The sequence below is a fragment of the Rattus norvegicus genome, chromosome 15 (genome assembly GCF_036323735.1).
Source record: "Rattus norvegicus strain BN/NHsdMcwi chromosome 15, GRCr8, whole genome shotgun sequence".
Lineage (NCBI taxonomy): Eukaryota > Metazoa > Chordata > Mammalia > Rodentia > Muridae > Rattus > Rattus norvegicus.
This window is the reverse complement of record NC_086033.1, coordinates 75,318,843-75,390,931: the sequence shown is the minus strand read 5'-3', so window position 1 is coordinate 75,390,931 and position 72,089 is coordinate 75,318,843.

Sequence of the window (72,089 nt, the reverse complement as noted above, 5' to 3'; positions counted from 1 at the left end):
TTCTACCCATCTGAAAGACAGTAGATTTGCAAAATTTTCCCGGACAAATATATGGTCATAAAAGGTAGTTAAGGTTTCTACTATCTATGTATTCTAGAACACATATACACAAACACACATGCACATATATGTTACATACATACAAACATATAATTTATTAGACATGGGTGCATATATATGTCCATACATTCATATATGACAATTATTTTCTTTTTTCCTATTTGTATCAACTAAGTGCTCATTCAGTTTTTCTTTATAACTTCTCGTTAAACCCAGATTTGGAACTTTCCTTTCATACATAAAACAATGCTCATATCATCAATTTCTTCAATTGCAGTAATTGTAGGCTATCATCATCTTTTCTCTGCGTTTAGCTAATTTTCACTCCCTGAGCTTATATTTTTGAGTCAATATATTGAGTTCTATCTTGTCATAAGCTATTGATATTATTTACTTCCCCAGGTGTTATTTTCTTTTTGATCCATTTGAGCCTGCTGTAGGGTAGAGAGCTGAGAAGTTGGGCTATGGCCTTTTAGGGGGAGATGGAGACCAGAAGAGTAGAAGCACAGTGCTAAGTGCATAGGACTTTTGGAACAAATCTTCTGAATGTGAGTTTTCCATTTCCTTCTGAGTGGTACCTGGTTTTGTCTATGGCTGGTGCACTGATCCCATCATGCACACATTGCACCGTACAGGAAGGGGATTTCCTATCTCCTCCTTGGAGATCAGGGTAGTGACTTTTGGAGCTGTCACTACTGCTGTTTCAGCTTTTTCTCAGCACAAACTCCCAATAAAAAACAGGACTTTGCACACATTCTAAGCTATTGATTTTTGTCTTAAAACTAATTCTAACTATTGGCTGCATTTGCAAGGTGCTTCACACTTTATGAGAAACTAAATTTCTCATATCCCAGTTCAATTGTGCATTTACGCATTTTTATTATTTTTACAAATTTGCTATTGTGTAGGAAAGCTTAGCATATGCTTCCTTAATTATTGCATAGAACTTTAGAGTCAGTCCTTAGAGAAAAACATAAAGACCTCTGTGAAGCTAATAGGTGAGGTGACAGGAGGTATTTGCTGTTATCTGAAGACATTCTGCACACAATTTAATCTGCCCTCTGTGTAGACTTGGGAATTGCTGTCAGAACTAGTTATAAGAAAAGTAGCAGAATTACATTGCCTACAATCAAATCTGTGTGTATATCCCTTGTAGTAAAATTTGGTAACTTTTAAGTTCAGAAATATTCACTGAACAAGTATACAAAAAAAAACCACAAAGAAGGTGTTTGTGATCTTGTCCAATCACTATTCTACATAAGTTGATTGGCCATATTGCAGAAGAGAAAGATTGTTCATTGTTTGAAATGCTTAAGCTAAGAAATATATAATTAAGAGAGAAAGCATATTTTATTAGATACCTGACTCTTTGTTTCCTGACTGGAACGGAGCAAGCATGAAAAACAATTAGGCTTCTCACCTGTCTGAGGCATTGCATATGATATTAATCTCAGGAAGTAATTCATTACCTAATAAGCCACATTGGGAGTATATTTTCAGTGCTTGTTACCCTCCCAGAAATAACAGCCAAAAAAATAAGTCAGAGAGGGAAATCTCTTTGGGGAATACAAAAAAAAATGTTTTAAAGACTTTTTTTCTACCCAAAAATTATGAAGGTATGGAAAATATTATTTTTTATGTATTGTCCCTCTTCTCCTTGTCTTTAAAACTTCAGAGACTACAAATCTATTGCTTGCATGCCAGTGAAGCTAATAATCTAGGGCTTGAATGGGGTTTCAAAGCAGAACATAGAAGAAGCATTAGAATGGAGAGAAAATACTTGAACAAGATGAGAGAAGGGAAATAATGATGTATTGAACGTGTGTTATGACACAGCTCCCATATAGTGTCTCTTAATTCACACAGAATTTCTGAACAACAGGGACAACTATGACAAACTGTTGTTCAAATGATATCTTCTTTGGCAGACCACCTCTTAATGTTGATGGCAGGTTTTAAGTCCATGGAAAGAAGGCATAGCGTCTTGGAGAGTCTTTGCCGAGAAGACTTTTTTTATGGGCCTCAGCAGACCAAATTTCTCTCAAGGGTGTTATCTCTTCTGCTTTCTAAAAACCATTAAGTTTTCTGTTTAATTAACAAGTCATGGTTATGAAAACAGTTTAAATGGACCATGGCTTAGCAAAAATAAGGGTTAAGTTAGTCTGCAAAGAGAGCTAGTTGTCCTTTGGAATTGGCTGATGTTGCAAAACTAGGAAGGAACAAATGGTAATAAAGTTTCAATACCTGTGAAGGGCTGGGGCAAAGAAGCCTGAACAATGACCTAACATCCCTGATGGTATAAAGAGATGTAGTAAATAACACAGTGACTCAGCATGCACACTTCCCCACTCCAGGCAAGTTCTCAGATCATTCCTTGAAACAAAATAGGTATTCAGTCACTTCTGTGTTAAATGTGCTTTTCCTGGATACACAGGGAAGCTCCATTTTGTAGTATCCTTTGGAATTAAGGTGGTGCCTGGTGGTGGTGATGCCTATGATATCGTCTGTGTTCATTCTGCTCTGGTGACTTGAGTGACATACTGAGTGCAGTAATTTTGGTCATGTGGGTATTTCCGGGGACAATGGAGAATAATGTAAAGGGAGTCAACTGTTTAGAGAGCCCACAAAAGACACCACTCATGAAATTGAGAGCCGTGGGAAGAATAACAGCAACACTGACTTAAGAGTTGCCATGCAAGCAAAATTTCTCCAGGTATAGCCGCCGCTGCTACATGTGATCAATGAAATGTATTGTCTTCAAAAACTATTTTAGAGGCACTTTGAGAATGGCGATTATAATTTTTAGCCTATAAATTTTTGAGATTATTATAAGTAAAGAAGACAATTGTCTAGGAAGGTTCCTCTTGTTAACACCACTTCTATTACTATAATTATTATTATTATTATATAAAAATAAAATAATAATAAAAATAAAATATTGGGGGTCTAGAACACCTCAATAAAAGAAAGAAACCTAATTCCAAATATTGGAAACCAAAGAGTATTGGGAGTGATATTGAGTTCTAATATTCATAAAGAGAATTCAATTTTACATCAGTTTCAAATCAAAATCGAATTAAAACATCCTGGACAAAAGAACTCACCAGGCAAAGAAGCTGTAATGTAAATGGCCCTCTAGTGTACTGTGGACCTTGCTGAGTGAGTGTCACACACTATAAGGTAATAAAATGGAATTTAAAACATAGAATATATGCAGCAAAAATATAATCAATAAATATTAAGATTGATTTAATTTACCTTCTTGTTGTCATATGATAAATTATGGGAAAAGTTCAAACCATCATTGCTATTTGTATCTTTAGTCAGAAAGTAATTTGAAACATTTTTTTAGCAACCTAACAATTGCAAGTGTGTCAATGTTAAGAAAAATGCCACTACCTAAAGACTATACATGGACTGACCCTGGACTCTGACCCCTTAGGTAGCAATGAATATCCTAGTAAGAGCACCAGTGGAAGGGGAAGCCCTGGGTCCTGCTAAGACTGAACCCCCAGTGAACTAGTCTATGGGGGGAGGGCGGCAATGGGGGGAGGGTTGGGAGGGGCACACCCATAAGGAAGGGGAGGGGGGAGGGGGATGTTTGCCCGGAAACCGGGAAAGGGAATAACACTCGAAATGTATATAAGAAATACTCAAGTTAATAAAAAAAAAAGATTAATATCTAGAATATATTAAAAAAAAAAGAAAAATGCCAGATATATTAGACAATATAACTAATTTAAGAAATGTCTTTGAGCTGCAAACTTGTATTACCATATGCATGTAAATAGGAATATAAAATACATAGTTCTTAAATATATAACTATTACCATAATATAAATATATAATTATAAATATAAAAATGGATGTGTATAATAGAAATAACATGTAAACATATAACTATTATATATAAACATGTACATAACTTTGTATATATTTAGATGAATATAGTTTTTTATTTGATCTTTGCTAGTGAATTAAAATGGATACTAGATATCAGACAGGTTTATCATATACAATGTAATATTTTGGGCTATTTTCAGATTTTGAAGTTGGAAAATTAGTCTAAGATATAGGGTTTTTTAAGTGTGTAGAATTTTCATAGTAAGACTACTTAAAATAAATTACTAATTTTTAATATGTATCCCATTGCTCATTGAAGATAATAATTCTGGTTTATATTACATTTCTGAATTTTTTCTTTATCTTACAAAATTTTATATATGCATATATTTACCTGTATACCACAATCTTAGCAGATAGCTCTAGAGATTGTATGAGTTAAAGTTTTCAGAATTCCATATACAGTGGAATAATGCAAATTTTTTTTCATTATCTGAATTACTTCATTTAATGTACTATCTTCAAGGGTGATCCATGTTGTCTCAAGTGGAACCTCCTTTGTAAAAGCTAATTAGTATTCCAGTGAGTATGCATGCCACATACTCTTTTTTTTAATTTTATGAAATGTATTAGTCGTTACTACTTTAAACTATTACATTTAATTGCATATATTTACAAAGTTCATGAAACATGAAATCCACATTTTCTTTATGCATTTGTTTATCGACATTTCATTGATTCCATCCATATCATAATTATGAAGAAAATAAAAATGCAGATATCTTTTTGAAATACTGATTTCATTAACCTTGTATATAAGCCGAAGTACATTTTTGGAGCAATTCCCAAACTAATATTCTAAATGGTTGTATTAAATATATTTTGTTACCAATGGTGCTCATGAGTGTCTTTTTCTTACTCCTTTTGATAGTAGTTTTTCTGACATGGATTTTAAAATAAAACGGGGTTCAAAACATTTACTGCATATGTGTATATATATATATGTATATATACGCTCAATTTTTGAGAATATTATATAATGCATTTTGATAATACTTAGACTTTCTTCTTTTGTAACTTCTCCCAGATCCATCTCTCCTCCATATACCTTTCTATTTTTTATCTTCATATCTTATTTTTCATTATTTTTATTGAGATTAAAATATAGTTACCCATTTCCTCTATCCCTTTACTGAAGATAAATAGATGGAACCAGTAAAAAAGCATTTATTTATAACTCAGACCCCCCAAACGAAAAATGTTCCATTTCCTCTCTCATCTGAGGGTTCTTGTTCCAAAACTTCAGATGTAAGCACGTATCCTATAGTATCTGCAGAAATCTAGGAAATAGAAGGGGACCATTTCAAGAGTGGATGTAGGGAAGCAATAGAGCAGAGAGTAATATGATAGAAGAGATCTGGTGTGATGGAAAAAATGTGAAAGATGGATGTTTTCAGGGAAGGGAGATGAATATTGTGGATGGAGTGAGGAAACTAAAATTACTGTAAGGATGCCTGAAAAAGTCATAAGGACTTATAAACTAATTACATATCTGCAATACACATTTGCCAATATATAAAAATACATTAAAAAATTTGAATGAGGAGGTTCATAGTCCTCCATGTAAGAGCCCAAGACCAGTCTACTATAAACCCTCAACCCAGGCATTAGTAGGCCCCGCCCCTTTTGAATTAGAATTCTCCAAAAGACCCCCAAAATATGTCAGGCTATTGCCATTATCATCCCTTTTTGATTCCCCATGGTGGACACAGTGTTATTGAAGACACCATGAACTTCTGATACAAATATAGCTCCCAGTGTTCCATGAGCTGGAACTGACTTGAAAGCCTTCCCACATGGGATTAGTTCACAGAATCAGAATGTACTAATGCTTCAAATTTGGGAAACAACCAACCACAACACTGAATAGCATACATGGCGATGCTAACAATGTAATAGTGACATGACCAACAGGTCCTAGTTGGATACCTTTTATTTACTTTTATTCAAAATAATTTATACATATATGTAATATATGTATAAATATATATAATATTACCTGCATGTATAATATATATATATATATATATATATATATATATATATATATATATATATACCTGCTATGGTCTGCTCACACAATAGGGCCAATCATGAGTGCCCTCTAAAAGACCCAACAAGCAGCTGAAAGAGTCTGATGCTTATATGTGCATTCAAACAATTAATATAAGCTGCTGACCCCTCCGTTGAATTAGGGAAAAGCCAGAGGAAACTGAGAATGAGGACAGCCCTGTAGTAAGACCAGCAGTCTCAATTAACCTTGACCCCTGAGATCTCTCAGACACTGGACCACCCACCAGGCAGCTCACACCAGCTGAGATGAGGCTTCCAACACATACACACCAGAGGACTTCGGGTCTGAGTTCAGTCAGAGAAGATGGACTTAACTTTCAAAGACACTGGAGGCCCCAGGAAGTTTATAGGTCTGGTGGCGTGGGTGGAGTAAGGACACCCTCACAGAGACAGGGGGAGGGTGGGCTATGGGGAGGATGTATGGGATGTGCTACTGTACCGTTACAGGGTCAACCAGGAGGAGAATAAAATCTGGAGTATTAAAATAAATAATTTTTTTAAAAGACTAGTTTGGAATCATACTTATTTGGAGAAAGCTGAATTTTTATTTGGAAGTGGTTATTAGCTGGAGATAGCCACTGGATTAGTGATGAGCATGTGTCTACTTCTCCTTTCAGCTTTATGCTGCCATCTGGTACAGATCCATTCAAGGTCAGTGCCTGCAGCCTTAGTAGGGAGTTCTTCTGCGTGGTCATCCTGCTGTATTTATAAATCCCTGTTTTCTTCCTGTCCTTAATGCATTTGGGCTCTTAAACTTCTGCCTCCTCTTCAGTGGGCTTTCTTGAACTCTGCGGGGAGGGATTTGATGGAAACATCTCAGTTTGTCTCAAGTCTTTTACTATGCAGAATATCTCTCTGTGGGTTCTGTATTTTTTGTATTTGTTCAACAATTAAGTTTTTATTTTAAATTGTCCTCTGAGTTAAATTCATGCTTCCCATAAACTCCTGGGCTTTGGGATATTTCTTGGAGTATGAATAACCTGCAAGTGGGCATATCCTTAAGAAAATAACTCTCACTCCCCAAAGATATCCCATGCCCATCACTCATGAATTAGGAATGAGAGTTAAAGCTTTATACAGGGTGATCAGGATGGATCAACTTACATCCTTCTACACGCTACCTACCAGTTGGTCTAACAACATTTGCTGAAAATGCAGAAAATTTATAGGTAAATGGATGGAACTAGAAAATATCCCGAGTGAGGTAACCCAATCACAAAATCACACATGGTATGCACTCACTGACAAGTAGGTATTAGCCCATACCCTTCTCTCTAGCCACATCTCCAATGGATTACACAGATCTTCCTTCCCCACATTCTTGAGTTATCCTAAGCTCTCTGAAAATTTACTGTTTACTGAAGTCATGGAAGCTGAAGAGCTAACTGCATACCTTCTCCTTTTCCTCTGGTTCTTTTATTTTTTTTTATTATTATTAACTTGAGTATTTCTTATTTACATTTTGAATGTTATTCCCTTTTCCGGTTTCCAGGCCAACATCCCCCTAACCCCTCCTCCTCCCCTTCTATATGGGCTTCACCTCCCCATCCTCCCCCAATTGTCACCCTCCCCCCATCAATCACATTCACTGGGGGTTCAGTCTTGGCAGGGCCAAGGTCTTCCCCCTCCACTGGTGCTCTTACTAGGCTATTCATTGCTACCTATGGGGTCAGAGTCCAGGGTCAGTCCATGTATAGTCTTTAGGTAGTGGCTTAGTCCCTGGAAGCTCTGGTTGCTTGGCATTGTTGTTCATATGGGGTCTCGAACCGCTTCAAGCTCTTCCACTCCTTTCTCTGATTCTTTCAACGGGGTCCTCTGGTTCTTCAAATCCAATATCTCAGTCTCATGCCAGAATCTGCAACAGAACACTTCCTCTAGCCTCCCTTCGGTCCCAGTAGATCCCATAGATCTGCCTGATAACACCCTAATACTAGTTGCTTTATCCCAGACCCCAACTCCAGCAGATACACAATCTGGTAACGCACAGACTTCTCCTTCAGAGCAGTAGGCAGCCAAACTGTGCATCTTCAATACTTCCTGTCTTCCTCCAGGTCCAATCCCCAGGCTGATCCTCACCTGGGTAGCAGAATTCCTTCTAAATCTGAGCACATCCCCAGTGGATCACAGATCTCACCCTATAACGTTCCTTCCCCTGCTCGTTGTTTTGTCCCAGCTCTCAGGTTCAAGCACTCATCACATTTCGGAGGAAAGCAAGGCAGCTAACTACAGACATCCACTTCTGCATCCATTCCTTCAAGTACAGTAGTGCAGAGTCTTCCCTAGCTCTTTAACACACCTTCTGTTACAACCTCTGCTCACTCAGTGCCTGTCTGCCCTAAGCAGATCTTGCTTTCTTCACTTTTGTAAAGTTCCCCTCTCAATCCCAGCTCCTCCTCATTCTTAAGTCTTAGATTCTAGTTCCAGAAACTTATTTCCCATGGAACTCTCCCTCGGTCCTCACACTAATCTGGACCTCACATGATTTAGGAACAAATCAAAAACACTTTCCTAAGAACAAGAAAAGAAACAGAAAAATGAGCAAAATATTCACCCAACAAAGACAAGAACATACAGAAGTACCTAGAATTACAATATTCCCAATGCAAGATGCCAAGAGGCCAGTTTAAAAACATAATTAAAAACAACCAGGACAATATGAATCTAGATTCTGAAGTCACAGACAGGCCCTGAATATTCTAAAATAGCCGAATGATAGAAAAATGTCCCTTAAGAAGCCTTCATGAATATGATACAGGTCTTTAAAGAGGAAAGCCACAAATCCCTAAAGCAAATCTATGAAAGCACAAGTATTGAAAGAAAATAGAATCAATAAAGAAAGCTCAAACTAAAGGAAATCTGAAAATGAGAAAAAAAAAAAAAACAAACTACTGATGTAAACAGGAACCTTAGAGGCAAGCTTACAATAGAACACAAGAGATCACAAGAAAGAATCTCAAGCACTGAAGTCATAATATTTAACCTAAAAAATTCCTGTCAAAAAATATCTAGGAACTCCAAAACACTATGTAAAAACTAAATCTAGCAAAAATAGAATAGAGTAATGAGAAAAAATATAGATCAAGGCACAAAAAAAAAAATCATAGGAAAAACCTTCCCTAGCACAAAGATGAAGATGCCTACTAAGTGTACAATGGACATAGAAAACCAAAGAAAGTGAGCCTTAAAAGAAAGCCACACAGCACACAATAGTCAAAATATTAAACATACAAATGAAGAAAGAATAAGAAAAATTCATAGGAAAAATGCCAAGTAGCATATATAGGTGTTACCTTATTTCTCAATCAAGACGCTAAAAGCATGACAGATGTTTGTCAGACTCCAAGAGACTACAAGTGCCAGCACAAACTACCCATCAAAACTTTCAATTTCTATAGGGGGAAAAATAAAAGATGTCACAATATTTTCAACAAATCTGGACTTACCAGAAGTCCTAAAAGGTGCACTCCAATCCAAAGTGTTTAGGTCATCCTAAATACATAACTAAATAAATAACCAAAGTATTTAAAAAGTACCAAAGTAACACACACACACACACACACACACACACACACACACACATACACACACACACACACACAGAAACACACACATACACACAGGCAACAACCACCAATACCACCATGACTGAAAAAGTGGCAAATTAAACGGAATTAACAATTCTTGATCATTGGTCATTAATATCTCTCAGTATTCCCCAATATAAAAAAAGGGACTAAGAGAAAACAGGATCCATCATTCTTCTGCATCCAAATAACACAACTTTGATAATAGGGATCAATCATCTCAGGGGAAAAGGGTAGAAAAAGATATTTTCAACAAATGTATCAAAGAAGTGTTGGCACAGTCCTATTAATACTCAAAATAGATTTGAAATTAAAAAAATTCAGAAGAGATAGGAAAGGACACTACACACTCATCAAAGGAAAAATCCAGGAGGACAATTGAGCTATTATCACCTATCCCCAAATACAAGGGCAACACAGTTTGTAGAGGAAACACTGCTAAAGCTTAAATGATACAGTTGCTCTCACACACTGATAGTGGGAAATCTCAATATCTTACACTCACTAATCCACAGATCATATAGACAAAAATTAAACAGAAATTCTGGAGCTAAGAGACGTTATAAACCAAATGGATCTAACACATGTTTACAGAACATCTCACTTAAAAGAAAAAATATATCCATTCTTTTCTGCAACCCATGGAACTTTCTCCATAATTGACAACACACACAGACATAAGCATATCTAATAAAAAAATGAAATAACTTTCTGCATCCTTTCAGGCCACCACAAATTAAAGCTAAATATTATCAATAGAAATAAGCTTAAAAACTCATAGAAACTGAATAACTCCTTACTGAAAAAAAATGGGTCAAGAAAGAAATAAAGAAATTGCAAACTTTCTAGAATTGAATGAAAATAAATACACACCATATCCCAAATTATGAGACAAAGTGAAAGTAAATAAAGGAGGCAAGTTCACAGTACTAAGTGTCTACATTTAAAAAACTGATGAAACCACATAGTAGCAACTGAATAGTATACCTTAAAGCTCTAGAAATAAAAAACAAAATTACACTCAAAATCAGTAGACAGCAAGGAATAATTAAACCCATGCTGAAATCTATAAAATAGAAGCAGAGAGAACAATAAAAAATTAAAGGAGCTCTTTGTTCTCTTCTCTTCCCTGCTCTTCCTCTCTTCCCTGTCCTTTCTCTCTACCCCCACACCTTCCCTCCATGTGCTCATGGCCGGCCTTTCCTCTCCTCTCCTCTTCTTCTCTCATTAAACCTCTCCACGTGGAAAAAAAAATTAAAGGAAACCAAGAGTTGGTTCTTGGGGGAAAAAATCGACATCAGCAAACCCTTATCCAAAAAGGCAGAGAGAGAATATCCAAATTAACATCATTAGAAATAGAGAGAGAGAAAACAACAGACTCCTAGAAAATTTAGAGAACCATAAGGACAAAATATAAAAACCAATGTTTCACAACATTGGAAAAGATAAAAGAAATGAACATAGGTACCATTTGCCAAAAATAAAGCAAGATTAAAGATGTAATTTATTCAGACATATAGCCTCAAGTGAAACAGACCTAGTCCTGAAAACTCTTCTAACCAAAATGATCCCAGGGCCAGTTGGCTTTGGTGCAGATTTCTATGATACTTCTAAAGAAGGGTTAATTCCAATACTCCTCAAATTGTTTCACATACAGTAACACAAAAAATATTTCACAATTCATTCTGTGCATCCATAATTACCCTGATACACTACATAAACACTGAACAAATTTAAAAGGTTTTACACAAATTTCCCTTGGGAACACAGATTTAAAAATATTTACTAACATAGTAGGAAAAAATTAAAAAAGATCACCTACCATGATCAAGTAGTGTTAATCCCAGAAACTCAGGGAGGAGTCACTATACACACATTGACAAATTAATCCACTATTTAACCAAACTAAAAACAAACAAACAACCATAATCATCTTACTATATGGAAAAAAGGCCTTTAACTGTACCCAGTACCCCTTCTTGATAAAATTTTGGGAGAGATTAGGAATACAAGAGACATACTTCAACTTAATAAAAAGGCAGTTTACAGCAATCCTGTAAAAGATATCAACTTCAATGTCCAGAAACCCAAAGCAATTTAACTATTACCAAGACAAGATTGTTCACTCTTTATATATACTATACTTATTCAATATAGTACTTAAAGTTTTAACTAGAGAAATAAGGAGACTGACTGGATAAAAAATGGGAAGGAAGAAGTCAGTATCTTTATTTGCTGATGATATAATATAGATATGTGACTCCTTCAAAAAATCCACCAGGAAAGTCCTAGAGCAGATATGTGATCCCACCAAAAACTCCACGAGGAAACAACTATAGCATACAAAAATTTAGAGCAAATTAGTTAAAAATTATCTAACAAAATTCAGTAGTTTTCCTATATACAAATGACAGAAAGAATGAGAAAGAAATCAGGAAATACTTTACTCAGTAGAATGAAATAATATAAAAGATTTTGGTGTTGCTGCCACAAAGAAAGTGAAAGACTTGTATAACAAAATGTTCAAGTCAATAAAGAAATTGAAGAAGATAATAGAAGATGGAAAGATCTTCCATTTTCATGACTTCATAGGATTAATGAAATTAAAAAAATTACCATGCTATCAAAAAGCAATCTATAGATGCCATGTAATCTGATCCAAATTATAATATGATTCTTCACAGAACTTGCAATAATATTTTTCAGCTTTATATGGAAACATAAAATTCCCAGGAATAAAAGAACTTTTGAGTATATGCCCAAGAGAGGTATAGCTGGGTCCTCAGGTAGTAGAATGTCCAATTTTCTGAAGAATGTCCAGACTGACTTCCCACCAACAACGGAGGAGGGTTCCTCTTTCTTCACATCCTCGCCAGCACCTGCTGTCACCTGAGTTTTTTATCTTAGCCATACTGACTGGTAAGAGGTGGAATCTCAGGGTTGTTTTGATTTGCATTTCCCTGATGACTAAGGATGTTGAACATTCCTTTAGGTGCTTTTTGGACATTCGATAATCCTCAGCTGGCAATGTTTTGCTTAGCTCTGTGTACCCCATTTTTAATAGGGTTATTTGGCTCTCTGGAGTCTAACTTCTTGAGTTCTTTGTATATTTTGGATATTAGCCCTCTATCAGATGTAGGATTTGTAAAGACCTTTTCCCAATCTGTTGGTTGCCATTTTGTCCTAATGAGATGCTCCAACATACAACAAAGACACATGCTCCACTATGTTCATAGCAGCCTTATTTATAATAGCCAGAAGCTGGAAAGAACCCAGATGCCTTCAACTGAGAAATGGATTCAAAAAATTGGTACATCTACACAATGGAGTACTACTCAGCTATCAAAAACAATGACTTCTTGAAATTCATAGGCAAATGGAATGAACTAGAAAATATCATCCTGAGTGAGGTTACTCAATCACAGAAAAACACACTTGGTATGCACTCACTGATAAATGGATATTAGCCAAAAAGCTTGAATTACCCAAGATGCAGACCACAGGAAGCTCAAGAAGGATGACCAAAATGTGAATGTTCCCACTCCTTTTTAAAAGGGGGAAAATATCCATAGGAGGGGATATGGAAGAAAAGTTTAGAGCAGCAACTCAAGGAATGGCCATTCAGAGCCTGACCCACATGTGGCCCATATATATACAGACACCAAAACTAGATAAGATTGATGAAGCCAGAAAATGCATACTGAAAGGGACCAGATATAGATGTCTCCTGAGAGACACATCCAGAGTATGTCTGATACAGAGGTCAATGCTAGCAGCAAACCACTGAACTGAGAACAGGACCCCCTTGGGGGGAATTAGAGGAAGTATTGAAAGAGTTGAAGGAGCTTGCAACCCCATAAAAACAACAATGCCAACCAACCAGAGCTTCCAGGGACTAAACCACTATCCAAAGACTATACATGGACTGACCCAGGGCTCCAACTACGTATATAGCAGAGAATAGTCTTGTTGGGGCACCAGTGGAAGGAGAAGCCCTTGGTCCTGCCAAAATTGGACACCCAGTGCATGGGAATATGGGGGGAGGGGCAGTAAGGCGGATGTATGAGGGGTAAGGGGAGGGGAGGAAAGGAAACCGGGACAGGAAACCGGGAAAGGGAATAACATTTGAAATGTAAGTAAAGAAAAATATCTAATAAAAAATTAAAAAGAAAATAAAGTAAACGAACTGTTGGAGGCCTCACCATTCTCAATTTCAAGTTGTGCATCAAAGATAAAGCAATAAAATAGCAAAGTATTGGAACAAAAGCAAAATAAAAACAAACAATAAATCAATGGAATGGAAATGAAGTTCCACAGATTTAAATATAGGCAGGCACATGCACACAAACACACACAGACACACAGACACAGACACACACACACACACACACACACACACACACACACACACTACTTGATTTAATTTAAAAAGCCAGAAATATGCTGTGGAAAAAGAAATCATCTTCAACAAATAGTGCTGGTCAAACCGCATGATTGCATGCAGTAGAATCTAAATAGATCTATATTTGTATCCTTCATAAAACTCAACTCCAAATAGATCAAAGATCTCCTCATAAAATAATATGCACTGAATAGATAAAAGAGAAAGTAAAGAGGTTTATTCTCTTTTCCCCTTTTTTCTTTTATTGGATACTTTTTATTTATCATTTTATTTATGCTATCCCCTTTCCTAGTTTCCCCTCCAGAAACCCCCACCCCATTCCCCTTCATCTTCCTACATCTATGAGGGTGCTCCCTCACCCACCAACCCACTCCTTCCCACCTACCCCTGATATTCCCCTACAAGCAACTATTAAAAGGACAACATTTAATTGATGTTGGCTTACATGTTTTGAGGTTCAGTCCATTATCATCAAGATGGAAACATGGCAGCATTCAGACAGGCATGGTGAAGGAGAAGCCAAGAATTCTACATCTTCATCTGGAGCCTGCCAGCAGAATACTGACTCCCAGGGAGCTAGGCGCCACACCTACTCCAACAAGGCCACACCTCCTAACAGTGCTACTGCCTGAGCCTTGCATTTTACAAACTATCACATTCTACTCCCTGGTGCCCAGACGCTTGTTAAGACAAGTCTGTGAGAGGCCATACCTAAACATAGCATAATGCAAAATATGTTTAGTCCAACTTCAAAGTTGCAGTCTCAACAATGTTCAAATTTCAAAGTCGCTTCTGAGAGTCTTTCAATTATTTAACTGTAATCCCCAAAACAAGACAAGAAACCAGCTGGGCAAACTCAAAACTTTGCATCTCTGTGTCTGTCAAAGTGGTCTTCAGATCACCCACTTCCTTTTTTATTTTGTTGACTGCAACAAACTTTTCTCCTGGGCTGGTCCCACTCTCTCTAGCAGCTTTCCCCAGCAGATAGCCCACACCACTGGCATCTCAAATATCTTGGTGTCTCCGAGGCAACTTCTATTTTATAGCTCTCATTTTAGTCTCTGGGATCCACACATGATCTTCTGGACTCCTTCAAAGGGCTGGTTTCATGTCTCCAGCTCTGCCCTCTGTAGCACTCTAAGCTCAGGTTGATATGTTCTACTGCCACTACGGTACTTGGTGATCATCCCATGGTACTGGCATCTCCAAAACACTGGGGACTTCCACTGCAGCTAGGCCTTACCAATTAAGCCTTACCAAAAGCCTCTTATAGGCTCTCTTCATAGTGCCAAGTATCCTTTGCATGACCTGTTCAGTCCTGGGTCATCAACTGCACCTGAGACTGCACCTTCACCAGTGACCTTCCATGGCCTCTCACAGTGCCAAGTCTCAGCTGTTCCTCATGACACCTCATCCCTTCAAAACCAGTAGCACCTGGGTGACTCTTACACATTATTAAATACAGCTGCAGCACGAGATACAACTTTGGCCATCTCTGGAACACAGCTTCTTTGTGTTCTCAGAAAACATTTCCCAGAAGATTTCATGTCAGTCATAATGGTCTTCTTTTTATGAGTACATTATAGCTCTCTTCAAACACACCAGAACAGAGTATTGGGTCCTTGTTACAGATGGTTAAAAGCTACCATGTGGTTGCCGGGAATTGAACTCAGGACCTCGGGAAGAGTAGTCAGTGCTCTTAACCCCTGAGCCATCTCTCCAGCCCTGCAGTTCTCTTCTAAATCACCACTATTTGTTTAGCTCCAGCTAACCGGCATCAATTGTCCCAGTAGTCCCTTTTCTTCTCTTGACCATAAAGCCAGAGACACATGACTGAAGCTGCAGAATTCTATGCTTGCAGGAGCTGGAACATGGTCCTGTTTTCCAGCCTAAGCTCGGCTGTCTTGGATCTTGCCATAGACTGACCTTGAACTCAGAGATATGCATGCATGTCTCCTCGGATTAAAGATGTGTAATACCATGGCTGGATTTAAGCATTTCTTCACCTACAACTTGCTCTGTCCCAGGCTGGCCTTGAATTTAGAGATCTGCTTGCCTTTGCCTCCTGGGGTTAAAGGCTTGTTCTACCAGGTCTGAAGCTAAATTTAGCTGGGTGGGAGCTTTCCCCAAGGCCACACTCCTTTAATTCAATTTAATATCTTTGAATACAGGATTTAGCTCCATTTCACTTCCTGATTTCCTTTCTAACCTTGCTATGCTTATTCAAAACCAGAGAAGAAAGTCTGTGATGGGCATTCCCGAGACTTCCTTTGTCAATATGAGATTTCCTTTGTCAATACAATTAATCTGAGTCTCTTCACCTTAGCCTCAGCAGACTCTTCAGACAAGGGCAAAAGGTAGCCATATTCTTCACCAAACCACAAAACCAGTCTCTAGGCCACAACTGAAAGTTTAAGTATAGAGCTTTTAAACTCTAGTAAAAGAGTTGGCCTCATAAAAGAACTTTGAACAGAACACCCTTAATACAGACATGAAAATGAACAATTAATAAATGGGACCTCAAGAAACTGAAAAACTTCTATAAAGCAAAAGACACAATACTTTGGAAAAAAGCAACAGTTTACAGAACGGAAAACCATTTTGTAAACTACATATCTGATAGAGGACTAATGTCCAAAATATATAATGAACTCAGAAACTGAATATGAAAATAAATCAAATTTAAATGAGGGAAAGATCTAAGCCAAAAAATTCTAAATACAGAAAACTTAAAAATGTTCAACATCCTTAATTATCATCGGAGGGCCAAAGCTACTTTGAGATTCCATTGTACAACTGTCAGAACGAATAAGAAAAACTACTCAGATGACAGCTCATTCTGGCAGAGTATGGAATAAGAGGAACACTCACACATTGCTACTGGGAGGGGAAACTGGTATAGCCACTATCAAATAAATGTCGTTATTCCTTAGGAAGATAGGAAAAGATCTACCTCAAGAATTACCTCAAGGTGTCAAATGATTCTAGAGGTTGACTCAAAGTGGCAGGGGTTAGTACCACAGTGACAGTGATGATATTACCTGGGGTATACTATTCTTGGACATTTACCAAAAGGATGCCATTCTGAGACACTTGCTCAACCATGTTCATTGGTTCTACACTCATAATAGCCAGAAACTGGAAGCAACCTAGATATCTCTAAAGAGAATAAAGAAAATGGGATGCATTTATACAATGAAATATTTCTCAGCCTTTAAAACATGACATCATGAAATTTGCATACAAATGGCTAGAAACAGATAAAGTCATTCCGAGTTCAGTATCCTATACCTCAAAAGTTAGGCTGGACGTTCACTTCCATGTGAACATTAGCTGTTATAGCAAGAACATTCTAGCTACAAATCCACAAACCATAGAGGTGGTGCCTTGGTCAGCCATCATCAGACCAGCTTCCTCCTGCAACAGATGTGAACAAAGTTAGAATCCCACAGCCAGACATTATAGAAAGACTGAAAGACTCTTCCTTGGTCATTTACCTGCTATTAGGTAAGTATTCTTCTGCATATTTCTGCCATTATAACGTTGTAGATCATAATTAGATTGCAAATATGTACTGAAACTTAGGAGGAAAAATTGCATGTTAAACTCATTTCATATATGTACATGTATATATTTAGGAAGCTTCTACAGTAGTTTCTTTCCATAGAGTCTTTATTGATGCCCTTTAGTGCTGTCCCTCACAATTCTCACCCCGCTTCTTGATCTCCATGCTCTATAGCAAGCAATATAGCTCCTGAGCAAAGGCATCAACATTCTATATAGTTGAATAGTTCTTGCTTCAGATATTCATAATTATGGAGGTGTTTCAAATGATTCTAGAGGTGGACTCAAAGTAGCAGGGGTTAGTACCACAGTGACAGTGATATTACCTGGGGTATACTATATGTGGTTTTCAGGTGGTGGCAGTGGGTTTAGGCTGGGAAAAGTTTGAGGAAGTGAGTAGGATTCTCAGTGTGGTCTCATGTGCCAAAGGCTGGAGTTGTGTAGTACTTTTTAAAAAAATATCACTTATTCCTAAACATTTAATGATTATTAGTTAGTTACCAGCAAAAGCCTAGGGCCTAGTGTCAATCCCACCTCTTCTACTAACTATGCTTCTGATATTTAAGCAATTCTTTTTTTGACCACAGTAAAATCAGAGTATCTTCACCAACATGAAATATAGGTTTATTTCAATACCAACATTTCTGATCTTTATCTACATATGAAGAAATTTAGACCAATAACCATGAGATGTTTTTAAATTCTCTAATTAGTACATGAGTCTTTGGTCATGGTCTCCACAACTTTAAACATTTTATTTATATGTAGATCATGAAAGCATAAACAATCATATTTGTGTGTGTTTGTGTGTGTGTGTGTGTGTGTGTGTGTGTGTGTGTGTTTGTTTGAGTGTGTTTGTAAAAGTATTAAAACTGTGGTCTATGTATCAGTAAGCCTTCTCCAGGGAGAATCTTCTTAGTAAATCCGTTCTATTGTACAATGTGGAAGAATATTATACATTTCGACAGGAAACTCTAAAATAGATCTAAGTAGAATCCAAGTCTGAATGCAAAATGAATGCCACTAATATAAAAATGAGAAAATTTGGCATTTCTTCCTTAGTTGACTACCTACTATCATAGTCATTGGACAATTTTTAAGAATCATATAATATAGATAGAATGGCTTTTACTGCTGGGAAAGATGACTCAATATAGTTGGTATATTGGAAATATTCAGAGACAAAATGTCTTCAATAAATTTCTTAATTTCCTACTACTTCCTAAACAATGCCAAACTTTCCCATGAAAATATCTGTTCTTGCTGTAAATGTCAATTATAACACAGCACTAGTCATATTTAGATTTTACATTTGGGAGATTAGTTTAAACTGTTGCTTATAAGAAGAAGTCTAGTGTTTCCCAAAGTAATTTTTGTTCAATAATTTAAGTAATTTTAACCTCTTCAATAAATTAAGATAAGTATCCTGCATCATGGTTTCCAACAGTGTCTATTATTAAAGCTCTGTGATATAATAGTCATTTCCAACTAAGTAGCTTTCTTGAATAACTTAAAGAATATCCTATTACGTTGTATCAGATATTGTCAGTGTTTCTAAAACTGATGCCAACCAAAAAATTCTGAGTCAGAAATACATTCTAAGTTCTCATTTATTCTAGACTCTTCTATACAAATATTTCTTATATCAATTAAAACATTATTAGCTGTATTTGGTTGTTGATCATAAAATTATCTGAAACTGTTTTCTAGGAAAATAATCATCAGTATTTTAAAATTCCTAGAAATTCCTTAGTACAATTTGATGACAAAATTATTTCTGCTACCATGTTCATCTAATTACAACAAAGAGTTTTTCTTGCTCTACAACAAATTAATGTGCTATTTATTCAATTGAAAGCGGATCCTGTCATTCCTTAGAACCTTAGAGCACACCTTTGTAATTATATCCTTAGAAGATGCTAATGAATCTTCCTTAGTGATCTTTAATGTCTTGACTATACACAAAAGGAACACATTGATGCATAAGCATAGATTTTCTCCCCATTGTTTAACCAAAAATTTCCATTTTATGACAACTGGTATATAAATACCACACTGCAAAGGAACACAATGACTGACTACAAAGGAGGCTGAGGGTACAAAAATAGGCAGGAAAAACTACTTTAGCCGAATTAAACACCTCTTTCTTAGACACAATTCCCTTGAATGAGAGCTCCAAGTAGAGTCATTTTGCCTTTTATATATAATGTAGTTGAGTATTTAGTGGAACAAAGGTAACAGGAGGGAATGGAAACAGATGTAGTATAAAGTAGTATAGGCCTAGGGAGCAACCATCCACATCAAATGTAAATGCTTGGGGTTTGAAATAGTAAGTGTGGTTGAAATGTAAGTGATGTCCTGCATGAGTGCATGCCATCATTTCCTCTTAACAAAAGAAACATAAGCTATTGGAATGGATCAAGGGTACTTTTGAAATGTTTGTTTATTTTTTTTTCTCAGTGGTCAGTGACAGTAACTGACTTATTCTATTTCCCACAATTGTGAATCTACAGGAAGATGGTTAAGAAGTTCACCAGACCGAAGAAACAATTAAGACTCATAAGAATAGACAAAGGGCTCCTACGAGAGTTGATGGTTTTCTTAGTAATACTTCTGTACTTCAAGAGACACTAATGTTATTGTTCTAATGTTATGGTATGCCTGCAGTACACAGGTATGATTTTATATTCCTATTCAGGGTGGCGATGAAATTAATTTCGTGAAAGTTAATAGAAGGCATTTGTTGTAGTTTTCAATTTTTGAATCAATAGAACAGTGTCTCAGGAAGATAAATCCACAAAATATTTTCAAGAAATTATTGATATAATACTTGTTCTATTTGCTCTCAAACCTGCATTGTCCTGAATTTTATTCTGTAGCTATTTGTCTTGTGTCTGCAACCAATTGTACTTATATTTTTCATACTCTTCCTTATTCAGGTGGGTTCTTCTGTATGTAAATTATGAATGTTTGATAGAATTACTGAAAGTGGCAATTTCATCCATATTTTCCAGGTTTTTTTTAATATGGGCTTTTGTAGTAGGAACTAATGGTTTTTTGAATTTCTACAGTTTCTGTTGTATGTCTCCCTTTTCATTTTTGATTTTGTTGATTTGCATATTGTCCCTGAGTCCTATGGTTAGTCTGACTAAGGGTTTATTTATCTTGTTGATTTTCTCAAATAACTGGCTCCTTTCTGGTTTTGTTGATTCTTTGTATAGCTCTTTTTGTTTCTACTTGGTTGATTTCAGCCCTAACTGATTATTTGCTGTCTTCTACTCCTCTTGGACGTATCTTGATTCTTTTTGTTCTAGAGCTTTCAGGTATGGTCTCAAGCTGCTAATGTATGCTCTCTCCGGTTTCTTTTTGGAGTCAGTAAGAGGCAAGAGTTTTCCTCTTAGCACTGCTTTCACTGTATCCAATAAGTTTGGGTATATTATGTCTTTGTTTTCATTAAATTCTAAAAAGTCTTTAATTTCTTTCTTTCTTTATTCCTTGACCAAATTATCAGTCAGTAGTGCAGTGGTCAGTAGGCAGGTAGATCAACTGAATAGAATTGAAGACCCAGAAATGAACCCATACACCTTTGGTTACTTGATCTTTGACAAAGGAGCTAAAACCATCCAGTGGACAAAACATTTTCAACACAGGGTGCTGGTTCAACTGAAGTTCAGCATGTTGAAGGATGCAAATTGATACATTTTTATCTCTTTGTACAAATCACAAGTCCAAGTGGATCAAGGACCTCCATATAAAACCAGATATACTCAAACCAATAGAAGAAAGAGTGGGGAAGAGACTAGAACACATGGGCACTAGAAAAAATAACCTGAATAGAATACCAATGCTTATGCTCTGAGATCAATAATAGACAAGCAGGACCTCAGAAAATTTCAAAGATTCTAAATGGCAAAAGGCACTGTCAATAGAACAAAATGGCAGCCAACAGGTTGGGAAAAAATCTTTACCAATCCTGCATCCGATAGAGGGCTAATATCCAATATATACAAAGAACTCAAGAAGTTAGACTCCAGAAAATCAAATAACCCTATTGAAAAATGGGGTACAGAGATAAACATAGAATTCTCAACTGAGGAATCTCGAAAGGCAGAGAACAACCTAAAGAAATGTTCAACATCCTTAGTCATCAGGGAAATGCAAATCAAAACAACCATAACATTCTACCTCATACCAGTTGGAATGGAAGGGCGAAGATCAAAACTCAGGTGACAGCAGATAGTGGTGAGGATGTAGAGAAAGAAAAACACTCCTCCATTGTTGGTCGGATGCAAGCTGGTACTACCACTCTGGAAGTCAGTCTGGCAGTTTCTCAGAAAATTGGACATAGTACTACCTTTGGATCCAGCTATACCACTCCTGGGCATATACCCAAAAGATGCTCCAACATAAAACAAGGACACGTGCTCCACTATGTTCATAGCAGTCTTATTTATAATAGTCAGAAGTTGGAAAGATCTCAGATGTCCTTCAACACAGGAATGAATACAGAAAAGGTAGTACATTTACACAATGGAATAATACTCAGCTGTTAAAAAATGACCTTATGAAGGCAAATAGATGGAAATAGAAAACTTCATCCTGAGTGAGGTAACCCAATCACAAAAATCACATATGATATATACTCACTGATAAGTGAACATTAGCCCCAAAGCTCAGAATATCTAAGATAAAATTTATAGACCACGTTCATGGAAAAAGGAAGCCCAAAGTATGGATGTGTCAGTCCTTAGAACAGAGAACAAAATATTCACAGGAGGGAATATGAACACAAAGTGTAGAGCAGTGACTGAAGGAAAGGCCATCCAGAGACTATCACACCTGGGGATCCATCTCATATACAGTCACCAAACACAGACAATATTAAGGATACTACGAAGTGCATGCTGACAGGAGCCTGATATAGCTGTGTCCTGAGAGGCTCTGCCAGAGCCTGACAAATTCAGAGGAGGATGCTAGTTGCCAACCATTGGACTGTGAACAGGATCTCCAATGGAAAAATTAGAAAAAGTACTTAAGGAGCTGAAGGGGTTTGTAGCCCCATAGGAAGAACAATACCAACCAACTGAACATCCCAGAGTTTCCAGGAACTAAACTACGAACCAAAAACCTCACATGAAGGGACCCAATAGCTGCATATGAGGCAGGCGGTAGCTTTTTGGGGCATTAAAGGGAGGAGAGGCCGTTGGTTCTGTGAAGATTAGATGGCCCCAGTGCAGAAGAATGCCAGGGTGGGGTGTTGGGAGGGACTGATTCCGGGGGCTGGGGAGCACCCTCATAGAAGTTGGCTGAGAGCAGGTGTATAGTGACTTTCCAGGGGAGCAACTGGAAAGGGGGAAATCTGAAATATAATTAAAGCAAATATGTAATAAAAGAAAAGAAAACAAACCAAAAAAAGAAAAAAAAACAAAAATTGTTAAAATATACTTAAAGTAATATTTTAACTTATTTTAAATTCAAAAGGAAGTTATCTGATTGCAAACATTTTATATAGAAAGTAACTTATATTATAATGCTTTAATTAGTGATTGGTATCATTTTCTGTATCCATTCCTTTTTTTGAAGATCATCTGGGTTCTTTCCAGCTTCTGGCTATTATGAATAAGGCTACTATGAACATAATGGAGCATGTGTCTTTGTTGTATGTTGGACCATGTATTGGGTATATGTCCAGGAGAGGTACAGCTGGGTTCTCAGGCACTGCAATGCCCAATTTTCTGAGAAACTTCCAGACTGATTTGCAGAGTGTTTGTACCACTTTGCAATCCCACCAACAATGGAGGAGTGTTCCTCTTTCTCCACATCCTCCCCAGTATCTCTTATCACCTGAGTTTTTGATCTTAGCCATTCTAAATGGTGTGAGGTGAAATCTCAGGGTTGTTTTGATTTGCATTTCCCTGATGACTAAGAATGTTGAGCATTTCTATAGGTATTTCTAAGCCATTTGATATTTCTCAGCTGAGAAATCTTTGTTTAGTTCTGTTCCCCATTTTTAATAGGGTTATTTGGCTCTCTGGAGTGTAACTTCTTGAGGGTTTTTTTTTTTTTTTGTATTTTTTGTTTTTTTGTTTTTTTGTTTTTTGGATATTAGGCCTCTATCAGACACAGGATTGGTAAAGATCTTTTCTCAATCCTGTGGTTGCTTTTTTGTCCTAATGACAGTGTCCTTTGTCTTAGAGAACCTTTGCAGTTTTTTGAGGTCCTGTTTGTCAATTCCTGATCTTAGAGCATAAGGCTTTGGTGTTTTTTTAAGGAAATTTTCCCCAGTCCCCACGTGATCAAAACTCTTCCCCAATTTTTCTTCTCTTAGTTTGAGTGTATCTGGTTTAATGTGGAGGTCCTTGATCCACTTGGACGTAAGCTTTGTACAGGGCAATAAGCATGGGTTGATTTGCATTCTTCTACATGCTGACCTCCAGTTGAACCAGCACCATTTGTTGAAAATGATATCTTTTTTTTCCCTTGGATGGTTTTAGATCCTTTGTCAAAGATCAAATGACCATAGGTGTGTGGGTTCATTTCTGGATCTTCAATTCTATCCCACTGATCTACCTGCCTGTTTCTGTACCAATACTATACAGTTTTTATCACCATTGATCTGTAATATTGCTTGAAGTCAGGGATGTTGATTCCCCCAGATGTTCTTTTATTGTTGAGTATAATTGTCGCTATCCTGGGTTTTTTGTTATTCCAAATGAATTTGTGCATTGCTCTCTCTAACTCTATGAAGAATTGAGTTGGAATTTTGATGGGGATTGCATTGAATAAGTAGATTGCTTTTTGCAGAATTGCCATTTTTACTCTATTAATCCTGCCAGTCCATGATCACGGGAGGTCTTGCCATCTTCTGAGATCTTCTTCAATTTCTTTCTTCAGAGACGTGGAGTTCTTATATCCCTTGGACCTCCAATCATTGTCTGATTGCTCTGGCTATGACTTTTAGTACTATATTGAATATGTACAGAGAGAGTGGGCAGCCTTGTCTAGTCTGTGATTTTAGAGGGATTGTTTCAAGTTTCTCTCCATTTAGTTTAATGTTAGCTACTGGTTTCCTGTATATTTCTTTTACTATGTTTAGCTATTGGCCTTGAATTTCTGATTTTTCTGTGACTTTTATTATGAAGAGGTGTTCAATTTTGTCAAATGCTTTCCCAGCATCTAATGAAATGATCATGTGTTTTTTTTTCCTCTGAGTTTGTTTATATAGTAGATTATGTTGAGGAATTTCCATATAGTGAACCATCCCTGCATCCAGGGGAAGAAGCCTACTTGATCATAATGGATGACCGTTTTGATGTGTTCTTGGATTTGGTTTGCAAGAATTTTATTGTGTATTTTTGCATCTATACACATAAGGGAAATTGGTCTGAAGTTCTCTTTCTTTGTTGCGCCTTTGTGTGGTTTAGGTATAAGTGTATATGTGGCTTCATAGAAGCAATTCGGTAGTGCTCTATTCATTTTTATTTTGTGAAATAGTTTGGACAGAATTGGTATGAGTTTTTCTATGAAGGTCTAATAGAATTCTGCACTAAACCCATCAGGTCCTGGGCTCTTTTTGGTTGAGAGACCTTTAATGACTGCTTCTATTTCATTAGGAGTTATGGGGTTGGTTAAATGGTTTATCTGATCCTGGCTTAACTTTGTTACCTGGTATTTGTCTAAAAAAATGTCCATTTCCTCTAGATTTTCCAGTTTTGTTGAATATAGGCTTTTGCAGTAGGATCTGGTGATTTTTTTGAATTTCCTCCAAATCTATTGTTATGTCTCCCTTTTCATTTCTGATTTTGTTAATTTGGATACTGTCTCTGTGCCTTCTGGTTATTCCGGATAAGGGTTTATCTATCATGTTTACTTTCGCAAAGAACTAGCTCCTGGTTTTGTTGATTCTTTGTATAGTCCTTTTTAGTTTCTACTTGGTTGATTTCAGCCCTGAGTTTGATTATTTCTACTCCTATTGGTTCAACTATGACAAGAATTTTTACAGTTCACAGATGGCCATCACAAAGCTCTGGTCAATTTCTGTTGGGTTTCTGGGCAATAGTAGATTGTATAGATAGAGTTAGATGATAACACTGAAATGATAGGAAATATTAATGTCCTTGTAATTGAGACTATGTCCTCATTCTTTAATTGGTCCCATTGAGCACATTCTAGAGAGAAATACAATAATTCTAAAGTTCACACACATGCACATACAAACATATACACATGCAAAAGAAGGAAAAAAATTAAAAAGGTGATTTTTCTTTATACACTGAAAATTACTTATGCCTTAACATTTTTTAAAACAAGCACTTAGTGCATATAATTTTAGTCTCTGTGGATAAATTAATATCTATAAAGTTAGAGAGTTAGAGTTACTCTGTCTAAAGTTTTTTTCTATAAAACCTCCCTGACATCATTTGTTGTGATTCTCTACTAACTTGTAATTTGGGCCTTTCTCAAGATTTGGAATGTGTCTTCATCCTGTGACTTTAGCCTGAGATAAATTAATACCTGTTCATCAAATTATGCTATGCATATTTGTCAATATATATCCATCATTATATCATAGACACATATTTGAATTACGAATCTTTTTATTGTATTATGTACATTTACATATGTGGGGTATGCTTCCAGGTGTGCATTTGTGTTCACATGCCTATAAATGTATGTCCAGTTTTTTGTGTGTGTACGTGTGTGTATATTTGTGTGTGTGTGTGTGTGTGTGTGTGTGTGTGTGTGTGTGTGTGTACCCACATGCATATGTTCATATATGTGGAAGCCCAGATGTCTTCTTGGATCACTCTGCAAGATTCAAGATCACTTCTTGGATCATCACTTAAGGTGATGTTTTGCTGAAGTCAGAGGTTACTGTTTTCTTTTAGCCTAGCTAGACAGCTCGTCCTGGAGATTTCTGGCCTCTGTCTCACAAGTATTGAGATTACAGAAAGCTACCATTTCTAGTTAGCATATTTCATGAGTTCTGCATTTCTGAATCCCAATCTTTATGATTGTATAAAAAATATTAACTAAGCCATTTGCCCAATCCAATTGTTCTTGTATCCTTGTTTAATTTGGTGGAAGTTATTAGTTATTAAGAGGAATCATTCTGGCTGAAACTATCCCTGGCTTTGGACATATATAGAGAGAGACACTCTAAGACTTTCTCATAAATATAACAAATCATATAATAGAAAATTTTAAGACAGAATTTATGACTCAATAGAAAGTTGGCTGCTATCTCATTTAATGCTATAGGACTATTGCAAAGATCTTTTATTTTCATGATCAAGTACACATTTCTGATGGTCATAGAATAGCAACCATGATTTTATTTTCAAACAATATTAACAGTAAGGATATTAAGCATTAGTTAAAAGACTATACAACAACACTTCATTGTCTAGAGCCTCTCCTGAAACTCGGAAGAAAGCCTTACTCTTTTATACACCCCTTTTTCTCTCCTCTTGAGATTTAACTGTCTTAAATGTTTATGCAGCTGAACGTAACAGTTTTGTCCCATGCTGAATGCAGATTCAGATTGAGAGAGATTATTTTGGACAAATAATAACAGGAAGAATAATTCCCAAAGAAGGACCATGACACAAATAAATCATTGTTTTTAGGTGGACGGGTTCTCATATATGGGTATAGGCATATTACTCATTCTAAGATCATGCTTCCTCATTTACCACATGCTCAAAGATAGCTTCTAGGCACAATTCCAGGACAAAGCGTTTAGGATAACAACAGGAAATGTTTACTAATTATCTAGAGGAAATTTGGATGGCTTTGTCAGTTTTATCAGGATTTAATAGTTTTCTCCAGAAAAGCCTTATCTGATACATAGATGAACTTGAAACAATTGAAGAAATTTCAGTGGACAGCATCATTTTCTTCCCGCAGCACAAGTATTTAACACCATAAGGTGCTCCTGATAGCTAGTATTACTTATGTTGTCTTCCAAAGTCATTTAGAAGAGTTCTTTAATATATTTTCTAGTGTTAAACATAATAAAGGCAGCACAAAAGTAAAAGAAAATTCCATTATGTGTATGCATACATCTCTTTCTTCTTTGCTAACATTTCAGAAATCCTTACTACTTTTGAGAGGCCAACCACACCCTCATCTTTTAACGAAAAAAAAAAGGAATAAAAAAATAAAGGCTTGGGAACTTGACTCACACTCAGATCTAAGCTACACCCAAGTACTAGCAAGGACCTCATAACTTGTTCCTCACCAGTTACTCCCTACCTACAGTTGATCGAAGATTATTCTGATTGTTTCAAATGTATTTTCAGATCCTTTGTGATTGTGCATGGTCTTGCTTCAGAGCACTCACCTGTCAGCTTAAAATAGACTTTCAGTTAGATACTTGCCAGAATAGACACACACACACACACACACACACACACACACACACACACACACACACACACACACACACACTTCCATTTCCTATAAAATCTTTTCCTGCTGAGTGTTCAAGGCTGCTCTGACTTCTTGTCCTGCTTTCAGAGTTGGGTTGGAGGAGAGCCCAAACTTGAGTTTATAATAAAGAGACCCTTATAGTATTTTATAACCATCAGTTGGTCTTTTGCGGTTCATGGACGTTTCCTGACTTTTAACATTTTCATCATCTTTCTCACAAGATAACATCATTTTAGTATTATTTTAAGATAGTTATGTTAGGGATAGATTTTCTTTTATTTTCAAATGTACTAATTTTTCTTCATTTCTAAAATATATTCTGTTCTAAACAGAATCCTAGTGTGAAAGCCAATTGCGATTGTCAAACTGATAAAAATCTAGAATCACCCAAGGTTGAGCTTCTGTGTATGAGTATTGATTAAGTCAACTGAGTTGGAAAGCTTCACACACTCTGGTTAACAGCATTCCCTAGGATGGTATTTTAGAATGTACAAAAAGAAGATTGTCAACTAAACACACATTATTAAAACTCTATTTTGATCGTACTGTTTCCAGTTGCATCAAGCTTCAACTGCCTTGGAAGCCTACAATGATGACCTGTACCTTGTACAATGGGTCACAATAAACCCTTCTTCCTTACACAGATTTTGCCTGCATTTGCCTTTACTTCCTTTGTTTCTGTCTTCTCTTATTCCTTTCCTCCGTGTCTTCCTCCCTCTCTTCTTCCCTTCATTCCTTCCTTTTTTGAATTCTTTCTTCTTTTGTCTATCGTAGCCACTAGGAAAGATACTAAAACATTCAGTTTGACAGTTTCTTTTGTAGCACTTGAAAATGTTTTCTTTCCTTCTTGACTCTATGATTTCTGTTGAGATGTGTACTATCTGTTATTTGTCCCACTTCTTACATATAATTTTATAACAGATTTCATATGTCTTTGGATTTTAGAAATTTGACTTTATTTTTGTGGTATTTGTTCTGTTTTGTTTTTGTTTGTTTGCTTTTTATCTTGAATGAAGTTTGATCAGAATTTTGAATCCTTAGGTATATGTCACATTTAAACTCAGGAACTTTCAGCCACTGCTTATTATAAATATTTCTCTTTCTTGGGAACAGTAATGAGTTAGGATCAATTTTCATTATTGAGCCATGGATCCTATTACTCTGCCTTTCCTTTTTATCTTCCTATTTTTCAGATGAATATTTTCTATTATTCTCTTTAATGTTTTCTTTTTAACCTAGAGTTGAAATTGGCTATATCCAGCCTTTTATTTAAAAAAAAAAAAAACAAAGTTGTGGTTTCTTTAGACTGCGATTTGTTTGTATTGAGAGATTCTATTTTATAAGCAGCTTTTGACTTTATTGTGAGTCCAGAAGGATGAAACTGCACCATATTGGTAACATAAGTAGCACCATTAGTCCAGCTTTACCTACAAGCCACAAACTGATTAATAACTTGGATTATACAAACTTATAGTCCTATTAAAATCATATAAGAGACCAAAAATATAACTAAAACCTATCAAGATGCACAGTTGTAGAACCCCGGTCCCAGTGGTTAAATCTGAAAAACACCTCCACACTTATGGCTCAAGGAACACTGTAGAAGAAGGGCTGGAAGATCACAAGAGCCTAGGGATAATGCAGTTTGTCTATGAGATCGTTTCTTCTGGTATCATCAAATTTATGCAAAGTACAAAGGCTCATCAACATGCATCAACATGACTGCCCATGAAATGAACAAAGAAGATACCAATGTACCAGCCAAACTGGATGGGAAAATTTTTCACTAGACATCAATCCTACACAGGCAACTAAACAAAGCTGGGAACAGAAGAGGTGATCTGTCCTAAGGAAGGATATCAATTGTTTATTCCATGCTGAAAGCTCGGCTCTTAACACATGCAAATAACATTATAGATACCGAGCAGGTTATATTTAAGCATATCTCTGTATATAAAAATATGAAGAATATCAGGAAGAAGTATGTGGGAGTGTTTAGAGGGACAAGGGGAAGAGAGAAATGTTGTAATTGAAATAAAATCTCAAAAACCAACAAGTTGAATTGTATCAATATAGGTCCCTCAAAAATCATGTCAGAAAGGTAGGCCTAAGGACTCATTAACTATAGTGGATTAGAATTCATCTCAACACCCTCCCTTTCACTGAATAAAAACTCTGATGTTGATAGTCTCATCATTTTGTCACATCACCTTATACGTGCATATCAAGGAGCCACAAAAACTAACTGGTGCCTTTAGCTCAGTTCAGTTTGTAGTGCTCAGACTGCTTAATGAATATTCACACTCTCATCTCTCTTCTCATCATTTGGAAGCTACAATCTTTTCTTCCACTCCTTTTTATGCCTGGACCCTGTTCTTCTGTTCCCTTCTGTAATGTTCATGATCTTACCAATGACTTTGACAGCTCAGTTCTAGGAGCCTTGGCTCAATCCTTCTCCTATAGTCTGACTCTGCAAACGTGCCTCCCACAGCAATTTGCATGACTTGGTTATTCTCTTTAAATGGACTCCTTTTACATTCCGAAATATAAAACAGCTGGAGTGCCTATCAGTTATTCCTCTTTGAAACACTTTGAACTCTGTTTAGCCACTTTTACCTTTTAATAGTCCCATTGTAACACACAGGCACACACACACAGCCATATAATCTATAATATATAACTTGAGAGTTAATATTGTTAATTAACACTGGAATTAAAAAAATCAATATTTTTGCTTTGACCTGCTATTAAAGGAAATCATGACTAATTAGAAATTGCTACAAATTAATTTTATGTATCTTAAAAATGTCTTACTGATCAACAAATTCTGATAGATAAAAGATGATAATGCATTGGTGTGTTTCTGACAAAGTATGATCACAAGATCTTTTAGATATCAATACATTCATATAAATGTGTTTCATTGTACAACTCAGTTCTAAGATGTACAATTCCTGTTATTTCTGTTTTCACTGTTTCTTGATATCTTCCTTTTTATTTTTTAAAAGTGTGCATAATGGGTAAAGAAGTATGCTTATGACTGTGATTTTAAAACCTTTAATAGAACATTTTCATGTTATCACTATTTCAGAATTTCATGAGTTAATTTTATTTTGTCATCTTATAAGAATCATTGTTACTCTTGATAATTTATCTAAAATATATCACTGAACATGTTCAATATTATGTTATGTGACTCTATTAAACTAGACTCTGTAAATACAAGAACATATACGTGGTGTCTGTGAATATGGCACCTTCAGTTAACAGATTAAGCCTTTGCCATTTTGCACACTGTATTTTCAACCATAAAGTTCAACAGTTATAAAATTTACTAATTTACCTTCTATATAAGATTTTTTACTTTATTGAAATGGAATCACAAATCAAAACATCATACTGCTATAGGAAAGCATGCTCTTCACAAGTTCCAAATGCTATATATTTCAGTGAACTTCTATATGTACAGAATGGCCATTCTGGAGCCCTTGTGCTTTGCTTAGGGATTTGCCTCAAGATAGGCAAGAATGCTCACATTATCCTGTGTTTCTTTACTTGAGCTTACATCTGGTTTACCTAGCCTTATGAGAAACTATAAGGATATGAAAGGTTCGGAGCCCCATCTGTGAGTACAAAGTGACACAGAAGACCTATTACCACACTTGGGCTCTGCAGACATTTGTGGTCTTTACTGTAATCACTATAGCATAGTCTGAGAAGTATAGTTCTGCTCGAGGCTTTTCTTGCAAGGTTCTGAGCTATGAGCAATAAGAGGACTTGATTACTGCTCCCAAGTAGCTACCAGTGATATGACATAAGGATATGGCATCATGAGTGAGCCTAAAACTACCTGCATAATGAACCTTCTCTGAAACTGCATTATGTCAATGTGGAAAGGGGAACATTCTTGGCGGAGAGGAACAGAAGTTACTTTTTGCTTTATGGTGTCCTATTGTATGGTGTACTGTGAAAAAGGCACTTCTTGCCATCTGGAAAGGATGAGAATTTCTGAGCTTTTACCCCAGATTTTTGGTCACTAACAGCAGATGTGGTGGCTACCTATTTGCTGCCAATGGCAATGATGTTGGAATGCATAAAGACAAAAACAGAAGGTTTTTCTAGGCTGGTTAGGTAGGAATAAATAATCAGAGAGCTATCTTTAAAGTCTACTCATTTTAAAATGCTTTATTTAAAAATAAACATCCTTCCTTTTTTTTGAGGTGCTTCAGTTCTTCTTAGAACGGAGAACAAAATACAGGAGGTAGAGGGTGGGAGCAACTTGGGAGGAAGAAAGGAGGGCGAGGAGAAAAAGTGGGCAGGATCAGGTGTGGGAGGAGACAGGGATGATATACAGAGTTGTGTAGCAATGGGGTCTGGGGGAATTTGGGCTAGCCACCAGAAAGTCCCAGATGTTAGGAAAGCAAGAAGCACCAAGGACCCACAGGGATGAGATTAGCTGAAATTCTCAATGAAGGGGAGGAAGAACCTGTAGATACCATATCCGGAGATTAGGCACTGTCCCTGTTTGGAGGATGGGACCACCAACTCATCTCTAAATTTTTAATCCAGAATGACTCCCGTCAAAAGGAAATATAGGGACAAAATGTGGAGCAGAGACAGAAGGAAAGGCCAGCCAGAGACTGCCCCACATGAGCATCCATCCCATATACAGACACAAAACTATTGATGATGCCAAGAAGTGTATGCTGACCGGAGTCTGATATAGCTGTCTCCTGAGAGGCTCTGCCAGAGCCTGACAAATACAAATATGGATGCTCACAGACAAACATTGGACTAAGCATGGGAACTCCAATGGAAGAGTTAGGGTAGTGACTGAAGGAGCTGAATGGGTTTTCAACAATATCAACTAACCAGATCCTTCAGAGCTCCCAGGGACTAAACCACCAACCAAAGAGTACACACAGACAGGTCCAATGGCTCCAGGATCTTATGTACCAAACGCTGCCCTTACCTGGGGTCAGTGGGTGGAGAAGCCCTTGGTCCTGGGAAGGCTCAATTCTCTAGTGTAGAAGAATGCCAGGGCAGTGAAATGGGAGTGGGTAAGTGGGTAGGGAAGCACCGTCATAGAAGGGGAGGTGGGATAAGATAGGAGGTTTGCATAGAGGAAACCGAGAAAGGGCATAACATTTGAAATGTACATAGATAAAATAGCCAATGTAAAATATTTGACTCAAAAAAAGAAAAAGACCACCAGGGAGGGGAGTAATATTCTTGGATATTTCTTATTTGCATGGTCGTGGTTTTTTTTTTTTCTGAATTGTAAACTCATTCACTATTTAATCTGGCAGGAAAAAATAGAAAGAAAATTCTGGAACTTCCTCACTGATGAATTTATCATAATGAAAGTCTCTGGCAGGTCTGCCTCATTTTTACCTTTCAGACTACTCTTCTACTTTCTAGTTAGAATGATCGGGGATTTCTGGAGTGCTTAGCAAGAGGACTGTGGGTAATTATTTCTTGTCAGACCTCTTAGAAGATCAAGTAATTTACTTTTTTATCTTTTTACCACTAATATGACAGTATGACTCCAGGGAGCTATATTAAATAAATTAATACTATTTTATTATTAATAATTACTGAAAGCTGTTTAAGCAGATTCAATTTTATTCCTATTTTTTATTGGTTCACTTAAGCATTTCAGACTGGGGAAAAAAAGAGACACAAAGAGTTTAAATGACTTGTCTAAATTACATAGTCATTTAGTGTCATAAGAAGGGTATAGAATTACAAGTTTTGGCTCGAGAGTGTTGCGTGACAAAAACTTTTCCTGGAGAGATGCAGTGTATTTCTACTCACCAAGGTACAGAATATAAAGCAAACCAAAATATAGATAACACCAAGTCCAAAATTGTGAAGCAATGACTTTTATAGGGGTTATTTATAACAATATGAGTGAGGGGTTACTTACAAGAACATAAATGACTCAAAGACACCTGTATCACCAAAGCCTACCCTAGCATGCGTGACAGCACTCAAGTCTTGAAACCTAGCATACACTTTACAGCCCGAAAGCACATCAATGTGTTAGAGTGTATACTTACCTCGTGCCTCAGTCAGTGAAAATTCTTTCAAGATCTCTCTGCTACTTTCTTTGGATTCCAGGTAGGTGTTCTGATCTAGTTAATCTGGTAAGCTGTATGGACTTCTAGAAGCTATTTTGGATTGTTTTCCTCACAGTTTACAGTGCTTCCCCACAGAATGGAAGGTTTAAAGTACAGAGAAAATTTACACATGTTTTTCTTTCTTTTTTAAAAAAATATTTTCTTGGATTATTTTATATATTAACATTTCAAATGTTATCCTAACACCCCCTCCCACACTGCCTACCCACTCTCCCTGTTTCTGTGACGATGCTCCCACTCAGTTCTTCCCATTCCTAACTCAATGCCATTGCACTCCCCCACACTGGGGAAATGAGCCTTCACAGGACCAAGGAATTTTCCGCTTTGATGATGGACAATGCCATCCTCTGCTTCATATGTGACTAAAGTCATGGGTCCCTCCATGTGTACTCCATGGTTGGTGGTTTAGTTCATGGGGGCACTGATGTGGTCTTGATGGTTGATATTACTGTTATTCCTATGGTGTTACAAACCCCTTTGGCTCCTTCAGTCTTTTCTCTATCTTGTCCATTGACATCCCCTTTTTCAGTACAATATTTAGCTGCAGTGATCTTCATCTGTATCAGTAGAACTCTGGCAGAGCCTCACGGGAGACACCTATATCTGGTTCCTGTCAGGAAGCACTTCTTGGCATCAGCAATAGTGACTGGATTTTGTGACTACATATGGGATGGATCCCCAGTTACGACAGTCTCAGGATGACTTTTTCTTCAGTCCCTGCTCCACTCTTTGTCCCTGTATTTCCTCCTGTGAGTATTTTGTTCTCCCTTCAAAGAAGGAATGAAGTGTCCACAATTTTGGTCTTCCAAAAAGGATAATGAACATTTCTTTAGGTGCTTCTCAGCAATTTGGTATTCCTCAGTTGAGAATTCTTTGTTTAGCTCTGTATTTCATTTCCTAATAGGGTTATTTGATTCTCTGGAGTCTACATTCTTGAGTTCTTTATATATGTATGATTTTAATCCTTTATCAGATGTAGGATTGGTAAAGACCTTTTGCTCATCTGTTGGATGCTGTTTTGACCTAATGACAGTGTACTTTACCTTACAGAAGCTTTGGAATTTTTTGAGGTCCTATGTGTTGATTCTTGATCTTAGATAAGCCACTGGTGTTCTGTTCAGGAAATTTTCCTCCGTGCCTGTATTTGACGTTCTTTCCCACTTCTCTTCTATTAGTTTCAGTGTATCTATTTTTATGTGGAGGTCTTTGATCTACTTGGACGTGAGCTTTTTACAAGGAGATAACTATGGGTCAATTTGCATTCTTCTACATGTTGGCCTCCAGTTGAATCAGCACCATTTTGAGAAAATGTTGTCTCCTTTCCGTTGGATAATTTTAGCTCCTTTGTCAAATATCGTGACTTTGTGTGCTTGGGTTCATTTCTGCATCTTCAAATCTATTCTATTGATCTACTTGCCTGTATCTCTATCAATATCATGCCTAGGACAGGACCCTTCCAGTTTAAATATGCACCCAGAGCTGGGGCTGAACCACAGTCCTCAGACACAAAACCTGTCTACAGAGGGCTGGTCTGCCAGGATCACTCTCCCTCCTAAGCCCACAGTCCATAGACTGGACCCCACTTTCTCTCCATGGAGAGACACACTGGGAGTGTATAGGGTGTTGGAGCAGCAGGGCAGCCTAGGACAGGACCCTTCAGATCTTCATCCTCATCCAGAGTTGGGGATGTTCCACAGCTCTAGGACCAAAATCCAGCCACAGAGAGCTGGTGTTCCAGGAGTGCTCTCACTCCAAAGATCACAGGCCAATAGGCTCATAGGTTCACAGGCCCATAGTAAAGACAATCTTCAGAAAGAGACATCAATACCAGGTGACACCAGAGATAACCAGATAGCAAGAGGCAAGTGCAAGAAAATAAGCAAACAAAAGAAAACAAACAAACAAAGTAAAAAAACCTCAAGACTACTTCTCATCATCAGAGCCCAGTTCTCCCACGAAAGCACATACTGTATTTCCCGACACACGGTAAAAGAAAGATTTCGATGTAAAATCACATTTCATGATGATGATAGATGGCTTTAAGAAGGATATAAATAACTCCCTTAAAGAAATATAGGAAAACACAGGTAAACAAGTAGAAGCCTTTAAAGAGGAAACACAAAATTCCCTAAAAGAATGACAGGAAAAGACAACCAAACTGGTGAAGGAATTGAACAAAAACATCCAGGACCTAAAAATGGCAATAGAAAAAATAAATAAATCATAAAGGGAGACAACACTAGAGGTAGAAAGTCTAGGAAAGAGATACACACAAGCATCACCAACAGAATATGAGAATGAAGAGAGAATCTCAGGGGCAGAAGGTACCATAGAAAACATTGACACTATAGTTAAAGAAAATGCAAAATGCAAAAAGCTCCTAACCCAAAACATATGGGAAATCCAGGAAACAATGAGAAGACCAGACCTAAGTATAGTATGTACAAAAGAAAGAAGATCCCTAACTTAAAGGACAGTAAATATCTTCAACAAAATTATAGAAGAAAACTTCCCTAACCTAAGGAAAGAGATGTCCATGGACATACAAGAAGCCTACAGAACACCAAATAGATTGAACCAGAAAAGAAATTACTCCCATCACATACTAGTCAAAAAAACAAATGCACAAAACAAAGAAATAAAATTAAAAGCAGTGAAGATAAAAGTCATGGTAAAGTGACATAGAATGGCAGACCTATCATAATTACACAAGACTTCTCAGCAGAGACTATGGAAGCTAGATGATACTGGACAGATGTCATACAGACCATAACAGAACACAAATGCCAGTCCAGGTTACTATATCTAGCAAATCTTTCCATTACCATATATGGAGAAATTTATATATGACATGACAAAATCAAATTTACACAATATCTTTCCACAAATTCAGCCCTAAAAATGATAATAGATGGAAAACTCCAACACAAAGAGGGAAACTACACCCTAGAAAAAGCAAGAAAGTAGTCTTGCAGCAATAAAATATAGCCACACAAACATAATTACACCTCTACCAACAAAAATAACAGGAAACAATCACTATTCCTTAATATCTCTCAACATCAATGGCCTCAATTCCCTAATTAAAACACAAACTAACAGTATGGATACTTAAACAGAAACCAGCCTTTTGCTGCATACAGGAAACACACATCAGTGACAAAGACAGTCACTACCTAACAGAAAAGGGCTGGAAACTAAGCAAATCATCGCAGAAAACAATCTGGAGTAGCCATTCTAATATCAAATAAAATCAACTTTTAACCAAAAGTTATCAAAAAAAAGGTAACGAAGGACACTTCATACTCATCAAATAAAAAATCTACCAAGACAAAGTCTCAATTCAGAACATCTGTGCTTCAAATGTAAGGGCACCCATGTTAATTAAAGAAACTTGATTAAAGCTCAAAGCATACAATACATCATACAATAATTGGAGGACTCTTCAACACTTCACCCCCATAAATGGACAGATGATGGAAACAGAAACTAAAAGGAGACACAGTAAAACTAACAGAAATTATGAACCAAATGGATTTAACAGACATCTATAAAGCATTTCATCTTAAAGTAAAAGAATATAACTTCTTTGCAGCACCTCATGGTACCTTTTCAAAAATTGATTATATAATTGGTCAAAAAATAGACCTCAATAAATACAAGGAGATTGAAATAATCCCATGCATTCTATCAGATCACCATGGACTGAGGTTGGTCTTCAATAATAACAAAAACAGCAGTAAGCCCATATACACATGGAAACTGAACAACGCTCTACCTAATGACAACTAGGTCAAGGAAGAAATAAAAGAAATTAAAGACTTTTTAGAATTTAATGAAAATAAACTTATAACATACCCAAGCTTATGGCATACAATGAAATCAATGCTAAGAGGAAAACTCATAGCTCTCTGAGTGCTTCCAAAAAGAGATTGTAGAGAGCATACACTAACAGCTTAACAGTACACCTGAAAGCTCTAGAAAAAAAAGAAGCAAATTTATCCAAAAGGAGTATATAGCAGGAAATAATCAAAATCTGAACTGAAATCACCCTATTAGAAGAAAAAAAAACTATACAAATAATCAACAAAACCGGGAGCTGGATCTTTGAGAAAATAAGCAAGATAGATCAACCCTTAGCCAGACTAAACAGAGGGCACAGAGACAGTATCCAAATTAACAAAATGAGAAATGAAAAGGGAGACATAACAACAGAAACTAAGGAAATTCAAAAAATTATCAGATCTGTCTAGAAAAGCCTATGCGTACCAAAACTGGAAAATCTGGAGGAAATGAGCAATTTTCTAGACAGGTACCAAAGTTAAATCAGGATCAGATAAATCATCGAAATATTCCAAAAATCCCTAAAGAAATAGAAGCAGAGATTAAAAGTTTCCCAACCCCCCTATTACCCACCTCAAAAAAAAAAGCCCAGGACCAGATGGCTTTAGTGCATAATTCTATTAGACCTTCAAAGAAGACATAATATCAAATACTCTTCAAACTATTCCACAACATAGAAACAGAAGGATCACTATCCAATTTGTTCTTTGAAACAACAATTATGCTTATACCTAAACCATAGCAAGACCCTACAAAGAAAGACAACTTCAGACCAATTTCCCTCATGAATATCAATGCAAAAATACTCAATAAAATCCTCATGAACCGAATACAACAGCGTATCAAATATCAAAACAATCATCCATCATGATCAAATAGGCTTCATCCCCGGAATACAGGGATGGTTCGATATACGGAAATCTATCAAACAAACTCAAAGAAAGCATTTGACAAAATTCAACACCCCTTCATGTTAAAAGTCTTGGAAAGAACAGAAATTTAAGGCCCATACCTAAATATAGTAAAAGCAATGTACAGCAAACCAGTAGCCAACATGAAATAAAGTGGAGAGAAACTTGAAGCAATCCTACTAAAATCAGGGACTGAACAAGGATGACCACTCTCTCCCTACCTATAGTACTAGGAATCCTAGCTAGAGGAATTAGACAACAAAAGGAAGTCAAAGCGATACAAATTGGAATGAAAGAAATCAAAATATCACTAGTTGTAGATGATATGATAGTAAACTTAAGTTCCACCAAAGAACTCCTACAGCTGCTAAACAACTTCAACAAATTGGCTGGATATAAAGTTAACTCAACCAAATCAGTAGCCTTGCTATAGTCAAAGGAAAAACAGGCTGAGAAAGAAATTAGTGAAATGATACCCTTCACAATAGCTACAAATAATATAAAATAACTTGGTATGACTAATCAACAAGTGAAAGATCTATATTACAAGAACTTCAAATCTCTGAAGAAAGAAACTGAAGATATCAGAAGATGAAAAGATCTCCCACATTCATGAATTGGTAGGATTAATATTGTAAAAGTGGCCATCTTGCTGAAAGATTCTAGGCAATCCCCATCAAAATTCCTTCCCAATTCTTCCTAGAATTAGAAAGAGCAATTTGAAAATTCATTTGGAAAAGCAAGAACCCCAGGACAGTGAAAATTATTCTCAACAACAAAAGGACTTCTCAGGGAATCACTGTCCCTGGCCTCAAGCTGTATGACAGAACACTTGTGATTACAACTACACTGGTTTTTCTAATAGTTTCTATACAGCCTTTCCCCAAATGAGATGAATTACTGCTGAGATAGCCCTTTTCAATTTATCATCATTTTAATAAGCAATAACAAATACTAGGAAACCATCCCCCGCCACACACACACAATATTCCACCCAAATACCTGTGTATTGGGTCCATAATTGGATTAAGAGGGGAAGCCCATATAGAAGGGGAGGTGGAGGGGTTAGGGGGATGTTGGCCCTGAGATCTGGAATGGGAATAACAATTGAAATGTAAATAAGAAATACTCAAGTTAATAAAGATAAAAAAGGTTTTCTTAATAAAAATATTGTTTTTGATGAAGAATCAGCCTCTAAATGAACTACACAAATATTGACTGTGAAGGAAAAACTAATAATGTTGTATTTAGAAAAAAGAAAGAAACTCTTATACTTAATCTATGACTCAACTCTTGTTTTCTGCTGACTGGATTGTTTGCAGCTTGACTCTCCTGTTATTTTCTTCCCTGTATTTAATTTCCACTTCATTTTCTCAGGGAGTTTACTCAAAACATAGAACTTTACAATCCTATCCAAGTATTTCTGAGTAAACTGTTTTAGATTAAACCTACTTTATTCTACACAGTTTTTACTGCCTTTCTTTTAAAAGCTGCAAAATAGAACACCTTGGAAGTTAGAAAGATCATTGTATGTTTGTGAGCATGACATGTTTTTTCTGTTGCAGCCATTTACTTATGGAGACAGCACAAATTATTACAATAGTTCTTATCAGTGCTGCATACTATTATGTGGGAAAAAGGCTACACAATTGTCTTGACTGTTCGGTCTGCGTTGTGCCTTCTTATACATCTCAAACTGTTTGGTATATTGCTTTGCTTGTCTTGGATTGTTGTTATTTTCCTTAAGAATTATACTTACAGAAGCTATTACATTTCCATGCAGATACACAGATAATACTCTCTGATCTAATTAAGAATTTATATACTAGTGATGTATTGAATTCTAGGTCAAAGAAGATAAAATTATATAAGATAAGCTGATTGACTATTTTTCTGTGTGTAATATATATATATATATACATATATATATATATATATATATATATATATATATATAAAATGAAAAAAATTACTGTGGTCTCATGTTACTTTAAGAAATAGATATATGTATGCATATATTCACATATAAAGTGATTCTTTAAGTATACTCTTAGTATTCTTTTGTTTGAGGCTTGTTTTTTAATTGAATGTTTTATGTATTTACATTCCAAATGTTATTCCCTTCCCCCCTTCCCGTATGTCCTTTTCCTCCCCTTGCTTCTATGAGGATGCTCCCACCAAAATACCCGGGCATTCCCTGAGTCTTCACATGAGGACTTTTCCTTCTATTGATGCCAGACAATGCCATCCTCTGCTTCATATGCCGCTGGTTCCCTGGGTCCCTCCATGTGAACCTTTTTGTTGGTGTTTTAGTCCCTGGGAGCTCTGGGGTGTCTGATTGGTTGATATTGTTGTTCTTCCTATCGGGTTACAAACCCCTTCAGCTCCTTCAGTCCTTTTTCTAACTCCTCCATTGGGGTCCCCATGCTCAGTCTGACAGTTAGCTGCCAGAATCCACAGCAACTCATAAAACAAACAAACAAACAAACAAACAAAACCCCAAGCAAACAACAACAACAAAAAGCCCACACAAATAAAAAAAAAACATTTAATTGGGACTGGCTTTCAGTTTCAGAGGCTTAGTCCATTTCCATTATGGTAGGGATCATGGGAGCATGCATGCACACATGATACTAAGGAAACAGCAGAAGATTCTACAGCCAGATCTGTAGGCAGCAAGGTGAGAACTCCATCTGTCCTGGCTTTGACCTTTGAAACCCCAAAGCATACCCTCCTGACACACTTCGTCCAATGCTACACTGCTTGATCCTTCTAAAATACTGGAATCCACCAAGACAACATTTCCATATATGAACCTATGGGTGTCACTCTTACATATACCTAAAACATATTAATAGACATGGATATAGAGATATGATAGTGTACCAATATATGGGTGTTAAAAATTACCATAGTTCTAGTGTATTGCATATATACAGATAAATATCTCCAGACACACAAACATACATACATAGTTGTGTCTTCAGGTAGTTCTATTTCCAGTTTTCTGAGGAACTTCCAAATTTATTTCTAGAGTGTTTGTACCAGTTTGCAATCCCACCAGCAAGGAGGCGTGTTCCTCTTTCTCTGCATTTTCACCAGCATGTGCTGTCACCTGAGGTTTTTTTTTTTTTTTTTTGTCACCTTTCTGATTAGTGTGAGCTTTTGTCTCAGGGTTGTTTTGAGTTGCGTTTTCCTGATCACCAGGGACTTTCAACATTTCAGTCTACTGGAATTTCCCAGCATTCTTTCTACATTGTATCTGACACCACAAAACACTGAGGACAAATATTCAGTTTTGCTTTGGTTTCTCATGGAAACAGGATTAAGTCTGGGAGCAAACAGTATTATGTTACATGTAAACATCCCAAGGTGGACATGAGTTAGAAAGAAAGATGAGATAGCCATTTCTTCGCTAAAAAAAGACAACTACCAACTTGGGACATTGTGATGCAAAGCTGTAATTAAATCCAGTAAGTTGCTTAGGGAGGATGATGTTGAGTTTGTATGCAGTATGTGTGACATACTGTGTTCCAGACTCTGTGGGGTTGCATGGTGAGATCATCTTCAAAAACCAGAAACAAAGCAAAAATCTGTGTGCCTCATGTATTTTCTCTTGTTTCCGACAGGTGTATTTGCTTTTAAGTCTATTTTTTAAAAATATCTTAGGAGAATAGGCTTATATTTGTAAAACATAAGCAAAACTACTTAAGACTTTTCATTATAGATAACTGGTAACAAACGAGTTTATTGGACACTGGCAGAATTTATAGTATTCTATAAATTCTATGAAGGTGATAAATAGACTAGGTTTTATGGAACATAGAAAGGAATGGATGGAATAAAAATGCAGTATACCTTTTCTGAATCATCTTGCTGTTTAAAGTGTTCTAGGGAGATACAAACAAATATCTCCTCATACCCAGACAAGCAATCAATGGTAGAACCAATAATTTTATTGAGGTGACTTATGGTAGTGTAGTTGAAGAGTTACTTACAAGAGTTTGGACGACTCAACTGTAGCTACACAACAATATCGATGGTGTCTTATAAATGCTCCATTCCTAGCCATCTCTGCACAACTTTCAGGGAACATGGAGAGGTGTAGAGTCTTCCCTAGTCAGCAACATTTTGCTGCTGGTATAATCTCAGAGTAATGGTGTGTGTGTGTGTGTGTGTGTGTGTGTGTGTGTGTGTGTGTGTGTGTGTGTGTGTGAATTCTTTAAGTTTCAGTATCTTTCAAAAACTTTGTGTTTAGTTTACTTGTCTACAAGCCTTAATAGGTGTCTCAGGATGAAAGACTTCAGTTTAGATGACATTGATACACAGGTCTGCATAATATATGTTTATGATACACAAAATAGCCATATGATTAAATATACACATTTTTCAAACAAGCAGTAAAAATTCAAGATAAATGCATAAAGAACTTTTGGGTAACCAGTTAAAGCTTCATGTCTTTTCTATCAGTGGCATAAGATATATGAAATGGGTATGTTTATGATATTGATTCTAGAACTGCTTTATCCAATTATACCTATATCTGGATCTCTACAATACATTAAAAAACCCATTCCCAGGCAATTTTATGCCTATTAGTCCTGGTGTTGAAATCAATGAGTTTGTTTTTTATATGGACATCATGAGTGTGAAATAATGATGTGACAAAGAAAGAAATAGGACATGTAGGAGTATTATGTGCTTTGAATCTAGGTGTCTTGGGAGTTTCATCTTTCATGCACAATATTTTAATGAAGCTAATTTATTGGCAAATTTAGATTCTCAAGTTGCCTTAATTTTTTTAACCACATCTGTGATCTGGTTGACAAGACTTCCAGTCCTGTGGACAGTGAAAGAGTATAACTTAGTGTCTATGTGGAAGTTCTTGCACCAAGCTTATCACATGTGCCCAAGCACACTGGATAAGAATAGATTCAGGGCAATCATTAATATCAGGAAAGGTGAGGGAAATACACGTGTAGCAAAGGAAACCCACATTTCAATAAGAGTTTATAATATCTGTTTAATTTGTCCATATAGATGTAAAAATCTATCATTACTATTGTGTTTTTGGAGATGAGCAAATAAAAAGTTATTATAGCAACTCTCACTAACCTAACACAAAACTACATTTAAAAATAATTATTTTAATGACGTGTAATGTGGGGAAGTGAGTATGAATGTGAGTATATTGCAATGGTCCATGGATACCAGGGGCATCGAGATGCCTTTAATGTCAGTTGCAAAAGTTGGTTATTAGGAATTACATCAAACCAGATACACTCAAACTAATAGAAGAAAAACTAGGGAAGCATCTGGAACACATGGGCACTGGAAAAAATTTCCTGAACAAAACACCAATTGCTTATGCTCTAAGATCAAGAATCGACAAATGGGATCTCATAAAACTGCAAAGCTTCTGTAAGGCAAAAGACACTGTGGTTAGGACAAAACGGCAACCAACAGATTGTGAAAAGATCTTTACCAATCCTACAACAGATAGAGGCCTTATATCCAAAATATACAAAGAACTCAAGAAGTTAGACCGCAGGGAGACAAATAACCCTATTAAAAATGGGGTTCAGAGCTAAACAAACAATTCACAGCTGAGGAATGCCAAATGGCTGAGAAACACCTAAAGAAATGTTCAACATCTTTAGTCATGAGGAAAATGCAAATCAAAACAACCCTGAGATTTCACCTCACACCAGTGAGAATGGCTAAGATCAAAAACTCAGGTGACAGCAGATGCTGGAGAGGATGTGGAGAAAGAGGAACACTCCTCCATTGTTGGTGGGATTGCAGACTGGTACAACCATTCTGGAAATCAGTCTGGAGGTTCCTCAGAAAATTGGACATTGAACTGCCTGAGGATCCAGCTATAACTCTCTTGGGCATAGACCCAAAATATGCCCCAACATATAACAAAGACACGTGGTCCACTATGTTCATTGCAGCCTTATTTATAATAGCCAGAAGCTGGAAAGAACCCAGATGCCCTTCAACAGAGGAATGGATACAGAAAATGTGGTACATCTACACAATGGAATATTACTCAGCTATCAAAAACCATGACTTTAGGAAATTCATATGCAAATGGAGGGAACTGGAAAATATCATCCTGAGTGAGATAACCCAATCACAGAAAAACACACATGGTATGCACTCATTGATAAGTGGCTATTAGCCCAAATGCTTGAATTACCCTAGATGCCTAGAACAAATGAAACTCAAGACGGATGATCAAAACGTGAATGCTTCACTCCTTCTTTAAAAGGGGAACAAGAATACCCTTGGCAGGGAATAGAGAGGCAAAGATTAAAGCAGACACAGAAGGAACACCCATTCAGAGCCTGCCCCACATGTGGCCCATGCATATACAGCCACCCAATTAGACAAGATGGATGAAGCAAAGAAGTGCAGGCTGACAGGAGCCGGATGTAGATCTCTCCCAAGAGACACAGCCAGAATACAGCAAACACAGAGGCATATGCCAGCAGCAAACCACTGAATTGATAATAGGACCCCCGTTGAAGGAATCAAAGAAAGAACTGGAAGAGCTTGAAGGGGCTCGAGACCCCATATGTACAACAATGCCAAGCAACCAGAGCTTCCAGGGACTAAGCCACTACCTAAAGACTATACATGGACTGACCCTGGACTCTGACCTCATAGGTAGCAATGAATATCCTAGTAAGAGCACCAGTGGAAGGGGAAGCCCTGGGTCCTGCTAAGACTGAACCCCCAGTGAACTAGATTGTTGGGGGGAGGGCGGCAAGGGGGGGAAGATGGAGAGGGGAACACCCATAAAGAAGGGGAGGTGGGAGGGGGATGTTTGCCCGGAAACCGGGAAAGGGAATAACACTGGAAATGTATATAAGAAATAGTCACGTTAATAATAATAATTAAAAAAAGGAATTGAACTCAAACCCTCTGCAAGAAAGATACATGCTATTAACTGCTAAACCAGAGTTTCACTCCCTCTGCATTATTTTGGTAACTAGGTCTGTTTCTTTCTTTTATTGTAGGTAATTTCTTTGAATTCTAATATATTTGCTTAAGGGCATTTACAGAAATCAATTCTTGGTTGTCTTTGAATTAGGTAGATGGAAAAAGGAAAGCAGATATATTTATTGAATTCATAGTGCATAATATTTTAATAGTTCGATTATTATAAGAAAAAGAGAGACTGTTCATGTGGCTTGTATAATCATCACAGAGATACTGAATTTCTAGATAAGATTTAAAATTTAAGATTTATACCAATACAGCTTATTCCTTGAATGTTGACCTTGAAAATGATATATCTAATTCCTAGTAACAACCCTATAGCTGGGAATGGGTATCATATTAATGGTTTCATTCTATGAAATTAATGGACTTTTATGTATGTGAAATCAGCAGTTTAAAAAAGAAATACAAAGTTTCCTTCTTAATAAGAAATGTCCAAGCCTCTTAATAATCTTTAAGGCATTTTTACTAGTCATTTACAGAAAATCATTCTAGAATTAGTTGAAAGAATGCTACTGTGATGCATTTAACATACTATAAATTTGCAGCACTGATGAACAAGAGCTGACTGCATGGTATAATTATAAAAGGAGTGCGTAGATACTTAGTAATTGTGCTGATAGAATAAGGCAATTACAGAAAAATTCATATTGCAACTGCTATTGACGAGGACTTCTAGACATTTATTCTTCAGATGACTCATCTAAAATAGGTAACTACTCTGACTGATTATTCCTCAAGACTGTTTAATTTATTTAAATGATTGAATCATGGACAACTTCATGTAGAAGTTTAGATTTCAGGCGATTATTGAAGGAGAAAAAAACATTGGTTTTCTGTAGAGTTCAGTTTGATTATAAGAAATAAAATGAGAACAATAAAACACGGACCATGAAATCGTTCAAGGTTAATGATAATTTAGCTTTAGAAACGATATATTCAGGCATGGTTGGCTCTTTTTAATACTAAAGAAGTGAAGTTTGTCATTTGTGCATTGAGTCCTTAGTGGAAAACCTTTTGTTTCAGTTTATGAAAACATCTTCCAAATGTGTTCTTTATATCCATCTTCAATGTATGCTATTTCAGAGATATTCTGCCCAATGTTCTGCCCTGAGGAACCTGAGTCATGGTCTCATCAAAGAGAATTTGCTTTTTAAAAAATAAATTATTTATTTATTTATTTATTTATTTATTTATTTAGTTTTACACTCAGAATATATTCCTCTCCCAGTTCACCACCACGACAGTTCCACATCCCATACTGCCTTACCCCCATTCTCCCTGTCTCCACAAGCATGTCCCCACCCCACCCACCCTACCAGACCTCTAAACTTGCTGGGGCCTCCAGTCTTTTGAGGGTTAGGTGAATTTTCTCAGACTGATCCCAGACCTGCGAGTCCTCCGCTATATATGTGTTGGAGACCTCATCTCAGCTGGTGTATGCTGCCTGGTTGTTGATCCAGTGTCTGAGAGATCTTGGGTGTCCAGGTCAGTTGAGACTACAGGATCTCCTATAAGGTTGTCTGCCTCCTCAGCTTCCTCCGGCTTTTCTCTAATTCAACAAAGGGGTCAGCAGCTTATGTTCATGGTTGGGTACAGATAACTGCATCTGACTCTTTCAGCTGCTTGTTGGGTCTTTCAGAGGGCAGTCATGATAGGTCTCCTTTTCTGAATGCCCCATAGCCTCAGTAATGGTGTCAGATATTGGGACCTCCCCCTTGAACTGAATCCCAGTTTCGGACTGTCACTGGACCTTCTTTTCCTTAGGCTCTTCTCCATTTCCATCCTTGTATTTCTTTCACCCAGGAAGAAATATGGATCAGAGTTTTGACTTGCGATAGTAACCTCATGCTTTCCTTGATGAGGTGGGCTCTACAAGTTCCCTCTCCCCACTGTAGGAAATTTCATGTACACCCCCCCTCCCCGGCCATGAGTCCAGAGAGTCTCTCACTTCCCAGGTCTCTGGTACATTCTTAAACTCCTTCCTTCAAAGGTGGCCTGTTTCCATTCTTTCTGCTGGCCCTTGGGGCTTCAGTCGTTTTCACCTACCCAATACCAGATCATGTTTCCCTTTCCTTCCACCCCCACCACCAGCCCTTGCCAACATGTTTTGTCACTTAAGATTTTGATCTTAGTCATTCTGATTTGTTAAAGTGGAATCTCAGGGTCATTTTGATTTGCATTTCTCTGATTGCTAAGGACTTTGAATATTTCTTTAGGTGCTTCTCAGCCATTCGAGATTCTTCTGTCGTGAATTCTCGGTTTAGTATAATATCACATCTTTTGATTTTTTTTTGATGTTCATCTTCTTGAGCTCTTTATATATTTTGAATATTATCCCTCTACCAGATGTGGGGTTTTGAAGATTTTTCCCTATCTGTAGGTTGCAGATTTCTCCTATTGAGTATATCCTTTGCCTTACAGGAACTTTCCAGTTTCATGAAGTCCCATTTATCAATTCTTGATCTTAGAGCATTAGTCATTGGAGTTCTCTTCTGGAAATTTCCCCCTGTGTCAATGAGTTCAAAGTTTTTTCTCACTTTCTCTTCTATTAGATTGAGTGTATCTGGTTGTATGAACATCAATGCAAAAATACTCTAAAATTCTTGTAAATCGAATCCAAGAACATATCAAAATCATCATTCACCATGATCAAGTAGACTTCATCCCAGGGAGTCAAGTTTGGCTCAATATACAAAAGTAACTTAATCACCAACGTAATCCACCATATAAACAAACTCAAAGGAAAAAAAAATCGCATGATCATCTCCTTAGATGCAGAAAACTCATTTGACCAAATACAACACCTCTTCATGTTAAAAGTATTGAAGAGATCAGGATTTCGAGACCGCTACGAAAACATATTAAAAGCAATTTACTGCAAACCAACCACCAATATCAAATTAAATGGAGAGATTCTTGAAGCAATCCTACTAAAGTCAGGGACAAGACAAGGATGCCCACTCTTCCCATATCTATTCAATATAGTACTCAAAGTGCTAGCTAGAACAATAACACAACACAAAGAGATCAAGGGGATACAAAGAAGAATTAAAGGTTTCATTATTTGCAGACGATATGACAATATACTTAAGCGACCCCAAAAATTCTACCAGAGTACTTCTCCAGTTAATAACTTCAAAATACAAAATTTACTCAAATAAAACAGTAGCCTTCCTTTATACAAATAAAAAGCAAACTAAGAAAGAAATTATGGAAATAACTCCCTTCACAATAGCCACAGATAATATAAAATATCTTTGGTAACTCTAATCAATCAAGTGAAAGATCTGTATGATAAGAACTTCCAAGTTTCTCAAGAAAGAAATACAGGAAGATATTGGAAAGTGGAGGGCTATCCCATGCTCATAGATTGGCAGAATTCATATAGTGAAAATGACCATCCTAACAAAGGCCCTCTACAGATTCACTGCAATCCCTCTTCAAAGACATGGAAAGAGCAATTCTCAAATTCATCAGGAAAGGGTAAAAAAACCAGAATAGGGAAACAGTTCTTAACAATAAAAGAAGAGCTGGGGGAATCACCTCCTGATCTCAAGCTCTACTACAGAGAATTTGCTCTGTAAACTCAAATTCTATTAATACAAAGTGTTACAGGGATCCACCAGAGATGACAAGTCAGCAAAAGCTGGCTGGGACAACACTCAGGTATTAGGGTCCTATGTATAATCCCAAGCATTTAGAACAATGGGCTTTTCAAGGAATAAACTACATCCTGATGTCTTGCTTTGCAGGTGTAGCAAGGTATTTGCATAAGCAGGCAACTTAACAAAGGCAAGAGTAGGTAGAAAGCATTCTTCAACTGAAGCTAGTCTACTGGGGTATCTTTACCTTGGGTTCCTAGAATTACACTGAGTAATTTTTTTCATGGGATACTACGTCAATGAGATCAAACTGTAGTTATAGGTAAAATGACCTCAACAAGAGTACAAGATTAAGGAACGCCTTTTTGTATCAAAAATGCTTTCTTTCCTTTTCATAGTTTAACATTTTTTTTCTGTGACAGTGTTTTTAATGAGATATGTGTACAATGGTACGTATTTCTAGAGATCAAAATAGGATGTTTCATCAATTTGCCTGCAAAACGCCATGATGTTTCCATTTTTTTTCCTTTATTAACTTGAGTATTTCTTATTTACACTTCAATTGTTATTCCCTTTCCTTGTTTCCCGACCAACATCCCCCTAACCCCTACCCCTCCCCTTCTATAAAGATGTTCCCCTCCCCATCCTCCCCCCATTACAGCCCTCCCCCCAACAATCACGTTCACTGGGGGTACAGTAAAGCAGGACCAAGGGCTTCCCCTTCCACTGGTGCTCTTACTAGGCTATTCATTGCTACCTATGAGGTTGGAGCCCAGGGTCAGTCCATGTATACTCTTTGGGTAGTGGCTTAGTCCCTGGAAGCTCTGGTTGCTTGGTATTGTTGTTCATATGGGGTCTCGAGCCCCTTCAAGCTCTTCCAGTTCTTTCTCTGTTTCCTTCAACGGGGGTCCCATTCTCAGTTCAGTGGTTTGCTGCTGGCATTCGCCTATGTATTTGTTATATTCTGGCTGTGTCTCTCAGGAGAGATCTACATCCGGTTCCTGTAGGCCTGTACTATTTTGCTTCATCCATCTTGTCTGATTGGGTGGCTGTATATGTACAGGCCACATGTGGGGCAGGCTCTGAATGGGTGTTCCTTCTGCCTCTGTTTTAATCTTTGCCTCACTATTCCCTGTCAAGGGTATTCTTGTTCCTCTTTTAAAGGAGTGAAGCATTCGCATTTTGATCATCTGTCTTGAGTTTCACATGTTCTGTGCGTCTAGGGTAATTCAAGCATTTGGGCTAATAGCCACTTATCACTGAGTGCATACCATGTGTGTTTTTCTGTGATTGGGTTACCTCACACAGGATGATATTTTCCAGTTCCCTCCATTTGCATATGAATTTCCTAAAGTCATAGTTTTTGATAGCTGAGTAATATTCCATTGGGTAGATGTACCACATTTTCTGTATCCATTCCTCTGTTGAAGGGCATCTGGGTTCTTTCCAGCTTCTGGCTATTCTAAATAAGGCTGCAATGAACATAGTGGACCACGTGTCTTTGTTATATGTTGGGGCATATTTTGGGTCTATGTCCAAGAGAGGTATAGCTGGGTCCTCAGGTAGTTTACTGTCCAATTTTCTGAGTAACCTCCAGACTGATTTCCAGAATGGTTGTACCAGTCTGCAATCCCACCAACAATGGAGGAGTGTTCCTCATTCTGCACATCCTCGCCAGCATTTGCTGTCACCTGAGTTTTTGATCTTAGCTATTCTCACTGCTGTGAAGTGAAATCTCAGGGTTCCTTTGATTTGAGTAAAGATGTTGAACATTTCTTTAGGTGTTTCTCAACCATCCAGCATTCCTCAGCTGTGAATTATTTGTTTAGCTTTGAACTCCATTTTTTAATAGGGTTATTTGTCTCCCTGCGGTCTAACTTCTTGAATTCTTTGTAAATTTTGGATATAAGCCCTCTATCTGTTGTAGGATTGGTAAAGATCTTTTCCCAATCTGTTGGTTGCCATTGTGTCCTAACCATAGTATCCTTTGCCTTACAGAAGCTTTGCAGATTTATGAGATCCCATTTGTCGATTCTTGATCTTAGAGCATAAGCCATTGGTGTTTTCTTCAGGAAATTTTCTCCAGTGCCCATGTGTTCGAGATGCTTCCCCACTTTTTCTTCTATTAGTTTGAGTGTATCTGGTTTGATGTGGAGGTCCTTGATCCACTTGGAGTTAAGCTATGTACAGGGTGATGAGCATGGATTGATCTGCATTCTTCTACATGCTGACCTCCAGATGAACCAGCAGCATTTGCTGAACATGCTATCTTTTTTTCCATTGGATGGTTTTGGCTCCTTTGTCAAAAATCAAGTGACCATAGGTGTGTGGGTTCATTTCTGGGTCTTCAATTCTATTCCATTGGTCTATCTGTCTGTCTCTGTACCAATACCATGCAGTTTTTATCACTATTGCTCTGTAATACTGCTTGAGTTCAGGGATAGTGATTCCCCCTGAAGTCCTTTTATTGTTGAGGATAGTTTTAGCTATCCTGGGTCTTTTGTTATTCCAGATGAATTTGCAAATTGTTCTAACTCTTTGAAGAATTGAATTGGTATTTTGATGGGGATTGCATTGAATCTGTAGATCTCTTTTGGTAAAATGCCCATTTTTGCTGTATTAATCCTGCCAATCCATGAGCATGGGAGATCTTTCCATCTTCTGAGGTCTTCTCCAATTTCTTTCATCAGAGGCTTGAAGTTCTTATTGTACCGATCTTTTACTTGCTTGGTTAAAGTCACACCGAGGTACTTTATATTCTTTGGGACTATTATGAAGGGTATAATTTCTTTCTCGGCTTGTTTCTCTTTTGTGTAGAGGAAGGCTACTGGTTTATTTGAGTTAATTTTATACCCAGCCACTTTGCTGAAGCTGTTTATCAGCTTTAGTAGTTCTCTGGTGGTACTTTTGGGATCACTTAAAAATACTATATATCATCTGCAAATAGTGATATTTTGACTTTTTTTCCAATCTGTATCCCCTTGATCTCCTTTTGTTGTCTGATTGCTCTGCCTAGAACTTCAAGAACTATATTGAATAAGTAGGGAGAGAGTGGGCAGACTTGTCTAGTCCCTGATTTTAGTGGGATTGCTTCAATTTTCTCTCCATTTAGTTTAATGTTAGCGACTGGTTTGCTGTATATGGCTTTTACTATGTTTAGGTAGGGGCCTTGAATTCCTATTCTTTCCAGGACTTTTATCATGAAGGGGTGTTGAATTTTGTCAAATGCTTTCTCAGCATCTAATGAAATGATCATTTGGTTTTGTTCTTTCTGTTTGTTTATATAATGCATCACGTTGATGGTTTTCCGTATATTAAACCATCACTGCATGCCTGGGATGAAGCCTACTTGATCATGGTGGATGATTGTCTTCTTGTGCTCTTGGATTCAGTTTGCCAGAATTTTATTGAGTATTTTTGCGTCGATATTCATAAGGGAAATTGGTCTGAAGTTCTCTTTCTTTGTTGTGTCTTTGTGTGGTTTAGGTATAAGAGTAATTGTGGCTTCATAGAAGGAATTCGGTAGTGCTCCATCTGTTTCAATTTTGTGGAATAGTTTGGATAGTATTGGTATGAGGTCTTCTATGAAGGTTTGATAGAATTCTGCACTAAACCCATCTGGACCTGGGCTCTTTTTGGTTTGGAGACCTTTAATGACTGCTTCTCTTTCATTTGGAGTTATGGGGTTGTTTAACTGGTTTATCTGTTCCTGATTTAACTTCGGTACCTGGTATCTGTCTAGGAAATTGTCCATTTCCTGAAGATTTTCAAGTTTTGTTAAATATAGGTTTTTATAGTTAGATCTGATGATTTTTTGAATTTCCTCTGAATCTGTAGTTATGTCTTCCTTTTCATTTCTGATTTTGTTAATTTGGACACACTCTCTGTGTCCTCTCATTAGTCTGGCTAAGGGTTTATCTATCTTGTTGATTTTCTCAAAGAACCAACTTTTGGTTTTGTTGATACTTTCTATGGTCCTTTTTGTTTCTACTTGGTTGATTTCAGCTCTGAGTTTGATTATTTCCTGCCTTTTACTCCTCCTGGGTGTATTTGCTTATTTTTGTTCTAGAGCTTTTAGGTGTGCTGTCAAGTTGATGACATATGCTCTCTCCTGTTTCTTTCTGCAGGCACTCAACGTTATGAGTTTTCCTCTTAGCACAGCTTTCATTGTGTCCCATAAGTTTGGGTATGTGTTACCTTCATTTTCACTAAATTCTAAGAAGTTTTTAATTTCTTTCTTTATTTCTTCCTTGACCAGGTTATCATTGAGTAGAGCATTGTTCAACTTCCAGGTATATGTGGGCGTTCTTCCCTTATTTTTACTGAAGACCAGCTTTAGGCTGTGATGGTCTGATAGGACACATGGGATTATTTCTATCTTTCTGTATCTGTTAAGGCCTGTTTTTTGACCAATTATATGGTCAATTTTGGAGAAAGTACCATGAGGTGGTGAGAAAAATGTATATACTTTTGCTTTAGGATAAATGTTCTATAAATATCTGTTAAGTCCATTTGGTTCATGACTTCTCTTAGTCTGTCTACGTCTCTGTTTAATTTCTGTTTCCATGATCTGTCCATTGATGAGAGTGGGGTGTTGACATCTCCTACTATTATTGTGTGAGGTGCAATGTGTGTTTTGAGCTTTAGTAAGGTTTCTTTTATGTATGTAGGTGCCCTTGTATTTGGGGCATAGATATTTAGGATTGAGAGTTCATCTTGGTGGATTTTTCCTTTGATGAATATGAAGTGTCCTTTCTTATCTTTTTTGATGACTTTTAGTTGAAAATTGATTTTATTCGATATTAGAATAGCTACTGCAGCTTGCTTCTTCTGACCATTTGCTTGGAAAGTTGTTTTCCAGCCGTTCACTCTGAGGTAGTGTCTGTCTTTGTCTCTGAGGTGTGTTTCCTGTAGGCAGCAGAATGCAGTGTCCTCATTGACTATCCAGTTTGTTAATCTATGTCTTTTTTTGGGGAGTTGAGGCCATTGATATTGAGAGATATTAAGGAATAATGATTATTACTTCCTGTTATATTCATATTTGGATGTGAGGTTATTTTTGTGTGCTTTTCTTCTCTTTGTTTTGTTGCCAAGACGATTAGTTTCTTGCTTTTTCTAGGGTGTAGCTTGCCTCCTTATGTTGGGCTTTACCATTTATTATCCTTTGTAGCACTGGATTTGTAGAACGATATTGTATAAATTTGGTTTTGTCATGGAATATCTTGGTTTCTCCACCTATGTTAATGGGGAGTTTTGCAGGATATAGTAACCTGGGCTTGCATTTGTGTTCTCTTAGGGTCTGTATGACATCTGTCCAGGATCTTCTGGCTTTCATAGTCTCTGGCGAGAAGTCTGGTGTGATTCTGATAGGTCTGCTTTTATAGGTTACTTGACCTTTTTCCCTTACTGCTTTTAATATTCTTTCTTTATTTTGTGCATTTGGTGTATTGACTATTATGTGATGGGAGGAGTTTCTTTTCTGGTCCAATCTATTTGGAGCTCTGTAGGCTTCTTGTATGCTTATGGGCATCTCTTTCTTTAGGTTAAGGAAGTTTTCTTCTATGGTGTAAATGAATCTATTAATCTGTTGTGTGACATCTGGGTTTTTTTCAGCTACTGGCTATCACAGAAATGCTGCTATGAACAAAGTGGAGCATGTGCCCTTGTAGCATGATGGGGAATCTTCTGGTTATATCCCCAAGAGTAACATAGCTGGGTCTTCAGGTACAGCTATTTCCAATTTCCTGAGGAACCTCCAGATGGATTTCCAGAGTGTTTTTGCCAGTTTGCAATTCCACCAGCAATGAAGGAGTGTTCCTCTTTCTCAGTATTCTCACCAATGTTTGTTTTCACCTGCGTTTTTGAACTTCTCCCTTCTGATTGGTGTAAGGGGGAATCCCAGGCAAACATCTGCCACCCATGCACACAGCAGAGGACTGCCTGATCTGGTCTCAGTGAGAGAAGAACCTAACCCTTGAGAGACTTGAGGCCCCATGGGACGGGGAAGCCTGTCACGGTGTTTGGGAATATAGGGCTCTGGGGACATCCTCTTGGAGATGGGGGATGGAAGGGTTGAGGAAATGTTGGAGAACAGAACTGGAGGAGGATTACAACTGGAGTATAAATAAAGATATAAGATTTTTTAAAAAAATAGAGGAGGTTAAATCATTTGACCTGAAGTTACAGATGGTTGTGAATCATCCAACAATCGTGCTGGGAAATAAAATCCAGTCATCTTAAAGGACAGATTTTGTTGTCCTCTGAGGCATATCTCCAGTGCCATTGATTTTCATCAGCTATACTCTATAGTATGAAAGAAACATGATTTTACTCTTTCATTTCGATTTCATTTTTTCTTGTTTTAAACAGCAGGAAAGTGGTAGCATGGTTTGAACAGAATAGCTAATGTTTTAAAGTTAAACTTTTCTGGGAAGGGTTACCATTTTTCTTTTCTTTTTTTTCTTTCTTTTTTTAAAAAAAGATCTATTTATTTATTTCATGTATATGAGTACCTTGTACCCGTCTTCAGACAGACCAGAAGGACATCAAATCCCATTACAGATGGTGTGAGCCACCATGTGGTTGCTGGGAATTGAACCCTGGAAGACCTGACCTCTAGAAGAGCAGTTAGTGCTCTTAACATCTGAGCCATCTCTCCTGCACCCCGCCCCCATTTTTATGACGTAATTATTGATTGTGCCCCCTTTCACATGTAAAAGTGTCATGGTTTGCGTGATAAATTATGTAACTAACTAATTGTAGAAATATATCTATTAACCTCACACATAAGTTCTTTGGTACATCCAGACAAAAATTGTTAAACATAATTTACTCATATTGTTGCATGGTAGAGACCCAAAGGGCACACAACTGATATCCAAATTGAGAGTCTTTATTAAGCTGCAGGGCACTGCATAAAAAGAATCATATCTCACAGAACAACCTCAAATACATTTTTCAGGGAGTTTGTTTTGTTTTGTTTTGTTTTGTTTATCAAGACAAGGTTTCTTTGTATAGCATACAATCAGTTTAACAGAAGCCAAAAGTATACCTTTAGTTGTTTGGGTCATTTCTTATGGGACTTTCATGTCTGTTTCAGGTTCAAGCACAGATTGTTCCACATGAGACAAGATTGAGGAATCCTTGCCCTGGTGTAACATACTTAAAACCAAAATGAATGTAAGATAAATACATTTGCAATATGTATCTATATCTATATCTACCTATCTATCTATGTATCTGTCTATCTATCTATCTATCTATATATCTACATACATAATTTTCCTTATATATTATTCCCAAATAGAGAGACTTTATGATAAATGTAACTCTTATAACAATTTCATAGCCCTCAAAAACTGATCTCCTAAATTAATGTCATTTCCTTTTATATTTAAATATTTAAGCTTCCTTGTATTGAAATTGTAGCCTTATATAACACTGTCTTTTACATATAGTAACAGCTGTAGGTATGTTAACAAAAGATGAATTACCAAATTCCACTGTTTTGATTTAGTTTAGGTTGAACTCTCGACAATATTCTGAAACAAGTTGTGAAACAATCCAGGGCACCTCCTTGGATATGACAACCTAAGACTCCTGTTTGTTCTTTTTTGTGCCTTTGTCACTAGGGAATACAACTAGATTTTGGCTGAAAGGAAGAAAACTTGGAACACTACATGGAATCTCTTTATTGTTACCATTCAGAAATGACACTTGTTTTTCCACTCAAGACCTTCTGTTCAAAACTAATCACAGTTATTACCACAAACAAGATCTTTTTCTCTTTAGTACTGTCTCAGAAAACACCTCTTTTCACTCAGTGTAGATAATTTAAAATATAGAATCTCTAGTTGCAGAGTGATCCCTGAATGGTGGTTTGAATGATAAACGTTTTTCCATTGTCTCCCATGCATTAGAATATCTGGTTCTCAGTTGGCAATGTTTTGGAGATGGTTAGGAGTTATGGATTTCCAGGCAAAGGTACATCACTGTGGACAGAATTTAAGAGCATAATGCTTACATCCTCTCGAATAATCTCCATTTGTTTACTGTGTTGGGATGGATACCTGGCTTCTGGCTATGCCTGCTCCCATGTCGAATACTTGCTGCAGCACCTCCATGACAAGACTGAGATGCACACTTATCTTCCTGGACTTCTACACGATTTCTTCAGTAAGTTTTTCCAGTCATGGTGTTTTATAACAATCATAAGAATATAACTAGAACAATGTGATTCAGCTGCTGGGAGGTTCCCTTTCTCCCACTGTTTGCTGTGATCCTGGGCCCTCATCTCCCCTTCTCCCACAGTTCACCCTCATCCTGGGCCCACATCTTGGAGAGTCATGTCATTTTTCTAATATTTCTTCTAACAACTTTAATGGATTTCTGAAAAGTAAATACTTCTACACATCGTGCTTAATAGATTTGTTCTTTAGAGGCCCATGTTTCTTGGTCGGATGGGGTTAACCTGATTAATCACTTAGACTAGTACATCAACAGGAAAGTGTTGCCTAAATTTTTCATTGCTTTGTCACTATTTAGATATTTGAATTAGTTTAAAGTCACACTTCCAACCTTCCTCCTCAGTTACAAGGTGTCATTTTACAGCATGAATATGAAAATAAAAGCATTATTTTAAAAGAGGTTTTTGTCTACCTAGTGGCGCATCCCTTTAATTCTTGTATTTGTGCATCAAAGACAGATAGATTTCTGTGAGTTCAGGGCTAGTCTCATCTACACATTAAGTTCTAAGAAGAGAAGACTTACATGTGAGACCCTGTCTAAAAGAAAAAAGAAAGAAAAACAAGAAAAGAAAAGAAAGAAAGAAAAGGAAAAGAAAAGAAAAGAAAGAAGCACAAAACAGATTTCCCTGTGGCAGAGGTTACCTATAAATTCTATATGGAGTCAGGACTGACCTTGATCTCCTGCTTCTCCTTACTCTGATCCATAGAGCTGCAATTACAAGCCTGTAGTGCCCAACAATATGTAGGATTTAGGTTAGATTTTACTTTTTTAATTTTAGTATTTTTCACCCAATAAAATAGTTGATGATTACAAAAATTTAAATTTTTGTTGTCATTTAACCTAATAAATAGTGCCTCTCAACAGAGTTATTCATTAATGTTAATAGGATAGTGGCAAACACTGTCTCTCTTGCAGAATGATTCCAGAATATATTTGTAAATAGTTGCAAAGTCTTACTCCAAATTTATGATTTATTTTTATCATTACTAAAAGTACTTAAAGATTTACATCTGCAGATTTTTCATTTTAAATAATTTAAGCATCTCTCATTAATCAAAGTAATAGCTATATAACAAGATTTTCACAGTAGACACTTTTTGAGCATATATTAAGTACAGTAGTGGACTTAGATTTATCCAGTACTCCCATATAATATTACTGAGAAACTGGGCAGAGACTTACACTGGACTGGTAAGTGTAATTATTACATTTGATCAAGAAATTAGATAATATAATCTCCATTTTATACAGAAAAACTTAACTCCTAAGGATAAGTAATCTGGCACAGTCAGAGATACAACCCTACTGTATTTCAAACTATATTCTTCTCAAAATTTTTGTATAAAAATGGACTAGATATCATAGGTTACCTACAGTGCACATTTAATGCTGAATGCTAGATTTCATAGATAAGTCATATATACTGCTACGTATATGTTTTACCCTGGAACTCAAAAACAAATGAGTGATTTACTTCTATTAAGTATATTTAAAAACCAATAATAAGTTTTCTAAAATATTTGGACTGAGAAGAGCTAATATTCTTTGTTCTTCAATGTCTTTCTCAGTACAGTCAAGGAAATAATTGCTTTTATAGAACTGCTCATCTGTGGCCTTCCTCTGCCTATAGACAGGCATCAACAGATGACTGTCTTCGGGCTCTTGCCTGGGGAAAGCTATTGAATGTCAATGCAAATCAGGGCAACTTCCTCACATGTAGAAGTTTACTGGCAAGATCCTCCCAGGCACAGGTATATTTTAAGATAGGAGAGCTCTTAATCGTGTCAATAAGTTGAAGTTCATCTTGGCAAGAAAATACTTTGCAACCTTTGTATCAGTTGCATTAGAGTTTCTCTATAATAAGAACTATGCTAAACAAACAGAAAACATGACAGAAGATTGCTTTGATTTTCTTGAAAGTATCCTCTTGTGATCACTAAAGGAATGGAGCAGGCCCCTTAATAATCTATTTTGAACAAGGTGAATATAGAAAATTCAAAAGAATCGTCACAATAATTACTAGACTGCACTAAATATTTGATTTCCTGCGTTAAGCAATCATCTAAAAAGCATGCTGGATAAGTCCACTTTGTTGAAAAAATATTTTAAAAACTCCAGGGACAGAATTCCAAACTGGCATCACTTGCATTTCCTTCGTCTGTTGCTTTTCATCTTCCAAAGAAATGGCACGCATTTCTAATAACTTAGGACCCAGCCACCTGCCATTCTAATAAGTGTTTTCTTCTTCACAAGTTAAATGATGTGCTAATTAGCTGTAAAAATTTAGGGTAGGAGGTTGACAAATCGAAATGATAATGTGTCATGGTGAAAAAAATAACATAATTTTACTTGTTTATTTGCATTCATTTTGACTATCCCTGATGGTACAAAATTGAGTGAAATTATAGTATGAAATAGAAACAAGGTCTTCTTTCAGATAACTATTTGGATAAAGATCTATGAAATGGAGACGAAGTCTCAATGAAAAAGATTCCACTTCATTTGTAGAAAATCAATACTGATGCCAAATATAGTACTCCAAAATAGAGAATTATATGCATTCTCCTCCAAATATTAAATACGTTATTTATTTTAAAACTGAAATTTCCCTTTATAGTTGTATGCAATAAAATCTCATACTTTACCTTTTCTTATTGTGCAACTATCAAAGTAACAAAGAGGTCTTCAGCTTCCTCTGGCCTCAACTGCCACCTCTAGGCTTGTGCTTTGTAAAGAATTCCGACTGGGGACAAAAGTAAAGTGAAAAATCAAGATTTCCATTAGAGCAAACAAGGAAGAAAGAATCAACAAAAGAGTGGGCCAAGAAGAGTAGAAACACTGAGGCAAAACAAATATTTCCTCCTCTTAAGTTGTTCTTGGTTATGCTTATAATAGCAATAAACCTAATGCAAACAACATGATATTTTTGTTTATCTTCTTTTTAACGTGTGTGTGTGTGTGTGTGTGTGTGTGTGTGTGTGTGTGTGCAACTGGGTGCATGTTCACATATGTATTGGTCAATCTCAATTATTATTTATCAATAGTCATCTAGGTGGGCTGAGATGCATGGTCATTACTTGCCTGAAGCTTGCTGCATAAGCTAGTCTGGCTGGCTGTCCATCCTGGAAAATCTGTATCTACCTTCTGTATCTCTTCAGTGTTGAGATCACAATAGTGTAGTACAACGCTAGGCTCTTTGAACTGGATTGTGGTGATTAAATGAAGATCCTCATGCCTATATACTAAGCATTTACCAGCTGTGCTATCTCCTTAGCCCAGAGAAAAATAGTTTCAAGAAAAGTCACCTGTTCCAACAGGTTTGTCTTAACAGGTTTAATGTGAGCAGAGTATGTGAAACCTGTTATGTCAAAGGAAAAAAAAGAAGAAACATAAATAAATAATGAAAGAAACAGGAGAAAAGCAGAAGGAGGACAAATAGAAAGAGAGAGAATGAGAAGGAGAAAATTGAAGGAAGGAAGAATGAAACAAAGAAACAAAAAAGAAGCAAGAAACAAACAAACAAAAAATACACAAGTAGTGTTAGCATACATTCATTTTAATTGTTTTAAGAATTCTGGAGAAAATGGCAAGAAACATATGTTCTGGTATAGTTCTTTTATATCACTGGGACAACACAGCTGGTAAAAGCCACTTAAGATAAACAAGGTGTATTTGGACTCAAAGTTTCAGAAGACTTCATTTCCTCATTAGAAGGGAAGCCACTTAGAAGAGTTAAGATTCTGAAGCTGGGGTATGTAGCAGAGAGAGTGAACTAGAAACAGAACTCGTAAACTGTTACTGCCAATGAATCATTTTAATCAGGCAGAACCCAGTGACTAAAGATTTAGATGATCCACAGTGGTGCCATCATCTGAGTTAGCAAGAAGCATTCAAAATATCCACACATGAAGGAGATTTTAACTCAAATGACAATAGATTTGTAAGATGATATAACCAGAATCTCCATTAGCAAGATCCATCCGTGTCATTCCTTGTGACATTTCAGTTGTCCATGACTATGTCTGGAAAAACATCTTTTCATTCAGGACTCATTGAAGATGATGAAACACCAAAGCTGGTACAGTTCTTTATCGTTATGTATAATCTTCAAAATTTAAGTACTTTTAGAATCTTAAAAATATTAAATTTCTAGCAATTGGAGTATTATAGAAAAGTGAACGGCACAATGAACACATTGCCAGATGGAACTTGGGAAATCAAAACTATGAATGCAAATTGGTAATTGTTCAATACATTATGTTTATTTTTGTTGTTGCTATTAGAATATAAAAATAGTTTTAAAACATAGAGAAGAAAGAGACATTAAAATTACAAAACTAATTGATAACTGTGAGAAGAAGAAACTGCAATTCAACTTAAGTGACCAGAAACCTTTCAAAGGAAAAGAATCAATGCCTACAGGTTTTAGGTAAAGAAAGTAGAGAAGACAGTACACCAAGGATACAACCCACAGAAGTCAAGAATGTTAGCAAGCTAAAGAGCTGACATGAGGATGCTTCAATCCCACTTCGGAAGGAGAAGAAAGCAGAGGGTAGAGGGAGGGAAGGGACTGAGAAGGAGGGGGATGGGGGGGAACAGGAAATGGTGAACATGAACAGGTATTAGGGGAACCAGGAGAGAAGACCCAAGGGCCAGCAGAATGAAAGGAACTGTACATCCTCAGGAAGTAGGAGGTGGAGGGACCTTCTAGAAGGTATCAGAGACATGGGAGATGAGAGAATCTCAAGATTCAAAGAGAGGGACCTTAGATGAAATGCCCTACAATGGGGAGAGGGAATTTGTAGAATCCACCTCCAGTAGAAAAACTGGGCATCAAATGGAGGAATGGGGTTGCCATCTCACAGTCAAAAACTCTGACCGAGATTTGTTCTTGTCTAAAGGAACTGCGGGTACAAAAATGGAGAAGAGACTGAGGGAAAGTCCAGTGACCGGTCCAAATTGGGACCCATCTCAAGGGGAGGTTCCAAGGCCTGACACTATTACTGATGTTATGATGAGCTTCAGACAGGAGTCAGGAATGACTGCCCTCAGAGAGGGCCTATAAGCAGAGGATTGAGACAGAAGCAGATACCTAACCAATGGTCTGAAGCCAGGTACCCCTATTGTTTAATTAGGGAAAAGCTGAAAGAAGCTGAGGAGGAGGGCAACCCAATAGGAAGACCAGCACTCTCAATAAAACTGGGCCCCTGAGATCTCTCAGACACTGAACCACTAACCAGACAGCATGTACTAGCTGGTCCCTGGCCTCCAAAACATATACAGCAGATGAGAGTAGATGGCCCTCCCTCGAAACACTTGAGGCTCCAGGGAAGGGGAATCCCTGGCAGGGTATGTGGGAGTGGGAAGGGGTGGAGGCATCCTCTTGGAGACAGGGGAAGAGGAATGGGATGAGGAACTTTCAGAGGGCAGCGCAGGAAGGAGAAGGAGATAATGATTGGACTATAAGAAAAGGTTAAAGATTAAAAAATGTGAATAGACCAATGATTTAAATTGTTTTGCTGAAAAACAGTGAAAAAAAAACTATTTTGCCACAGTAATCTGTGTGAAAATATTTAATTCTGAGCATAAAGTTACAGGTGCTATATATATACATGAACATAATCTGAAAAATTCTTCAAAATAAAAATAAAGCCAAGAAAGATAAGCAGAAGTACAGTTAATATAGCCCCTGAGAACTATCCCCGAAGAGAACAAAAGGAAGCATACACAGTAATTCTTGTAAGATTAAAAACCAGTGGATGTTACAATGTACACACTCTGTTGAGAATTTTTTAGGTTTGTCAGTATTACAAGAAAGGGATTACAGTGAGTAGAAAAAAAAGGACAGGTGTATGGAAAAAAATTAAAATATTTAAACAAACAGAAAAAGAATGTATACATTACAATTAAGTTATATGGGTCTGAATATTTATTTATAATAATAGCTTAAAAACTTAATATTGATTGAATAAAACTAAACAATGTAAATGAATTAAGGGATTAATAGGAGTGCGTATGAAATTCCTCATTAAATATGCAAAACTGACAGTTCTGGAAACTTTGCCATTGAGAAATTTTCTTGCATCTACCTAACTAGCAGTAAGCATACTGATTTTCTACTTCTGGAATTAGAACTGGGGACTGGCCAGACCAGCAGGACCTCTTTTTGCTCTTATGTGTCACGCAGCTCCATTTTAAATCGCATCACAATACCAATTGTGCTGAACAGAAATAGAAAGCAAATTAATTCCTGTTCTGTACAATGGTAATAATCTAGCCAGTGCAATAATGACTCTAATTATGAAATAATTACATATATAAAATCATTTCCCTTAGCAATAAAAATATAAAATATATCAAAATAACTTTAAGAAAGAAGACAAAAGACATGTTTTTTTTTTCAAGAAAATAGAAAGATTTCCCTGGGTTTGCTAAGAATTTTCTCATATTTTACATATGTGAGTGGTCACTGTTATACAGCATGAGGCTTCTAATAAAGTTTTCTCTGCCAATGAGACCTTCCCTTAGCACCTGCCATGCTCACGTGGCACTTATTCTCCTTCCGTCTGAATTGACACTTATTTATAGATTTTTATAATATTCTTACATTGAGTAGGTTCTACTGTCTTTTAATTGTTCTTTGTCTTGTAATATGCCAAAGGAAGGCAGTTATGGTCATCTGGGTTAAAGAGTTACTGTACCAAACTTTGGATAGTATTTGGTAATAAATAGATCTGTGTTTGAAGAGAGAGAAAACATTTTTAAACAAATCGCAAGACAACAGGAAAAGAAAAACTACAGGATATTTCAATGTTTACCAAATTAATTAAAAGTTAAAGCAAAGCATATATTTACAAAGATTTTATTTTGAACTTCAATTAGGAAGCATGTTAGGAGAGGAGGGAATAGGTGATGTGGACAAACCCTATTTGGCTATTAATATTAAATCAGTGAGGAGATGAATACTTTGAAATATAATAAAATAAAATTGCACCACAAGAGTTGAGCACATCTTACAAGTCAGAGTGAGAAAGATGTCAGATAACTAGAGCAGAAGATATAGCCTTGATGTGGATAAGTGTAGGCAAAAATAATACCTATTTTAAAGATTATATTATGCTTGTTTATTTCTAAAATTGATTTTGTTTGTCTGGGTGTTTGTGCTTATACATGGTACAGCATATGCCGGAAGTATGTCAACAACTTTCTTGATACTCTGTGTGTTCTAGGAATCCAGTCAGGTTGGCAGCAAGTACCTTAATCAGCTGCACCATCTCCTCAGCCCTGTGACCTCCTAATCAGGTGTTTAATGCAAATATAAATACATGGGAAATGTTCATAATGTAATAATGATTATATATATACATATATATAGGCAATAAATGCTACAAACTGTGTTAATTAGGGGTTTTATTGCTGTAAGAAACACAATGCCCACTGCAACCCTTATATAGGAAAATATGTCATTGAGTCTGGCTTACAGTTTCAGAGAAGTCCTTTATCATCATGGTGGGGAGCACAGCAGCATATAGGCAGATGTAACACTGGAGAAGAAGAAGAAGAAGAAGAAGAAGAAGAAGAAGAAGAAGAAGAAGAAGAAGAAGGAGGAGGAGGAGGAGGAGGAGGAGGAGGAGGAGGAGGAGGAGGAGGAGGAGGAGGAGGAGGAGGAGGAGGAGGAGGAGGAGGAGGAGGAGGAGGAAGAGGACGAGGAGGACGAGGAGGACGAGGAGGACGAGGAGGACGAGGAGGACGAGGAGGACGAGGAGGACGAGGAGGAGGAAGAGAAGAAGAAGAAGAAGAAGGAGGAGGAGGAGGAGGAGGAGGAGGAGGAGGGGGAGGAGGAGGGGGAGAGGAAGAAGAAGAAGGAGGAAGAGGAGGAGGAGGAGGAGGAGGAGGAGGAGGAGGAGAAGAAGAAGAAGAAGAAGAAGAAGAAGAAGAAGAAGAAGAAGAAGAAGAAGAAGAAGAAGAAGAAGAAGAAGAAGAAGAAGAAGAAGAAGAGGAGGAGGAGAATTTTACATCTTGATCTGACAGCAGCAGAAGGAATCTTTGTGCCACAGTGGGCATAGCTTGAGCTTTGATACACTTCCTCCAATAAGACCACTCCTATAGTAGTTCCACTTCCTATGGGCCAAGCAGACACACACATGAAACTATGGAGGCCATACTTATTCAAATCACCTCATCACCTTAACATAGTACAAAAGCATCCAAATTACATTTCTCCATTACTTACATAACAAGTTCTGTGTCTGTCTGTTTCTTTGTAATGCATGTAATATGCAGTATGAAACTAATTTACTCATACCCATATGGTGATTATAAATAACTTGACTTAAGACAATCATTTGCATTTTACTTGTTTTTACACCAGTGACAAAACACTTTTATAATCCACAGAAAAAGTTTAAGTGCCCATAAACTTTTCCTGAGACCTAGAGAAATACCATCCCCAAGTCTCACAATTTAGATCCTGGCATTTTCATGACTGTCACTGAGAAAAGTCAGAAAATAGAATGCAGCCAGGAAGGTTGGATGTCAGCCTGTTTCTTCCCTGGAAATTTCTTCTGTACAGGCTCAGTGTTTATAAATGACAGCAGGAAGAATAATTGGGAACAGTTCACTGGTACAAAGAAAAAGGTACAAATTCCTGAAATTTTCTATCAGAGCTTTATTTGGGGGAAGTTTTCAGTAGTCAAAAATCAGCATCGCCGTGAATCTGTGTGTCGAAATCCCTGTATTTTCTTGGAAGTGGACCATCATCATCACATAACTGCAACTGAGCAAACATGTGAGACGAAAATGCTCTATAACAGTTTCTGTTTTCAAGGGATATAATTTATTATGGAATGTAGGAGGAAGATTGTAAGCGTTGATCTCAAAAAAAAAAGTATGTGGTGTGACTTAAAGGCAATAAACAAGCAGATAAATAAATAAATAAAAACCTAGAAAAAACTGACCTGGTAATGAAGTTATAAATCCCGTATTTTTTTTTATTTTCATACACACTACATGTATGCCTCCTCTTTTCACCATCTTTTGTAACATTGTATACTTATGATCAATACTTTAAATGGTATCCACAGAGAACTTTAAATACTAAGGACTTAAGAAATTGAGCTAGGGCAGTGTAAAAGACAGGTTCTTAGAGTACTTCTCTCACTGCAGGCGCTTTTCCTGTGTCTCTAATGGGTTGACTTACTTCATCTCTAGCGTGACTTTCTGATATAGTACTGACACGCCAGACAGAGTAAACATGTGGCTTTTCTCACAGGTAATGAATGAGGAGCGAGGTACAGGTTAGGGAGTGAGGTCTTAAATACTTCACTTCCCAGAAATCAAGGGTTTGGTTCTAACAACATATGAAGCACCTCAACAAAACAGTATGCTCATATCTGTAAAGCTCGCGTTTGGAGTGAAGAGCACACATGCTTGTATTGCCAATCAGTTTTGCCTCTCCTTTACCTAGATGCAATGGACAGCAAATTGAAACTGGAAAGGAAAGGGACTTTTTTCTTGAAGCATGAAAAGAAAAAGGCACACTAGAGAAGCCTTTTTTTTGTTAGCATGAACTGTCGCAAGCCACATCTAGTGAGAGTGAAAAGCAACATGCCTTTTTTATTTTATTTTCATTTTTGATAGTGATGTTTCTGGCACTGCCTGCCATGTGTCTTTGAAATGAGCTACCCAAAAAGGCAGAGACTCTGGGAAGATAATGACTCCTCCTCCAAACACAAGCCTGAGAACTAAAGCCACTGAGAAGTGGATAAACTCTTCCTGACATGTGAGATGTAATGAAATAGTTGTGACTTAGCTGAGGTCTGTAAGGACAATGAATTCTGACCACAGGCAATGAAGCTTCTATTCCTCCCATTACTCACTGCATCCCAGATCACTCTGGGGAATAATCCTTGTAGTGCACATTCTAAAAATTGTTTGCTGCTACATGACTTCTCTTGAAGTACTACTTCTGCATTTTCCCAGGCAGGCCTCAGCATAGACTCACAACAGATGTTTTATTGTAGTTTCTGACAGGATCAAAAAGTGTGACAGCAAATATTGCTCTAGATACAGTTTTTGTATGTGTGTTTTTTGTTTTTGTTTTTTTGTTTCTTTTTGTTTTTTGTTTTTCTTTTCTTTTTTTGCCTGTTCCAACATCTAAAGTTTACATCCTTGTTACTGATGGTGGGAAAACTGCATTGTTGATAGCCTTTCCTGGAGGCATCATTCACTGAATATGTACAAAGGACCACATCTAACTATCTACTTTCTTATCATAGTAAGGGAAGGACTTCATGGTCCAATGTGAACCACAGCAGGAATACCCCAGATTGTAAAGACTCATCTAACAATAAATTAGCTTCCATTTTTATGAGTTATCACAATTTCAACATCTTTTTGTTACAAGTGTGACCGTATTACAAAACCTCAGGCTAAAGACATCTTTAAGTTGATAATGAGAGCCTATACCGAATTACTTTGCACAGTGGGTATCCTTATTTCAAATTCATTGTACACTTATTATGGAGGATTCTCTAATGGCTTCAGGGTTCTGCTCAGATTGTAATCTTTCCTTAAAAGCTACTGATGAGTTTTACTTGCTGATATCTACCATTGGACATACTTCCATTCCAACAGGCAGGGTTGATTTGCAAGCACAGAACAGAAACTGAAATGTCAAAAGATGTTCTAGCAAGGAAAACAAAATAAAGAAGAATTTCTGTACTCTTGTTAATCTTTGTAGATTAATATTCCATAAATAGCATTTGACATTGGTCAGTTTCACAGTTCCAGCTTTAGCATTATGACAATTTGATTTTTACTTAAGGCATGCTTTACTGAATGATTCTGCCTCTTGCAATAGTTGCAATAAAAATATAAAACAAACAAATAAAAATACTAGACGTAATTACTGTAACAGAAACCTAGAGAAATGTAATGATATTTTGTCTTCATGCTTTCTACCCATGTTAACATGACCTATGCCTTAAATTTTTAGCAGAGTCTGTTTACCAAATTCAAAATTTGTGAACCTTATTAGCAAATATTCATTTTAATCTATTTTCTATTGTTTACATATGAACAACAATGCCAACCAACCAGAGCTTACAGGGACTAAGCCACTACCCAAAGACAATACATGGACTCACCCTGGGCTCCAACTGCATACATAGCAATGAATAGCCTCGTAAGAGCACCAGTGGAAGGGGAAGCCCTTGGTCCTGCCAAGACTGAGTCTCCAGTGAACATGATTGATGGGGGGAAGGCCCGGGAAGGGGAATAAAAATCGAAATGTAAACAAGAAATACTCAAGCTAATAAAAATGAAAAAAATATATAGCTAACTAACTGTATATAGAACAAAACAACACTAAATTTGTGTGCAAATGTCATTCTACAACTACTCTTAGTATTATATATGCAGTTTAAACGTTTCAGGGTGTTAGGCAAGGACAGCAGAAGTCCAGTCATCTATAGCACACACCAAACTGTGAAACATAATGTGTGTGGACATCCTGAGTCATGAAAGTGTTTCTGGTTTCCTACGCATTTTATGTATTCACAGAAATTCTGCAATTGCAAGCGTCTCACCCATGTGCAGTGGACTACAGCAAAAATAACCATCTACCTCTTGTAAAGCCAATGCTGTATTAGATTTGTTCAAATCTGAAAATTTTTTTTTGCATTGTACTGTAAATTCTACCATAGGTGACTAACCCTTGTCAGTTTCTACTGCCAAAAATGTTCTGGTTCACAATTGACATGGAATTGAAGCCCAGTATTACCTTGCAACCTCTGAAAATATGAGCTTCATAAATTCTTCCCTATTTGTTAAGTTAGTTGTTTGGGAATTTTGTCATGGTATAGCAAAATAACAAATAGAAATAACATAATTTCTTCTTACCTATCTGTCTATCTATCTTCTATCTATATATTTATTTGAGACAGGGTTTCTCTATGTAGCCCTGGTTGTCATGGAACTTGCTGTATAGACCACACTGACCTTAAACTCATAGCCACCAGCCTGTGACTCCAGAGTGCTGGAATTCAAGAGTGCACTCCTACCACCTGGCTTATTTTGCCTTTCTTCCTTGAACTGAGAATAAAATAACTATGGATGAATAAGATGAAGTATGGAAAATCCAAAACAAACAAACAAACAAACAAAAAAACCCTCCAATCTCTAATTTAGTATAAGCCTCTCAGATTAGTGTGCCATATTTACCTAAATAAAGGTTGTAAAGCCACATATTCTTGCTCTTGAAGCTGAGATGTTTAGAGAGGAGTGCGGAAGTTGCTGGGTTCTAGCCCTACAGAGTTACAGAAGGAGGATGCACAGTACAGGTGAAAGAAGATTTTGACCAAAAGTTGGAGTTCATACTCGGGCCCTGAGACAACTCAGGCCAACTTTATTTATACATCTCTTTATTCACAGCTGAAAATGTTTTTCATTCATTTTTTCATTTTTTTTCATGTACAGTCTCTTTTAAGAACTTCCTATGTTTGTTTACCAATAATGTGCATACTATGCTTTTTCCCTTCCTTCTCCTCAATCTCAGTGGTTCCCTGCTAAGCCATGAACTAAATCAAGAAAGAGCAAACGGATATTCAGCAAGCAGTTAATCTAATCCAGCACATTGGTACTTAACCTAGTGATCAAGGTTAGTAGTAACTGTGGTTACAGTAGAGAGAAAGTAGACTATATAACCAGGAAATTCTGACTTAATTATTGGCTCCTATCATCTTCCCCATATTCTAATCAGGAGATCTAATTCTTCTAATGTCAAGGGATCTTAAAAATTAGTAAACTGAGTCAGGTCCTGATCCTTGCTTGGCTCACCTCTGAATTAGGTCTTGGATCCAATGATCCAGCAAGATCTTTCTAACTTTTAATAATCAACTAATTGTTGTTTGAAAGAGGTTGGAGGGAAAATTCTTGTTAGAACTAAGTTCCCATCAGAGGAGAACATGTAGATGTTAGCTGATGTACCCAGACCAAGGCCTTATGTTGACTCAACTCCATTATTGACAAAGCTCAAACAATGGTTCAATGTTGTTGTCTCTGAGAATCCTGGGATTAAAATAGACCATTATTCCTCTTTTTCTTTTTCTGATTCTGGATAAATCCCAGTCATAGATAAAGTAAAGGTAAAAACTTCCAGTCACAATGCTAAGAATGCAAACACAAGACAAAAGCAAGCCAAGCATTCACTTAGTAAAGGCCAGGAGATTTTGCATGAATGACCCCATAAGTCCTTGTGGAGACCCACTCCTCAGGCCTGGCCATAAGGAGTGCAATCTGCATTACTCTCTTAAACTTTCCTCAGCAGAAGCTTCGTCTCCTCCAGGAAGTTATCCAAAGTGCATCATATTCTCTCTCTCTCTCTCTCTCTTTATCTCTCTCTCTCTCTCTCTCTCTCAACTCTTCATGCACTAAAGGGTTTGGCATTGCCCTTATTTTAGTAAAAGGCCACTTTTACATGAAGTCTGTTTAATGTCTGGTTTGAATGCCAGCAATGTCGATCCCCTGCAAAGAAGTGAGGGACAACACCAGACAACCTGTGAAATGTTCCTTTCTTTCTTGTCTCACAATGGGACAGATCTGATTTCTGTGCCACTGTCATACATTTTCATTTGAATCTTACCTGTCCAAGACAGCCTGCTTGACATTTCTCCTTGCTCTCTCAATGTCCTAATATTGTTTCTGATTTTCCTTGACATCTTCCCTCATTGTATCTGTCAGATACAGACAGCACATGTACATATCTCTATTGTTTTTTTCCCTCCATCTTTATTAAGTTGGGTATTTCTTATTTATATTTCACTTGTTATTCTCTTTCCCGGTTTCAGGCCAACATCCCCTCTAGCCCCTACCCCTTCCCTTCTATGTGGGTGTTCCCCTCCCCATCCTCCCTCCATTGCTACCCCCCCCAACAATCACGTTCACTGGGGGTTCAGTCTTGGCAGGACCAAGGGCTTCTCCCTCCACTGGTGCCCTTTCTAGGCTATTCATTGCTACCTATGCAGTTGGAGCCCAGGGTCAGTCCATGTATAGTCTTTGGGTAGTGGCAAGCTCTGAATGGGCGTTCCTTCAGCCTCTGTTCTAAACTTTGCCTCCATATCCCCTCCTAAGGGTATTCTTGTTCCCCTTTTAAAGAAGGAGTAAAGCATCCACATTTTGGTCATCCTTCTTGAGTTTCATGTGTTCTTTGCATCTAGGGTAATACGAGCATTTGGGCTAATATCCACTTAGCAATATGTGCATACCGTGTGTGTTTTTCTGTGATTGGGTTACCTCACTCAGGATGATAT